We start from the raw sequence: 72,089 nt of genomic DNA, 5'->3' as shown, positions 1-72,089 counted from the left end.
TAGACTTCTGCTACACACAGCAATGTAACTTAAGTAAAGCACCTTAATATTTTTAAGTATACCTCCATGGCTTCTCATTGCCTCTAGAACAAGACAATGACCTCAATCTGGTATTTTCACCATCCTTATCTTTCTATTCTTATTTCATACTACTCCACATAAATTGACTGGGAGGATTTTTATGTTTATGATATCCTATTCCCCCTCTACCTCTAACCTTTGTACAAGAGGTATATTTCTCCTAATGTACTTCCTCCTCACCTCTGCCATGGAGTTCCCCTACCTTCCATCAAAGCACAGTTCAAATACCACTTCCCACACAAAGCTTTTCTGGATCCTTCCAGGTAATGCCATTCTCTTCCCTTAAATTTACTTTCTATTGAGTTGTTTAATTTTTACATGTAGCTTTTATTTCTTTATGTATGCTATTCTCCTACAAGCTCTTTGAAGTCAGGGACCATTTTATTTTTGTCTTTGTATCTCTATAACTTTAGTTCCTGGCTCATAGAAGGTACCTTGGAAATGTTTGTAGAATTTGTTTAAATTTAATTCAGTATCCAGACCAGTATAGTATGGTGTCTAAATTGAGAGAGGGGATGAGAAATACTTAATTCATTATCATAATTCATTATATGAGGACGTTATTTTAGTTACTAAATACAGACACAAGATTTCTGACTCCACAAGTCTGTTATTTGGTTAAGAAGACAAGATATGAAGAAAACTAATAGCATCTATTAAGTGTTCAGTGGATAGCATAGGTAATAAACATTACTGTTAATACAGTCAGATGTTTCATAGAGAAGATGGGATTTGAAGAGTACAATTTAAAAGAGAAAACATTTGTCAAGTACCTACTCTGTGCAAAGATGGTAAGATAGTGCCTAGAAAAGTAGAGAGAAGGAACAGTAGCACTCTAAGCAGGGCAAACAACTCACGACCAAAAAAATGTCAAATGACATATTCAGGAAACAATGACTAAATGCTATTTGGCTAAATTCATGATGAAGTCGATTAGATCAAAACTTCTTCAGTGGTTGGGGATGAGCCCATATTGGGTTAGATAATTGAATATGGGGGTTACAAGAAATCTGACAACTGTAAAAGGTATCAAGTATTTCATCAAGATTTAATTCTTCATATAAAATTAAATAAACACATCTACCTCATTAATATGCAAATTTGTTTTCACTTTTAATAAATTATAAAATTATGGTTATACCAAAGAATTGTTTTAAAATGAATTTTTAAAATTATTTATTATGAGCAAATATTTAATTTCTATATCTATTTACCTGGGATCATAAAAAAATTTCTCAGGCAAAAATGAGTCACAAGTAGAAAAAGTTTAAGAAGTCCTGAATTAAATTAGATGTTGTTGGAAACAATACTGGAAATGTAGGTAGGAGAATGGTTAGACTATGAAGAGCCTTGAGTGCCATGTTAAAAATAGATTTTGTTCTGAAAGCAACGGCAAAACCATTGAAAGTTTTTGAACAGGCAAATAATGTAGGCAAAGTGTTATTTTGGGAACATTGATTTGGCTATGTTTGGTTGGATTGTTTAGAGTAGAGGAAAACAGGAACTAGGAGGCAGCATGATATAGGGGACAAAATCCTGAGCTCCCAGTAAAACAAATAAACCAACAAAAACCAAGGTTCAATTTATACTGGAGATGCTGATTAGTTCAGTGACACTAGTCAAGTCATTTAATCTTTCTGAATCTCAGTTTATTTTCCCATAAAATAGAGATAAAAGTACTTACCTCACATGAGGCTTATAAAGCTCAAATGAGATAGTATATTTAAAATACTTTGATAACTTAAAAATGCTGGATAAATGTTGTTTGTTACTATTATCTAAAAATAGTTTATAGGCCACTTACAAGCATGGCCTAATCATGTCCATTGCCTGTTTTTGCATGGTTAATATTCTTCCTCCCTCTTTTTAACATCCTTTAAAAAAATTTTTTAGTTGCAAATTCTCTTCCTTATTCCACCCACCCCCCATCCATTGAAGAGGCAAGCAAAATGATATTAATTTACATGCAAATCTTATAAAACTTATTTTCATATTAACCATATTTCACTTATTAAAAATCAAGAAAAATAAAGTAAAAAAAATTCTTCAATTTGTGCTTATAGTTTATTAGTTCTTTCTCTGGAGGAAGATAATAATTCATCATTAATTCTTCAGAATTATCTTGGATCATTGTACTTATGAGAGTAATCAATTTTTTTCACTATTGATCACCATTATAATATTTCTGTTACTGTGTATAATAAGTTCCTGGTTCTGCTCACTTCACTCTGCATCAATTCATATAGGTTCTCAGGTTTTTCTGAAGCCAAACCCTCTGTCATTTCTTATAGCATAATAATAACTCATCACAATCATATATGCAAGTTGTTCAGCTAATTGTTGGGCATACCTTCAATTTCCAATTCTTTGCCATCAATATATATATATATACACACACACATATATATTTGTACAAATAGGTTCTTTCCCCTTTTCTTTGACCTCTTTCAAATACTGATCTAGTAGTGTTATTTCAGGTCAAAAAGTATGCACAATTTTATAGCACATTAGGCGTAGTTTCAAATTGTTCTTCAGAATGAGTAGAACACTTCACAATTCCACCAATTAAGCATTAATGTACATATTTTTCCACATCCCTTTCAGCATTTATCATTTTCCTTTTGTCATCTTAGCCAATCTTATAGGCATGATCTCCTGGTTCTGCTCATTTTACTTAGCATCAGTTCATGTAATTCTCTCCAGGCCTCTCTGAAATCATTCTGTCATTTGTTTCTTACAGAACAATAATATTCCATAACATTCATATAGCATAATTTATTCGGTTATTCTCCAATTGATGGGGATCATTCAGTTTCCAGTTTCCAGCCACTACAAAAAGGGCTGCCACAAACATTTTTGCACATATGGGTCCTTTTCCCTTCTTTAAGATCTCTTTGGGATATAAGCCCAGTAGAAACATTGCTGGGTCAAAGGTATGCACAGTTTGATAACTTTTTGAGCATAGTTCCAGATTGTTCTCCAGAACAGCTCCACCAACAATGTATCAGTGTCCCAGTTTTCCAACATCTCCTCCAACATTTGTCATCTTTTCCTGTCATCTTAGCCAATCTGACAGGTGTGTAGTGATATCTCAGAGTTGTCTTAATTTGCATTTCTCTGATTTGGAGAACCTTTTCACATGACTAGAAACAGTTTCAATTTCTTTATCTGAAAATTGTCTGTTCATATCTTTTGACCGCTTATCAATTGGAGAATTTGGCCACTGATTTTTGAAGAAAAGGTTTCTAAGACCCCTCTTGAAGGACCAACCATCTTTACAGATATGACAAACATAACATTTGTGCTGTATATTCTCTTGACTTGGCTATAAAAAGAGCAGTTAGAGCTTCCTTTCAGTCCATGCAGCAGAATGAGTTGTATGCAATTATGCTAGCCCTTATTTGTTATCCAAAAGATGTAAATATAATATCTGATTCAACTTATTCAGTAGGGGTAGTTTAAAGAATTGCTACAGCCCAGACAAAATCTGTAGCCTCTGACATATATCAGCTTTTTAATGAACTTCAGGAACAAGTGCAAAACTACTCAGGTAAGTGGTATCTTTTGCATGTCCCTTCTCATACTTAGAGGCTGATCATCTCCTCACTATGTTAGCAAATGCTCCCCTATTGCAGGCCACGCAAGAGTCTAGATATCTTCAGGCTGCATGAACTTTACATCTACATTTTGGGATAACAAAAGAGAAAGTAAAACCTGTACAGCTTGCCTCCCTTTCAACGCTTCTATGCTCCCTCCAGGGAAGAATCCTCATGGTTTGAGGCCCAATGAAATTTGGCAGATGGATGTGACACATTGTAAATCTTTTGGTCGTCTGTCTTTTATCCTGTTATTATGGATACTTTCTCAGGATTTACTTTTGCAGTTCTGGCATCTAAAGAGATGGCCCTGGTGGTCACTGAATTCCTTACATGGGCTTTTGCAATTATGGACGTGCCACAAACTATAAAAACAGATAATGAACCTGCATATACTTCCAAACATTTCACACACTTTTGTGCACATTTTTAGATTTTACACACCACTGGCTTACCTTTCAATCCTCAAGAACAGGAAATAGTAGAGACGAGGAACAGGGATATCAAGATGATCCTCCAAAAACAAAAAAAAGAAGGAGCATGAGTAACCACAGAGAACTTCTGAACTTAACCCTTTATACTATTAATTTTTTGGTTTTTGATGAGAATGCACTGGCTCCAGCAGACAGGTTGCATAACCTGCCAGAAGGGCAGTGTCCAATGTGAGTAGCTTCGGTATCTTTGGATAATTTCCAGGTGATGTGGAGAGATCTGGAGAATGGTGAATGGAAGGTACCAGATAGGTTAACAGCTTGGGACAGCGGGTTTGCTTGTGTCTCTACAGATGGAGAAAGAACTCGATGTGTGTTGATGCATTATATCTGCCTTGTCTATCAGGGAGAGACAGAAAAAGAGAAGAGCCTCAAAATGAAGGGGAAGACCCAAGAAATTATTGGGTGGTTCCCTCTCTGACTACATTCACCACTGAAAGAGCATGTAATGCACTGTTATAAATGCAGTTCTTGGGACAATTTCTTATAGTGGAACCGAAAGACTACTGCCTTCCTTATATCCTGGGTGGGCTACCTTGACCAAAAGGCCATTTTAATTAATATTACCATGACCATATAAGCAATTGCTAATGAAACTGCTGCAGGACTTAAAAATCTACAGGAATTATTGCCCTTATGTACGAGAATCAGAGACTAAAATAAGCATTGAAAGAATCCACTGATTACTTACTGAAAGAGACTCCAAAATGAAAACTCCAAAGAATATTGTAGCTAACTTCCAGAATTATCAGATGAAGGAGAAAATACTGCAAGCAGCCAGAAAGAAATAATTCAAGTTTAGAGAAGCCACAATCAGGATTACCCAGGACCTATCAGCTTCCAAATTAAAGGAGCAAAGGATATAGAATATGATATTCCAGAGAGCAAAAGGGCTTAGGATGTAGCCAAAAACCAACTATTTAGTAAAATTAAGCATTATTATTCAGGGGAAAAGGTGGACATTCAATGAAATAGGGGATTTTCAATTATTTTTGAGAAAAAGAGCAGAGCCGAATAGAAAATTTGATATTGAAATATAGAACTCAAGAAAAACATAAAAAGGCTTAAAGGGAAGAAAAAAACTATGTTTTTAAAGGTTAAAATGTTTCTGTCCTTTTATGGGAAGATGATATGTTTAACTTTTTTTTATTATAGCATTTTTTTTACAAGCTATATGCATGGGTAATTTTTCAGCATTGATCCTTGTATGACCTTCTGTTTCAACTTTCCCCCTCCTTCTCCTCACCCTCTCCCCTAGATGACAGGTAGACCAATACATGTTAAATATGTGAAAGTATATGTTAAATATAATACGTGTATACATATCCATATAGTTGTTTTGCTGCACAAGAAAAATCAGACTAAGAAATAAGGTAAAAATAACCTGAGAAGGAAATAAAAAATGCAAGTGGACAAAAACAGAGGGAGTGGAAATGCTATGTTGTGGTTCACACTTATTTCCCATAGTTCTTTCACTGGGTGTAGCTGGTTCTCTTCATTACTGAACAAATGAAAATGAGTTGATTCATCTCATTGTTGAAGAGAGCCATGTCCTTCAGAATTGATCATCATATAGTATTGTTGTTGAAGTGATAAGTTTATCTCTTGGGAAATGTACTTTTCTTAGGGGTATACTTAGAGGGTGTGGGAATAATTTGGTTTTATTGTGATGATATAAAAAAGAGGAAAGGGGAGGTAAAATTGGGTAAATTGTATTACATTAAGAGGCAAAAATGTCCTATTAAACTTGAGGGAAAGAAGGAAGGAAAATGAACATTGTTTAAACCTTAATCTCATTAGATTTGACTCAAAGAGAAAATATCAGACACATTTAGTTTAAGATAGAAACTTGTCTTACCCCATAGGGAAGTAGGAGGGGAAAGGGGAAATAAAAGGAGGAGGCTAATTGAAGCAAAACATTGATGAGGAGGAAAAGGGGGAAAGGAAAGAGAAAAGTATAATTTGGGGAAAATGAGATTGTAAGAAATAGTAATTTTAACTATGAATGTGAATGGAATGAATTCTCTCATGACACAGAAGTAGATAGCCAACTGGATTAAAAACCAGAATCCTACAGTATGTTGTTTACAAGAAACACATTTAAAGAAGAGTGATACATATAGATACATATGGAACACAATTTATTATGCTTTAACTGGAGTAAAAAAAAAAAAAAGCAGAGATAGCAATTATGATTTCAGATCAAGCAAAAGCAAAAATACATCTAGTTAAAAGAGATAAGGAAGGAAATTGCATCTTGCTGAAAGGTACCATAAATAATAAAGTCATATCAATACTCAACTTATTTTCACTAAATGGTATGGTATCCAGATTCCTAAATGAGAAGTTAGGAGAGCTGCAAAAAGAAATAGATAGCAAAACTATAATAATGGAGGATCTCAACTTTACTCTACCAGAACTAGATGAATCAAAGTACCAAATAAATAAGAAAAAAAGTTAAAGAGGTAAATAGAATTTTAGAAAATTTAGAACTTTGGTGAAACTGGAATGGGGGCAGAAAGAAATATGCTTTTTTTCTCAGTGGTACATAGAAACTACACAAAAAATGACCATGTATTAGGGCATTAAGAACCTCAAAATCAAAGGCAGAAAGACAAATATTAAATGTGTCTTTTGCAGATCAAGATGCAATAAAAATTACTTATAGTAAAGGGAGAGGGAAATATAGGCCAAAATTTCATTGGAAATTAAATAATCTAATGTTAGGAAATGCAAATTAAGACAATTCTGAGGTACCACTATACACCTCTGAAATTGACTAAGATGACAGGAAAAGATAATGATAAATATTGGAGGGGATGTGGGAAAACTGGAACAATAATACATTGTTGTGACCCGATCCAACCGTTCTGGAGAGTAATTTGGAACTTTGCCCCAAATGCTAACAAACTGTGCATACCTTTGATCCAGCAGTGTCTCTACTGGCCCTAAATCCCAAAGAGATCATAAAAAAGGAAAAGGACACTCATGTGCAAAAATGTTTGTAACAACCTTTTTTGTAGTAGCAAGGAAATGGAAACTGAATGAATGCCTATCAGCTGGGGAATGACTGATTAAGTTATGTTATATGAATGTTATGGAATAGTTTTGTTCTATAAGAAATTATCAGAAGGATGATTTCAGAAAGGCCTAAAGAGAATTATATGAATTGATGTAGGTAAAGTGTGTAGAACCAAGAGAACATTTTACATAGCAACAACAAGATTCTGTGATGATCATCTCTGATGGAGTTAGCTCTTTTCAACAATGAAATGATTCAGGCCAATTTCAATAGACTTGTGATGGAGAGAGCCATCTGCATTCAGAGAGAGATTGAAGGTAAATTATAATACAGTATTTTCACCTTTCTGTTGTTGTTTGCTTGATTTTTGTTTTCTTTCTCAGTTTTTTCTTTTTGATCAGATTTCCCTTATGCAGCATGATCAATGTGGAGCATTGTGCAGCATAGAAGAATACACATGTTTAATAGATATTGGATTGCTTGCTGTCAAGGGGAGGAGCTGGGGCAAAAGAGGGAAAGAAGTTTGATACACAACGTTTTGAGAACTATCTTTATATGTAGCTTGCAAATTAAAGGCTATTGTTTTTTTTTAAGTACCTAAGGAAAAAATTAAAAAGATATCCTGCTCTTAAAGGTCTCAATCTGCTAGGGGGGGTTGTGATGGCATCTTATTCAGGGAGACAAGATTTAGCAAAGGTCAGAGTCTCAAAGAAAACACTGAAGAAAGAATGATTTTTTAAATTGCTTTTTATTTACAAGTTATATATATATGGGTAATTTTACAGCATTGACAATTGCCAAACCTTTTGTTCCAATTTTCCCCCTCCTTCCTCCCACCCCTCCCTTAGATGGCAGGATGACCAGTAGATATTAAATATATTAAAGTATAAATTAGATACACAATAAGTATACATGACCAAACCGTTATTTTGCTGTGCAAAAAGAATCAGACTCTGAAATATTGTAAAATTAGCCTATGAAGGAAATGCAAAATGAAGGTAGGTGAAAATAAAGGGATTGGGAATTCAATGTAATTGTTCTTAGTCATTTCCCAGAGTTCTTTCACTGGGCGTAGCTGGTTCAGTTCATTACTGTTCTATTGGAACTGATTTGGTTCATCTTCATTGTTGAAAAGGGCCACGTCCATCAGAATTGATCATCATATAGTATTGTTGTTGAAATATATAATGATCTCCTGGCTCTGCTCGTTTCACTCAGCATTAGTTCGTGTAAGTCTCTCCAGGCCTTTCTGAAATCATCCTGTTGGTCATTTCTTACCGAACAATAATATTCCATAATATTCATATACCACAATTTATTTAGCCATTCTCCAATTGATGGGCATCTACTCAGTTTCCAATTTCTGGCCACTACAAAGAGACCTGCCACAAACATTCTTGCACATACAGATCCCTTTCCCTTCTATAAGATCTCTTTGGGATATAAGCCCAGTAGTAGCACTGCTGGATCAAAGGGTATGCACAGTTTGATAACTTTTTGAGCATAGTTAGAAAGAATGATTTTAGAGGGCAATAACCTTCAAGAGAAAGGATTGCCATTTCAGAATTTTGCTGTTACTTAGAAAAGGAGAATTGAGAACTTCTCACAAGTTCAAGGCTCCATATTTTTTTCAATTTGAAAGAAAATTAAGTTTCAGTTCAGTCTTCCTTCCAAAACATAAAGTTTACATAGAAAATTGTTTTCATAAGCATAGTAGAATTGGAAAGTGCTTCAAATGGCTTTCAGACCTAATTAAACAGAAGAATTTCCATGGTGAAGAAACTTTGTAAATTTAGTAAATATAAGAGTATGTTCTTAAGAAAAATCCCATAGAAGTATGAATATGACAAAACCTTCTACATAAATTCATGCCTTACTGTATATGGAGGAATTCATGCTGGAGATAAACCTCATAAATTTGGTGAATGTGGTAAGGCTTCAGCTACAATTCATGCCTTATTGTACATCAGAAAAATCTTCAGGAAGAAAAGCCTTTTCAACAATGCAAGAAAGTTAAGAAAACTTTTAGCCGGAGGGGATATCTTTGTCAACATAAGAGAATTCCTATTGAAGAGAAACCTTACAAATGAAATGAATGTGGAAAAGCCTTAAAGGACACCTTAATAAACACAAGACAATTCATACTGAAGAGAAACTCTATAAATGTAACGAATGTGGAAAAGCCTTCTGCTGTAAGACAGGCCTTGATATACATGAGGTAATTTGTATTTGGAGAAACCCTATAAATGGAGGTAGAAAAGCTCCCAGTCATAAAGCAAGCTTTAATAAACACAAGAGCATTCACACTGGAGAGATGCCTTATAAATGCAGTGAATGAAAGCCTTCAGCTTTAAGGGACTTCTTAATAGACATAAGAAAATTGACACTGGATTGAAACCAAATAAATGTAATGAGTATGGAAATATCTTTTGCTGTAATGAAGGCCTTAATAGACATAAGACAATTCATACTGAAAAGAAACCCTATAAATGTAATAAATGTGGAAAAGCCTTTAGGTGTAAGAGAGGCCTTACTAGATATAAGATAATTCATATTGGTATGGAACCCTATATATGTAATGAATGTGGAAAAAACCTTTAGCTTTAAAGAAGGCATCAAAAAACATAAGACAATTCATACTGAAGAGAAACTCTATAAATGTAATGGATGTGAAAAGCCCTCAGCTGTAAGAGAAATCTTGATATACATGAGGGAATTCATACTGAAGAGAACCCTATAAATGTAATGGATGTGAAAAGCCCTCAGCTGTAAGAGAAGCCTTGATGTACATGAGGGAATTCATACTGGAAAGAAACCCTATAAATATAATGAATGTGGAAAAGCTTTCAACCTTAAGGGACACCTAAATAGACTTGGGAAAATTCATACTGATGTGAAACTCTATAAGTATAATGAATATAGAAAAGCCTTCAAAATAAGGAGAATCCTTAATTCACATAAAAGAATTCATATCGGAGAGGAACTCTATAAATACAAAGGATGTAAAGATGTTTTTAAATGGCAAACCAGTGACTCCAACTTTGTTATCATTTGACCCACATTTCTTCAAAAGAATAATGGGAGGTACTTTATTAAAAAGTTTTTGCTAAAATCTAGATAAACAGTTTATAGCCTATAAATTGATGAAATTAAATTTTGATTTCTGAGGAAATCTATAGGCTATAAACTGTTTTCTTTTTTTCTTGAAAACTGGGACATCATTTACCCTTCTGTGGTTGTATGGTGCTTCTCTAATTATCCACAATTTTGTCACTACCTTAGCTGTCACATTTGGCAATTTTTTAATTACTCCAAGTTGCTCCTCTGTGTCAAGGTAATTGAATTCAACAAGGACAAGTAGATAGCTTTTCTCTTACTGTCTCCTTACCTATTTTGTGTAACAAACCTTTGTAAATCATTTTATTTTTTGTCATTTGCAGTTCAGAGATCATTCTCATTGTCAGAGGAAAAAAAATAAGTAAGCAGCTCTGCCTTCTCTCCATTGTCAATGATTGGCCCTTTTCTTTCTTTGTTTCCCTGTTTTTCTCCTAAAATAACTAAAAAAAATCTAAAATAACCCTTGTTTTTGTTGTTCTTGCCCTTGTCCTTGGCTCCCTTTGCCAGCTTCAGTTCATTCTGAGTTTCAGTTCTTCAGACTATTTTTAAAGAATTGTGGCACATTGTTATTGCCAACTTTTTTCTTCTGGTCTTGTTTTATCTTCTGCACATTTGTTGTTCAAATCTAAGTTAGTTTGTGAAATTTCTGAGTATACATTTAAATCTTTCAAGACAAATCTCATGTTTCCTCCATGAAATTGTCTCCTTTAATATCTTCGTGATTTCATTTGAGGCATTTTTTCCCTCCCTGGGCTAGTTTCCAATGTAGCATTTTAGTCCATGGAATCCTATATATTTTCCTATGAATCTTTTGAAATCTGCTTTTTCAAATCCAGGGTATATTTCAAACTAGCCCAGATTTCTTCTGGTGCTCTACTGAGGCAGAATCAAGGGTATCAGTTGCTGATTTGCTGTGATTAAGACCCTCTCACCAGCTTTCCCAAAGTCGGTTTGTGTTGGCTTGAACACCCTTTTCATGCTAGTGAGTCTGAACTTTCTTGCAGTTTTTCCAGTCTATTTGGAACTGGAGAGTGATTTCATTCCATCAGACTCTGTTCAGAGGCTAGTCGGATTATCTAACAAAGCAGCATCTCTGGACTAGCCCTATAACCCTGATGTGCTCTGGTGTATGAGCAGTTCTTGGTCCATGTTAGCTATATTTCAATTTTCTGCACACATAGAATCCTTTATCAGTAGAATATAAATTCCTTGAGGACAACAATTGTTTCATTTTGTCATGAAAGACCTGTGCCTTCTTTAGTATAGATAATTTCCAATAAAGAAGATCCTCTTTACCAATACATATAAATAGTTATTCTACAATTTATAATCTTAGAAAAGTGCTTAGGACATTGAAAAATGATTTGATTTGTCCAGGATAAGATAGCCAGTATGCTTCAGGGGTGGAGCTTAAACTTAAGTCTTATTGACTCCAAGGCCAACAGTATTCAATTCAATCTACCATTCTTCCTTCTCACCATCATTGGAGTACTTTTCTTCCTTTGCTCTTTTCTCTAGGCCAGACCCCTATTGAAACTCATTGAGGATGTTTGTTTGACTGGTCATGGATCTTGGAAAAGTTGGGAGTTGTCAGTTCTATCTTGCTTTTGAGAGGGAAAGCCTTCTCATATGCCTTACCCCTATTTCCTAAAGTTGTCTAGGTCTTTCTATCTGCCCTTTCTTTAGAACCTAGATCTCCTGTGCTGTCATCTGATTAACTGACCTAACCTAAAGGCCCCTTAAACTTACCATCTTTCTTCTAAAAAAACTTTCCTATATGACACAGCTAGCTCTGGACCTACAGTTAGAAACTCAAATTGAAATGTCATTTCAGATCCATACAACTGTGTGACCCTGGACAAGTCATTTTATTCTATCAGTCTACATTTTCTCCTTTATAAAATGAGAATAACAATAGCTCTTTCCTCACAGAATTCTTAAGAGGATAAAATAAGATATTTTAATGTACTTTGCAAGTCTTTAAAGGCTCTATAAATACTAGCTATTATTTTGCTACTAATGTGTAATATCTGTGGATTACAATTTGAGCTCTTTAAGAAGAGGGACTGTTTTTCCCCCATAGACATTTTCAACTAAGCACCATGTTTGATACATAACATGTCCTTAAATGGATGCTTTTTTCCATTCATTTATTCTTTTTCCTTTCTTTTTTCTTTCTTTTTTTCTTTCCTTCCTTCCTCCCTTCCTCCCTCCCTCCCTTTCTTTCTTTCCTTTTTCTTTCCTTTTTTCCTTTTTTCTTTCTTTCCTTTTTTCCTTTTTTCTTTCTTCCCCTTCTCCCTCTTTTCTTCCTTCCCTCCTTCCTTCTATTCCTTTCTTCCTTCCTTCCTTCCTCCCTTCCTCCCTTCCTCCCTTCCTCCCTCCCTCCCTCTTTCCCTCCCTCCCTCCCTTTCTTTCTTTCTTTCTTTCTTTCTTTCTTTCTTTCTTTCTTTCTTTCTTTCTTTCTTTCTTTCTTTCTTTCTTTCTTTTTTTCTTTCCTTTTTTCCTTTTTTCTTTCTTTCTCTCTTCTTTCCGTCCTTCCTTTGTTTCTTTATTTTTCTTTCTTTCTCTTTCTCTCTCTCTCTCCCTTCCTTCCTTCCTTTCCTCCTCCCTCTCTCTCTCTCTTCCTTCTTTCTTTTTTTCTTTCCTTCCTTCTTAGTCAACAAGCATTTATTAAGCACTTATTATTTATCAGGCAGTGTGCTAAGTGATAGGGTTACAAAGAAAGGCAAACATATGTTCCCTGCTAGTTTGAAACGGATATTCTAATAGAGAAGTCAGTATGGAGATTACTAGTTATGTATAAGGTATATAGAATAAATGAAAGAACTTGTTCTGAAAGAGGGAAAAATATACTAATAGTTAAGGGCATAGGAAAAGTCCTCCCAAAGAAGGTAGGATTTGAATTGAGACTTCAAAAAAGCTGGGAAATTCAGAATTAAAGGTATGGGAGGGAAAGAGATCAGAATACTTCAGGAATGGGACACCATCACTGCACAGGTATGAAGGCAACGGAAAGTCTAGGAACTGTAAATATGAAAGTGTAGATGGATTGTAAAGTAAGTACCAGGGAGTGAGGTATAAGAAGAGTAGAAAGGTTATAGGGATTAAGTTAAAAAATAATTAAATAGACACTAGTAAAAGCTTACCAGAAGAGGTTCTTTTTAAAGCATTCCCCCCTCCACCTTTGTTCCAATTTAGTGAATCACACAATCACAGAATATCAGAGATGAAAAAAGACTTTCAAGATCTTCTAGTCCTATCTTCTTCATTTTATGGAGAAGACAGAAACTCTGAGAGGTAAATGACCTATCCAAGGCCACATACATGGTAAATACTATTTTCCTTACATATGTATTAAAACAACTGCTGTTAACATAAGGATGGAAATTCCCAGTGATCTCACACAGACAACAGTTGTGAATGTCTTTCCAGCCCTTGTCTCAACTATTTTAAAAGTTCTACTTAGGTAAAATTATTTTGCCCGAAATCAGCAGTTGAGGAATCTCTTTTTGTTCTCTTAAATCTCCTTTTATTTGTCCTCTTTTATTTTATTATTATTACTATCTTATTATCTTATTACTACTATCACTTTATTCTCTTAAATATCTTTTTATGTCATTTATCCTCTCATTCTCCATTCTAGCTTCTTATTTTCCTCATCCTAAAAACTCAAGAATGCTGTTTTATTCTTCATCATTATACCTAAACAAATCTTTTTGATGGGCATTTCATTGTTCATCAAGAGAATACAATTGACCTCCCATCGATTATCTTTCCAGGTGTAAGAATAGATTTGTGCTCTCACCTTATGATCATCTAAAACCAATAAATAACAATAATTCATATTTTCATAGTTCTTTGAGAATTAAAAAGTGCTTTCCCCTGTGATATGGAAGTGTAGAATATCCCCCAAATCTTAATGCATTTTAAGGTATTAAAGTATAAACACGATGTATCTTTATCAACAAAGAATCATTCTTTGCAAACTGAAAAAAAGTCCTTTTGTAAACTCCTAACTTTATCCTAGCTAACATGTCTTTGTATATGTATGTGGTGAGAGTGGGAGAGAGAGAGAGAGAAAGAGAAAAAGAAAGAGAGAGAGAGAAAGAGAAAAAGAAAGAGAGAGAGAGAGAGAGAGAGAGAGAGAGAGAGAGAGAGAGAGAGAGAGAGAGCGCTACCATGCGGTTTTTCATTCAAAGTAATGTATCAAAATAAATGAAGAAATGAAAGAATAAATGAATGCAATGCAGTGATGTAGCTTTTATTAAGTAATGCAGTATGCTAGGTACTAGGAATGCAAATTCACAAAACAGTTCCTTTTCTCAAGTTTACGTTTTAATATGTAATCAACACACATAGGGCTGTGGTAACTAAGGAGAGACATTTTGTTCAGGAAATATACTGGGATGTCAGGTGGAGACATAATGGAATAGATTTTTATATCTCTCTAGCAGTAAAAGCAGAGATGATTTAATCATGGTTCCAGACTAAAGGTGATAGATTGGAAAGGGTACCAGGGCTACAAAGTGCTTGGTGATACTGTTGAGAATATGATTGGAGAGAAGGCAGTGAAGTGAAGCATGGTTGAAGCTTTCTTAAAATACTGGGCTAGGAGAGATAATCCTCACTCAGACTATTAGGAACACTAGGGCAGAATTTCCAGAGATGAAGATGGTTGGCAGATCAGCAAAGTTTCTGAGATTGTCTAGAAGGTGGCAGGGGGCGGACAGAAAATGAGCAAAAGAAAAGATTTCCTTTCCTTTGATTGATATATTACTCATATACCCCTAAAATTTCAATCCCAACTATTTATAATAGTTAACAAATCACTTTAAAATAATTTGTCATATTTCATGGGGTATATTATTATTGTTCTAGATCTGCAGCTTTGGTTCCTCATTGTGGCGGTCCAGCCAACCACATGATTACTGTGTGGACTTGGGCAGCTAGTTTGCTGTTGCTCCCTGAGAAGGAATCCTATAATCATTGGGGAGAAGGTGAACAAAAGGATGCATATTTTTGGAAAGAAGTCTAAGTCAACTTTGTATCTTCTCTGTAAGGCTTGATCAACATCTCAGCAATACATGGTGAGCTTGATCCACTAGGATGAAAAGAAAAAAAAAATTATGATTTTCAGGACAATCTTCTTCTTGCATCCCTCCCTCATCTTTACAGACTCAAGAATAAGCTGAAAGTACATTGTAGCTTTTTACATTTGCAAATTCAATTCCCTCATAGTTTTTTGTTTTATCCCATCACGTCCAGAACCCCAATGCAATAGATATTTTGTCATCCTAGGTGCTTACAGTTCTTCTATATCCTTCTTTCTCCCTAACCCCAACTCTAGGAAAGTGATTAGAGAGAAACCACAGTAAGCTTCCCTGGATGCTCATATATTTTTGTTGCCATCTCAGTAGAAGCAGGAAAAGCCAGCATATCAAAGAGATGTGCCTACTGGTCAGGCCTAAAGACTATTTCTTTATCAATCCAACGTGACAAACTCATTGTGCCCAAACTCAGAGATCTTCCTATCCCTCCTTTGTTTATTACTCCAACATAATCTTGTGGTTTATTAAGCCTTTAAGAAAAAAATAAAATCCATCTCTTAAGATTTTAAAGCAGTGCTAACACAAAACAACATATAAAGGTGGTAGTTGAAAAGAGGGGAGCTGCCAGGCTTTGATGTATTGCATAGCACCAGGTTTGTTCATATGTACACAGTGATAAATATCCTTGTATTAAGTCCAAGAAAAACTACCACCTTGCTAAAAGAATATTGGAGCCTGGGTTTTTGAGATTCGAGGCATTGAGCTAGAAAGAAGGAAAAAGGCTTACCTCAGTTTCAGTCAAGTAGAGTCCTTTCCCATCCTTTGAGAGTATATGAAAATCCCCTAGGTAGTGATTGTGGAAAGAGAAAGAGATAGAGAGAGGCAAAAACACACAGAAAAAGAGAGAGAGAGAGAGAGAGAGAGAGAGAGAGAGAGAGAGAGAGAGAGAGAGAGAGAGAGAGAAAGAAAGAGAGAGGAGGGGGAGAAGGGAAAAGGAGGAAAGGGGGAAAGGGGGAGAGAAGGAGGGAAAGGTAAAGGGGAGAGAGGAGGAGAGGGATAAAGGAGGAGAGGGAGAGAGGGGAAGAGGGAGAGAGGGGAAGAGGGAGAAGGGGAGAGGGAGAGGGGGAGAGGAAGAGAGAGAAAAAAGGAGAGATAGAGGAAGAGAGGGAAAGAGGGGGAGAAGGAGAGAGAGAGAAGGGAGAGGGAGAGAGAGGAAGAAGGAGAGGTAGAGGGAGAGAGGGAAAGGGGGGGAGGGGGAGAGGGAAAGGGGAAGAATGAGAGGGAGAGAGGGAGAGGGAGAAAAGAAGAGAGGGAGAGGGGAGAGAGGGAGAGGAGGAGAGGAGGGGGAAGGAAGGGAGGTAGATGGAGATGGGAAGGAGGGAGGAAGGGAGGGAGGGAGGAAGGGAGAGAGAGGGAGAGAGAGAGAGAGAGAGAGAGAGAGAGAGAGAGAGAAGGAGAAGAAGAGGAGAAGGAAGAGGAGGAGGAAGAGGAGGAGGAGGAAGAAGAGGTGAAAGAAGAGGAAGAGGAGAAAGAGGAGGAGGAGGAGAAAGAAGCAGAAGAAAAAAAAAGAAGAAAATGAAGAGTATCAATGAATGATTTTTAAAATGTACAGAAAAAGGAAATTTAGAAGGTCTACCCTTGATAAGTCAGCAGTTTGATAACTAACATATTGAATGCAGTTGCATTTTTAAAAGCTGTGTGATAAATGTTCATAATTTCATGTGCAATCTGTCAATCAATTAATCAACAAATATTTATTAGGGCACTCTCTGAGTGCCAGACATTGTACCAGAAGACAAAAGGAAAAAATAAAACTATACTTGCTTTCAAGGAACTTACATTCTAATGGGAAAAAATAGTGTAGGAGAGAAAAGGGATACTTCATTCAACAGAAGAAAGAAGGAAAAAAGGGCAAGTAGAAGAAATTTTAGAGTTTTATATGCTATTGGAATTCTTAAAAATCTTGATTAAGTACCTTTTTGTTCATTCTCCTTATTATTGCTTTGCTCACATTGTTCCTGCTTAGCACTGCTCATTCTACCTCCCTTTCCATGTAAATCCATCTCTTTATCCTTCCAAAACTCAGTTTAGGTGCATCTCCCCATCCAGAACATGTTCTCTCATGATTCTAAACCATACTCATCTTTCTTCTCCAGATTCCTTTAACAGTTAGAATGGGAGCCACAAAAGATAATACTTGGTTGTCTTCTGTTATGTTTGGCAGTTTATTTTTTATTTCACAACATCAATATTGCCTTCACAACAGACTGTGAGTTCTCTGGCATAAAGGCTCTGTAAATCTTAGATTTCTCTCATGATGTTAAGAAAATCTAGTATAGACCAAGATATTTTGTAGAAAATATTTATTCATTGATGTCAGAATTGTATCCAAAGTCTTTTTCTCTGTTATTGATCTTATGATCAAAGATATACAGCTGGAGAAGGCATGAGAGGCCATATAGTTCAACTTCCCCTTTTAACAGATGATGCAACTGAAGGCCAAAAAAGTTAAATGACTCTAAATCAAATTTCAGTGAGACAGAGAGAGAATGATTAGCCTAGCAGGCATTCAAACTTAGAAGAAAACTAAGATACCTCAGAAAAGTCATTTTTTCTCTCTGTACTTCATTTCCTCATCTCCAAAACTACTGATCCATGAATAGGGGAAGAACTCAGTATCCTAGGAGCTCCTTCAGAATTGATTTAAATTCTGTAAAAGTTTCACTCTTAATCTGTTTTTGAGAATGGGCATTTAAGAATGGAGGGGGCAAAAAAATCCAGCTGAGATTTCTGGGGCAATGAGAGAAGGACTGCTTGATTCTGATTCCTAAGGTCTGAAGTTATTTTATCCAAGGATCAACACTTTCATTCTATTTTTAAGAGGAAGATAACAATATTGATACAATTCATATTACAAGTGACTGCTATTGAGACATTGATATTAAGGAATTTGAAAGAGATTATGAAGGGAAGGGGCACCAGGTAAATCAAGAGGAAGAAGGATGGAGTACTATGACAGGGAGAAAGATGAAGGAATACTGGAGACATCCAACACTAATAAGGACCATTCAGCCCAAATTCAATCACCTGTATTCAATCACCTTATTTTGGTTCTCACTTTCCTTACTTGACTATGAAGGGATCAGACTAGATAGAATTTAAGGTTCCTCCCAGATTTTAAAAAAAAACAAAACAAACTTGACCTTTCAAGAAAAAGCAATTTGCCTATAATTGACTCTATCTCTTCAGCCTAATTGAGAAAGGGTAGCTTATCTCTCTTAAGTACTTTAGAATTGATTGTATGATCTGAACACCCAACATGACATGCCCTCATCAGAAAAGGTGCTGTACTCTATGAGCAAAACAGTACTGAAATAGCTTAGAAGAAATGTGAGATGTGCAGAGTTAGACAATTCGCTCTAAATGTTCATAGTGGCTATTTGTGTCTGCCTTTTGGCAGAGCATTCTGAGCTTGTATTGATTTGATGAACTAAAGTCAGACACACTGTGACTGGACTTGAACATAGTGATTTAATTTTTATCCTCTTCAAGAAAGAAAGACAACAACCAATATCTATAGATATTTCGGATTAGAAAGGCAAGACTTGGCTGGCTCTGCTTTCCTTCCACACAGTCAAGGGCTGAACACTGATCTTTCAAGGTTAGTGAAGTTGATCCCTATTATTGTCTTCTGTTTATCAAACCCAATGTGAAAGAGAGCTTCCCAGAAATTTAACCTTCCTTTTAGCATTACTTACTTGACTTGATTTGAAGTCGAATGAGGAAACAAATCATGTCTGCAAAATATATTTTTCCAGCTCCATCTCCAAACCTAATGGCCATGAGGTTTAGCAGCTCATCATTAATGGCAGGACCTATGAATAGTCCTGAATCATAAAAGAAGATGTTATTGACTCAAGATGAGAATGAGGTAAAGAGGCCAAGCATGATTGATCCTGGCCTTTTTTGCCTTCTAGGGCTTTTAGGAAACTAAGTTGAAACTGAGATTTAGCAACCTTTCCTCACTTCCCTACCACTCCCTTCATTTTAACCTGGTAGGAATCTCCTACATCTCATCCTTGCAACATATGCAATTTGACTTAGCAGAAAATAAAAACCTAGCTTTTGGACCATTAAAAGTCAATGCACATATAACAAATTAATAACAATTTCTTATGGTGACAACTAAGGTGCTTATCAGACAGAACTATTTTCTCACAACTAGAGATGCTGAGGGAGAAAAGCCAATTGCGATAAACATGCCAGCCCATGAGAAAGCTGCCAGGTGCTGAGAGCATCTGAGCCCTGGAAGCCAGTAGAGGTCAGCAGAGGGAAGGAACTTAGTGCAATGCTATCCTCTCTCCTGGGGCTGTCCAGCTTGGCTGGGGTCATCTTCCTTGGAATCTGCCAGCTCAGCCTTTATCCCTTTCTCTTTATGCTGAGTATATCCAAGAGGACAAGAACAACAGTCATATGTGATGAGAGGAGAGGGCAGGGCTGCAATCCGTATGGTTGGAGGAAGTACTCATAGCAATAAGATTACAGAACCATCATAGTCTTGGTTCAATACAAAAGAAAGTCATTGAAAGGATGTTCTAGTTCTGAACTAGCTAGTTATACTGTCTGCATTTTAGTTATCTCATAGAGCTTTGAAAAGCATTGTAGTATAGTGAATGGAGAACTAGCCTCAGTCAAGCAAACTTGGATTCTACAACCCTTGCCACTAACACTATTATATGATCTTGAGCAAGTCATTTAACCTTTTACCTGACACACTGATAAAACAATAATCATTTTGATAACTGGCATTTAAGCAGATTAAAGTGCTTTACAGCCTACAAATAATACTTTTAAAAATTACCCACTTCTCAAATGAGTCTCATAGCAACCTTATGTGAGATAAGCACTGCAAATATGATTATTCCCGTTTTACAGTGAAGAAACTGATGCTCATAGAGGTGAGGTGATTAAACAAGACCTTTTTGTACCTGATTCTTTTATCACTTTCATCAAATCTGAACCCATGAGGTATCCAGAGCCATTCTTCTCTACTTTCCGGAAAATGTCCTTATAAGAGAAAGGAATGAAATTGTTCATTAAATCAAGCAAGAGAAAAATACCAATGTGTGAAGATGACTGGGAGAAGTGTCAATCACTGGGAGAGAAACACAGTTGAGATGAGATTTGGGCCCTGATCTCAAGGCTTTTCTTCATAAGGTATGTAGGCTGGGGCAAATATTATTTATTCTCATCTTAAAGATGATAAAATTGAGAGACATTGAAATGCTTGTCCACAATCATGCAGCAAATGCTAGAACTAGCTCCAGTTAGGTTACTCTATTGAGCATTAGGTTTGAACTCAGGAAGACCAGAGTTCCAATCTAGCCTCAGATACTGTCTATTTCACCCTAAGCAAGTCACTTTACCTCTCTCTGTCTGCTTCAGGTTCTCCCTCTATAAAATGGGCACAATAATATTACATACTTCTTAGTGTTTTGTGGGCATAACTGAAATATTCTTAAAGTGCTCTCTAAATATAAAAATAATTGTTGGTAATATCATGCTACTTCTCTAAAAACTTAAAAGTCAATGAGTATCTAATTGATTTATTATGCTCTGCAAGGTGATTCAGGTCAGTTCCAATGTTCCAATGTTCTTGTGATGGAGAAAGCCACAGAGAGAGGATTGTGGAGACTGAGTATGAATCACAACATAATGTTTTCACTTTCTTATTGTTATTTCCTTGGATTTTGTTTTCTTTCTCATTTTTTCCTTTTGATCTGATTTTTCTTGTGCAGTGTAATAATTGTGGTTATATGTATAGAAGAATTGCACATGTTTAACATATATTGGATTACTTGCCATCTCGGGGAGAGAGTAGGATGGGAGGAAGAAAAAAATTGGAACACAAAGTTTTGCAAAGGTGAATTTTGAAAACTATCTATGCATATGTTTTGAAAATAAAAATTTTTAATTAAAAAAAAAGAATATTATGCTCTGGATAAGAGAAGGCATTGGGTAGTCCCTGTTTCTGACTACAAACTAAAATTATAAGCTTCTCAGTAGAAAGTAAGCACCTTGAGCACCAAGACTATTTTGTTATTTTTTTACCCCCAATGCCTAGTACAATTCCTGGCACATAGTAGGTACTTAATAAAAACTTGTTGATGATTCATGAAGAGTATTTTTATAATACTGCAATGAGACCCAGCTGTGGAAAACAGACAAGGTAGAGATGGGGAATGGAATAAAATAGATAAAGCTCAACAATACATTTAAATCCACCATGGCTGGGCTATCACTGCATGTTCAACAACTTTGATAGTCTTTATTTCCATTTCTCTCTAATTGCTATGTGTTTCCTTGCCCTAATTCCTTCAGAAAAGCTTGCCTTGTTTTGTGCCATTAATATTCTAACTAGACCTGATTCTTTCCAACCTATTTAGCATGACTTATCTATTTCTTTTCCTTGAAGTCATCCAGGAACACCAATGGAGGAATACTGTTCAGGCAAAATACTTGAGAAGGCAGGTTGTAAAACTGAATGCATCTTTGGGGTGGGATACATGCTTTATGGGGAATCAAAATAACATCACAGAAACTATTCGTGGAAAGATGGAAAACTGCTATTTGTTCAAGTCTTGGTATTAACTTTATCCTAAATAAAATATTCTCAATTCAATGAACATTTATAATAATGATGGCATTTAAATAGAGCAATAAAGTTTATAAAGGGTCATTTTTGCTTCATTTGATCCTTACAACAACCCTCTGAAGAAGGAACTATTACCATTCCCATTTTACAAATGAGGAAATGGGCTCTGTGAGGTGAGCTGCCTTGTCAGGAGGTCACACAATCAGTGAGTAGCTGAGATGGGAATTGAACATGTCACCATATATAACTGTCTAATTTTACAATCTGGGAAATTGAATTTGACTTGCCCAAAGTTACACAACTAGATCAAAGATCTAACAAACAACAAGCATTAAGTACCTATCAAGCACTAGGTTCTGGGGATATAATTGCAAATGATAGAGAATCCATACCCTTAAGGAATTTTTGCTATGCTAACTAGTTAGTCACAAGACTGTAATTTAGCCAATTCCTCATCCAGTGTTTTTCCACAATACCAGGACTTAATTGAAGGTCATAAGAATATAGGCCATTACCTGATATTGAAGAAGTTTCTTCCATAGCTGCTCAAATTCTTCTAGGTCAAGATGTCCATTGACCTCAACCTTTGTCAGAAGGGCAGTTAAGGTCAACACTCTCCAGTGTGCTAATGAGTAGGGAGATAGGTTCAAGGTTTGTAATCACTGGAATCATGCTTCAGCCACAAGTTAGATGACTAACAATAGCTAAACAACCCAGATGATCATGAATCAGTTGTATTTCAGTCCAACTCCTAAAATAAACCTGGCTTAAGCTTTATTTCAAAAGAAAGCTAAGAACTAGGGATTTGGATGAAGGAGAAAGCCCACTGAGTCTTCAGCAGGTGCAACAGATTAGTAGATTGGGAGAGATTTTTTTTTTTTTTAATGAATGTCATTAAAATTTATTAAACACATCAGAGTTGGGATGGAAAAACATCTCATCATTCCACCCTGATTTTTTGCACCAATAAAGCCTGAGATGGGAAAACACTTTCCAAAAGCCTTGTATAAATACGTTATCACCATCTTCATATAAACTTCTGAATTATGATTACAAATGCACATTAATGTTTACACCTTTTCATCTCTAAAAGTTCAGTTCTACTTTCATGGCCATCTGAGTTTCATTAAGATTTTAGGAGATACCACACCTTTTCCTTCAAGAATGTTTTTACCTTCTGGGCAGTATAGCCACTGAAAGAAGGATCTAACAGAGCAGGAATAGGGTTGAATTTGAGCTTGGCCTGAATTTGGGCAATGAAGTCATTTTTGCCCCCTTTCCACTTCACCACTATAGCTGCTCACATCAAGAACTATGACTCTTTTATGGTGATCAAAGAAAATCATATTGCCAAAGATGAAGCACTTAACAAAGCAAGATAGGATCTTTCTTTTATAGTTAGGGGAGAGGTCTTTCAGAGAAGGTCATTTTAGGGTCTCAAAGTAGGAAGTAGGAAGTTTATATGTTTATCCCCTCCCCCTGCTGTCTTCATCAAATAAAACACCTCTTATATTTGAAGGTGAGAATAGGTCATACTGTCCAATGGAGTGGACAGCAAATCATGGCTTAAATAATACATCTCTGAGAGAAATTTGAGAGGTGAGAATATGACTGCTTAAAAAACTGTAAACTATAGGGTTGGACTAGATGGCGTCTGATGTTCCTTCTACCTAGAAATAGATGATCTTATGAGTTAATCTAAAGATTAGAGTGATATTGTCAACATATTACATCTTCCAAGAATCTTTACATTTTAAGCACTATATTGAGTTACAGAAGTTCCCACTCATTGTATGAGGAATTTTTGTACACACATGTCTTTTATCTCCAGTTTTCCCTTGTATCCATAGAAGTATCTCTATCTCTGCTCCTATCTTTTGGTTGTGTTTAGTCTCCTTTCTCCAATTAGAATGCCCCTCCCCCTTCAGCTAATAGCTACTAGCTTTAAAGCTGAAAGGGGCCTCAGTGGCCACTCAGTTCAAAGACATCATTTTAAAGATGATAAAATTGAAACCCTTGGAGATTCAGTGACTTTGAGTGGTGTATTGAAGGGAGCATTTGAACTAAAAACCTCCAGAAACAGACAGTGTTATTTTTCACTTTACCAATTGTGCCTTCAATTCAATATGTTTAAAATTAATCATTATCCTTACTAATCCACAATTAACTTCAACTCTTCATTCTCAATAGTAGGAGATACACTCAACTGATTAGATCTTAGAGCACAACTGTGGACATAATCAATCAAGATTCATTCTCTCATATAAGTACTTAAGACAACTGATTATTGAGAAATGGAATTAGTCCTGAATTTCTCACATGAAGCTTCTTTGGGAATATCAAAATAGAATTAACTTTAGAGTGAAGTGAAATAATGGAAACAAACGGCACAAAGGATACGTCCATCAGAGCCACAATACTTCGGCACTCATCAAAGGTGAAGTTTCTTCCTAGGGATTCAGAAGAGTTATCTGAGGAAAGAAAAAGAACACAATGATGGGAAAAGAGGAAGCAAGACCATATTTTCTAGGGTATAATAGGTGATATCCTAACCCATCAAGCATCTCTTACTTTTAAGGAGTTCTTTGTTGAGAAGGCTTTGTAGCTGTGAGGCATCAATATCTGTACCCTAAAGCAAAAAAGAGAAGAAAGTTGGAATAACAATAACAATGATTATTAAAAATACTGTTTATCATTTGTCTGACACATAGCACCTGATTTGCTATAGAAGAATCAAGTATTCCAAGGAATTAATTCATATTGTACATGGAGTCCTTGAGGCCCAAGCTAAGCCCTTCTTCCATTGTGCTGTTTTTCCTAGCGACAGGGATCTCAAACTTCTGTGAAATCTCTATTCCCAAAGCATTTACTAGATGATTGATCTTTTGTCACTTAATATTGTCTTAAAGTATGATACCTTTTCTCCTTTTAGTTAATTTAAAGGCAATGTACATTTTAAAATTTTTCATCTGTGCCAGCTACCTACTGGATTCTGAAGATTCAAAGACAAAAATGAAAAAGTTCCTGATTTCAAAAAGTAAGCATTGTCCTAGAGTGGTAAAAAGTGTACACAAGTGTGTAAAAATACATTAATCTGAAGAGGAAGGAAACTTAAAACTAGAGATTAAAGAAAGTATACATAAAAAGGAGCTCTATCTTACACTGTTTTGCATTTTCCATATCTATTGAAGTACTAATGACAAATAAAAAGGCACTTAAAATGTCTTGTTGATTACTCTAGCATTCTCATTATACAGGTGGAAAATTCAGGCCTTACAAAAGGACAAGTTTATTCAGCTTCTTTCACTGTTCTATTTCTTAGCAAAGAGCAATGATCTGTGGTAATCAATGAAATCCAGTCTTATCTTGCCCTGATTTGCATAACATCTAGAAAGGAAAAGGGAACAAACCTAAGAGAATACTAGCATGCATATCTCTCCTCATTTTTGATTAATCTTGTTGTTGAGCCTATCTCTTTTCAGGGAAACTAGAGCTATTATTTTAGGGAACTAAAATTGACTAAGTAAACATGTCAGATTCTTCTTTGTTGTTGTCTATGTTACCTTTTAGCAAATCTCTCCTGTGACATTCCCTACGTGACTTTTAGGCATAGCACCCAAGCTCCTTGGGAAACAGTTTCTTAAAACTCCTGTGAATGAATGCAACTTGACTAGCAAGGTAGGAATCAGTTACTGCAACACTGTGTGATGTTGGTACTTTCTAAAATCAGTCTGCTTGTGTTGGAAATGTTTCCGATCAAGGGGAAAAAGATTCAAGGAATACTGTTAATTGCTTGTTGTTGTTTAATTATCCCATCCTATGCCAAGTCATTCATTCAATTCCTGTAGAAACTTAATGATATGCCATTTCTCTGTAGCATTTAGCAGCCTGAACAATGTTGGAAATGAGGGAAATGATAAAACTATGCTGTCAGAGATATATTATATTTTTTGGTCTTAAGCAATGATAGAAATTCAAGAGATTTTTTTTTTTTCTGTGACTTTTTTCTCTGTCATTTTATAGAATTCTGAATTCAGGGTACTGTACCTGTTGCACATATCTGTTGAAAATGCTCTCATAATTCTGGTCTTGTAGAAGATTCTCCTAGGTGAAAAAATGAAAAAAATATTTATTATGTGCTTACTATATGACAAAGTATGCTAATAAAAAGGGATACCAACACAAAGAGAGACAGTCCCTACTCTCAAGCAGTTTATATGATTTAAGAAAAGTAAACTCTGGGAAAGATGATAGATTTAGAGCTGGAAAGGACCTTAGAAATAATTTAATCTGAAGCTCTAATTATACAATTGAGGAAACCAAGACCCAGAAGTATTAAATGACTTGTCAAAATCATATGGATAGTAAGTGATAGAATCTGGACTTAAACTATTATCCTGTGACCCTAAGTTCAAGCACTTTTCCCATTGTTCTACTCAATTTCACTAGGGACAAACAAACCTCATGCCTGTTCTGAGCCAGTCTAACTGGGCAGGTTGCTCTCTTATACATTGCTACGGATGTTCATCTACTATTATAGATAAGGATATTAAGCTCCAGGGAAGAAAAAAGTCGGGCCTTAGGCTATGTAGATTTAGAAATGAAAACATGATCAAGAGAGATGATTCTTGCCCTACTCTTGCCAAGTATCTATTCCAAAGATTCTAGTAGCCATCTTTTATTTTTCTTTCTGTATTCTCTCCTTTGATATTCATGTTTGCTCCCATGGACTCAACTATTCCTTCTATTAAGATGACTGCAAAATGTACCAAAATGGAGTCCATTATCTTTTCCTCAAATTCATTCTTTCTCATGTTACTATTTCAAAATCTTGGTGTTATTTTCAACTCTTCTTCATTCCTCACCTCTGAAATCTACTTTGTTGCCAAATTCTATCAGTTCTTCTATACAAGCCCTCTCATATCTTTCTCCTTTTCTTTATCACCATCTTCATCTGGGAATGTGTGTGAGTTTTTATTTGCACTTCCCTAAACTGGTGATGGAATCTTTTCTTAATAGGTCTTTTTGCTCTTCCAAACACAAATCGCAGGCATTTATTCTTTAGCATCAATCTACTTATGCCAATCCTCTTTTCAAAATCTTTCAAAAGTTATTTGTTGCCTACCAAAAAATTTCAAACTTCTTTTTCTGATATGCAAAGCCCACCAAAATTTGGTGATACCCTAACTTTTCAGTCTCATTTACTGATACTTTTCTCTAGCTATTCTGCTCTAGCCAAACTCCAGCTAAAACAGCATGCCCCATGATTTTCCACTTCTAGCTTTTTCTTCATGGTATTCCTTCCTTCTCTCTCCCCTGCCACTGCTCCCTCTTCCTTACTTTATAAACTAGCATCCCTCCTTTAATACACAAATTAAATGTCACATTTTCTACAAAAACCTCCTTTCCTGCCTTATTCACTCCACTTAGCTCTTATGTAGCACTTTATGTTCCCCTATTTAATGCATGTATCCCATTTTTGTGCATATAACTTATTTTATAAACAGATTATTTTAAATACTCCTCTACTACTCTAAGCTCCATGAAGGCAGGGATTGTATTTTATTTTGACTTTTTATATCCCTCAGGGTCATACACAGTGCTCTGCAGATAGTAGATGCTTAAGAAATGGTGATTGGATTAAACTGTCAAATGACATCATTAGCTCATTATAGCCTCTCATATTGTCAGTAAGGAGAATGAACGAAAATAAAAACATAAGCTTCTGGAAATTAGGATGATGTCCAGTGATTTCTCAGCCCAGACTCTCACTGCCTACTTACCTTAAAAATCTTCAATTTGAAGTTTCCAAGTAGATCCCTAGAAAATCAGTGAAGAAAATCAATAAGAGGATGACCATTCTGTTTTAATATGGGGGTTAGAAAGAGACTTCTAGGTGGCCATCCAGTTTATAAAACCAGGAATGTTTAGGCATTTAACTCAGTTGCTCACTTAGACTACCTATAATTTTCCAGAACAGAAAAAGAACTGCAAATTTTGCTGAGGTCAGGGAATATATGGATTATTATATATCATTAATTAATGTTTTTAAACCTAGTTTTATTTGGTCTAACCCAAAATCCTTATGGTAAAAGTCAGGCTGATCTCAGAGACAGAATGAAAGATTCTTTCCCTCACAGAAGGATGATTATAAATAATGCTTAAATCCCACTTGTTTTGGTTCCTCTCAACTATTGTATTGGGTCCTTCTAAAACTTATATCTTGGTTTTCCAAAATGATGGGATCTTAGACTTACCTGCCAATAAACAGCTCAAACTACTCTACTCTTGGAGACTACCAACTGCCTACATGAGACCAATCAAACCAATATTCTTATGCCTTTGTTGGAACTCTATCAATTACAACCTCACAGACTTGTGTAGTGAACCACATCTTTTTGACTCTAAATCTTTACTGAATGACTTAATAAGTTTCTTTCTAAATTTCAGATTCTGGAGTTTGTTCTTGTGAACAACAACTGTTTCTTTTTTCTTTATATGATCAGCCTTTGCACAATGCAAAGCCTTGTAGGAGCTTAATAGGACTGTGAAATCAAAGATTCAGACTTGGAAAGGATCACAAAAGTCAAATCTCATTTTACATATGAAGAAACTGAGGCATGAAGAGATTAAGTGATAACTATAGATTGCATTTATAGGGAACTTTAAGTTTGCAAAATGCTTTAAAAATATTATTTCATTTGATCCTTACAATAACCTTAAGAGGTAGGTGCTATTATATACTCCCATGTTACAGAAGAGAAAGAAGTTAAGTGATCTAACTATATTCACAAAATTCTAAAGTGTTTGAGTCTGGGATTGAACTCCAGTCTTTCTGACTCTATGATACTCCATTGTTGAAAAATTTCATTTGTCTGCAGTCACACAGCATTTCCATATTTAGATGAAATTTGACCCCAAGTCTTCCTGACCATGATACATGTTGAAATGAATTAACTGAAATATTATAGGAAAGGAAGTTATGGAAGAATATTATAGAAAAGAAGCCTGGGAAACTCTTTTTACTAGTTTCCTACAATATGGCACACTCCCTAGAAGAATTCCTTTCTATCTCTATCTTCCTAGTCCCAGGCCTGGAATCATAGGAACTTGTTCAGCCTATTAAGAAGAATGGCTTAGAGTGAGGAAGACCTGAATTCAAATCCCAACTCTATTATTCATCAGTGGTATGATCTTGTGCAAGTTTTTGCCTATATCATGAATGTAATAGAGTCATAGAACCATCAATTTATAGCTGAAAGGGACCTCTCTCTGCCTCCATTTCTTCTTCTTCTTCTTCTTTTTCTTCTTTTTCTTCTGTAAAATGAGGACATTAGAGAGTCTCTGAGGTCTCTTCTAGCTTTAGATCTATAACCCTATGGGTTGTTAGAGTTTTGATTCTTACCCCACTAAATCGGCTTTATTACATCTATATTTTCGATATTTGTAGGAGATACAATGTGTTATAGTTGACAGAGAGCTTGACTTAGAGTTAGGAAGGTCTGGGTTTAAATATCTACTTAGGTATCTACTAAGGGAGTGACTCCCAAAGAAGTTAGTTGATTTCTTTGGACCTCAGTTCCTTCCTGGGTAAAACAAAGGAGTTTGATTTGATGATCCTGAAAGTCCCTTCCAACTCAAACTCTCTGACTTTATAAACATTTAAATCCATTTCCCCTTTGGCCCATTATAGATCAGAATAAATTCACCTGTTGGTATTCTGATGTTTCAGAAATATTCGAAGGTAAAAGTTCAATCCTCTGTCATTTGTGGGGACCACCACATAGGTACCACAGTCCAGGTGGAAGTATCCTGTGTAATTCCAGTTGGACCTAATAAACTCTCCATAGAGAGGACGTGTCAATTTAAAATGCATTGGATTCCATGCCTTGTGGAGAACAGAAGACTGAAGAAAAAAAGGACAAGAGTGGGAATAAATCACTTTATCTACTTAGGAACTAGGTTTAAGATGTTCCTAGGAATCCCCTTGATTCATTAGTGCAATATAAACATGTTTGGCCAAAGAATCATTGAAATGTCCATCTAGCAATCTAGCTAAGATAGTTATTTCTTAAAGATAATACAAATAAAATCAAAGGAAATATGGCCAGTAATTGAATTTGGAATTTCAATAAATGAATTTTCTGCCACCACTTTCCTTGTCCCACTATATTTGCTCTGTAATGGATTTGTTTTCATTCCATCTACTATTCTATCTTGTTTTTCTTGCTGCCTCTAATGAAATAATGTAAATCATGAAACAATTAAGATAATTCTGAGGTACCACTTCACACTTGTCAGACTGACTAAGATGACAGGAAATAGAAATGATAAATTTTGGAAGGGATGTGGGAAAACTGGGACACTAATACATTGTTGGTGGAGTTGTGAACTGATCCAACCATTCAGAGAGCAATACCAGCCTTCCCACTTGGGCTCTTGTTCCTATTTACTATTGGTTCCTCCATAAGTTTATCTTCTCAGTCATCCTTAATCTGTCTCATTTATAACTCCATATTCACATCTGTAAGATGAGAGGACAGGAGGATGAACTAGCTAATTTCTAAGGTCAGTTCTAGCTTTAGAACTAGAATCTTTGAATCTTTTGGACTGGGGATATTTACCCTGGAAGAGAAAAGACTCAAAGATGGTATAATAGCTATTTTCCCCCTGGGTTTCAGTTTTCATTTCTGAAAACAAAGGTGTTGAAAAATGATCTCTTGGAGAGAGAAGCAGAGTTACTGAGCAGTGCGCTGTGTGGAGGGAGATTACCCACATGGAAATTGTTTATGATCCATTCTATCCTCTGGACTTTCTGCATCTTCTCTGGACTGTCCAATCTCCAATATGCAGAGAAACTTATTTGGTCAGAACATAATTACTATCTGGTCTTTCCATCTGTCATGAATTGAACATGAGTCCTCCTTTATAATTTATCTCTCCCATTAGAATTTGAGCTTTTTCTGCTTTCTATTTGTATCCCTAGTGCTTAGCACAATGTTAGGTATATCATAAAATTTTAATTTCATAATATATAATCTTTATGGTCTTCTCCCAACTCTAACATTTTATAGTTCTATGATTCTTTGTTCAGTTATTCAGAAAACATTCAGAAAGGAAACTTAGAAGCCTAAGATATGACCTATTAACATTTCTTTTCATGACTACTCCATAAGATAGTGAAATGCCCGGAAAATATGAACCACAAATCTGAGTAATTCCATCCGTACGTGGTATACTTCAAAAAGTGGCATCTGGTTAGACTGGACGCTGATGGAGACTACCACGTTGATACCTTCCATGGATTCTGTCACACTGAAAAAGTACTGATGCAGATTGCTGAAGGCATCTAAATAAAAGAGAACAATACATACAATCAGCCCTTGACCTTCCTATGTTAACTCCTGCTCACTAGATCAATGAGCTCATTGTGACAGGAGTATATACTGCATTAGATTAATCACTCTGTCTTCCTTTGTGTTTGTGTTTGTATATGTGTGCATGTGCCTGTGCATGTGTGTGCTTGTGTGTGTGTGTGTGTGTGTATGTGTGTGTGTGTGCACATAGGCAGGAAACATTCAGAGTCTGGTGTGTAATGAACTTGAAACAGAAAACTCCCCTGATAGAGACAATGGGAAATAAGTGTTGTACTTGTGACTGGCGTTAGCATTTTACTTAAATGTAATCACCAGAAAATTGAAATATGTTTAAATTAATTTAGCATTAGTGAATGCCAAGAACAACAGTAATAAAGATAAATATGTAGTTCTAGCAGGAAAAAGATATATCAATTAGAGAGGCAACTTAATACAGCATAAACATTAATGAATTTAGGATCAGAAGAACTTGATTCAAATTCTATTCCTTTCACTTGCTATCTGTTTGGACAAGTCACAAAACTCTCTGGATTTCAATTTTTGAATCTGAAAAAAGAGGGAGTTAGAATACTGAGCATCAGAAGTGTTTTCTGTCTATAAATCCTGTGATAGGAAACTGTATGACAGCTCAGACCCTAGGAATGAGGTGCTAAGGCAATAACAGGACAGAATATACTAAGGAGATCCTTCCCACATTTTGCCTTCTTTGGCTATTCCATAATTAAACAGATACAATTTTTGTTCTCTAGTAATTGGTTGACATGGTAACTTATTAATCAGACTCAAGTAAGTTATATTACTGTTGTATTCTATCATATCATGGTACTTGGTCCTTGATTTTTCAAATGCAAGGATTCCTAGAGCCAAGTGGCATAGTGGATAGAGCATTAGACTCAAAGTCAAGGTGACTTGAGTTGAAATGTAGCCTCAGATCTGTGCAGTCACTTAACCTATTTGACTCCATTTCCTTGATGTTGAATTGGAATTTTTTAGCATCTATCTTGTAGGGTCGGGGCAATAATATTTATAAAATGCTTAGTACAGTGTCTGACCCCATAGCAGGCAATATCTAAATATTATATTAAATATCATTATAATTATTATGCTAAAAATGTCAAATTCCAGACCCCAAAGTAGGGTAAGGAATTTGCTTTGAGATAATCATCTGATCAAACCATTTCTGAATAAAATTTATTGTGTGACTGACATCTTTTTTGCTCACAATTGCTGTTACCCAACTTTTCATGCCAGCAAAGATCCTTTTATTTAATTTCTAGTCATTCTTCTTGAAGTCAATAAATAGCCAATTTACAGATGGCCTGTAATGCTTCTTTACTCTGTCTATTCAAATACTTACCAGAGCTACTATATTGCATAATAGATTTTTTAATTTTTTGGACTTTATATGGACTTTGGCACCATTCTACATTTTCCAGATTTCTATCATTCATTATTATTGGCTTTCGATAGCAAATAACCATGTTGGTAAATATCTCCTGGAAATCTTGAAAGGACATCCTATGAAAAACAAATGCACACGGTAAATTAAGAATGTGAGTGATATCTTTTATATTATTTGGACAATTTATTTCTTACTTGAAAATAACATTGGAGCCCAGGATATCTTTACTAGACATGAACGTAAAGCTGAGAAGAGTCCCTGAAAGGATGTGGTCTGGCAAAAGCCAGGATATTTGTGGCTTAACTATCCTATTATGGCCAATAAAGTTACTCCATAGCTACTGTAAAGTGATCTACTATTCTTTTAAGCACAGACTTTACTTTTGAAATCATGTGATGGTAGGAGTAAAAGTTGGAGGAAATAAGAATATTTAACCCTCAAGGAGTCTTTGAGTAAGAAGAAATCTCTGAGTATTAGAAGCTTGGCATGTGAAAGAATTATTTGTTTTGTGTAATTCCAAGAAGGACTTGATCAGTGAGTGGAAGATATAGGGAAGAAAATAAAAGGAGACCTTGGTTTTTTTTTATTTGTTTGTTTTGGGTTTTTTGTTTTGTTTTCACAAGTAGAACTATGTAAGATGCAATGTTGCCCAAAAATGTTATTGGTGTGTGGTAGTAGATGGAGCGCCTGATTTGAAATTAGGAAGACCTATATTGAAATCCTTCTTGAGACACTTAGTGACACAGTGATCCTAAGTAAGCCATTTAATCTCTGCCTCAGTTTCTTCATCTGTAGAATAGCTGGCATTTATATAGCACTTTTAAGGTTTCCTTATTGGCAAAATGAGAAAGTTGAATTAAGTCCTTTTCAAGATTTAAACTACTACTATATAGAGTCTTTTATTTTTATAACTATCCCTCAAAGAACCTTACCCCAGAATCTTTTTTGGCACAGCCCTTTGTTTAAATTTTGTCAGTCACTACTGAATAGAATAAACAGTCCAACTGGATTGTCAACTTCAAAAATACTGAAACTTGATAGTACAAGTTATTTCCAGGCCCCACAGTGGGTGGCATAAAAGGCACAATCAGCAAAGCTCATCATTAAACCTTTATCTAAGCTTAGGGATAGAAGAAAAGAATTGCAGTTTAAGCTAAAGTAAAAAAAAATTTTTGAATAAAAGAGAAAAATACCAAAACTCTCCATCTTCTTTGTTGTTATAAAGCCTGGTCCTCTCTGATTCTTTGATCTTTTGCCATTCCGAGGAGCTGTGTGTGTGTGAGAGAGAGAGAGCAAAATAAAGAGAAAGAAAGCAGAAAATGAATCCTATGAGAATCATCTTAACAAGAAAAACAATGGTTAATTATAGCTAACATTTATGTAGCACATTGAAAATTTCAAAACAGGTAATATATGTTAGTTCATTTGAATCTTGTAATAATTCTAGGAGATAGGCTATTATTATATCTATTTTATAGATAAGGAAATTGAGGCTGAGAAAAGTTAAATGACTTTTTCAGGATTATACAGATAGCAAGTGACTGGTTTTTCATTTTCCCTCAGCATTTCATAGGGAACAGAGTATTATCTTTGTTTAATAGATGAGAAAAATCAGCCACAGAAAGATGAGTTGTCTCGCCTGAGATGAATTGTCTTGGCATGTTCCAAATTTGACAGACGACAAGCAACTTTAGTATCTGTAGCAAGAAGTTTTACTCTTGCTCCTTTCCCATTTCCCATTCCTATTCAATTAACCATGAAATTGAAAAAGCTAAAATAATAACCTCCTTTACTAATTGCACAAAAAAATTATTGTCAATTTATCAAACAATTCTAGAAAGCCATTTGAAATTGTGGGGGGAGCAGAGGGTAGGACGTAGTACAAAAACTGTGACATAGCAACTCTACTATTGCATATGTTTTCTATGTAAATCAAAACAGAAAAAAAAACATTTCTAGATTAAGAGAGTTGTAGGAAGGTGTTTTTTTTTTTGGGGGGGGAGGAAAGAAGGGAGAGTAGGAGAGAGAGAGTAGGAGAGTGAGGGAGAGAGAGAAATGAAGCCCAGAAATAAAGTGGGCAGTGATTTATTGGGGGATTTTCATGAATGCATGCTGAGTAGAATAAACAAAACTGGAAGACCAATGCTCATGGTGACTGTGCCAATATGACTTGAGAGATAGTTTTAGTCAGATGAATTTCAATGATCTGAAATGATTCTGGAAAAAAGATGAAGAAAATCATTTCCTCCCAATAGTGAGGTGGGGCCTATGGGAATAGAGAATCCTGTGTTGTCAGAAAGGTGAATTTAGTTTTTAGTGTTAATGACTTTTGTAGTGTATGGTTAGAATTCCAACCCTGAGTCCATTTGTTAAAAACACTTTTTGTCCAGGACATAATTATGAGCCATGCATCTGTTTTATAACTTAAATCCCAAGAGCAGAATTAACAAAAATTTGGTTTTTTTGTTTAATATGGCTCATCATAGTCTGAGCTTTTTCCAAGGACCAATGGAGCTAATATAAATAGCTCATGATGGGGTGAGGGAGGAAGAGAATAGACGAGGAGATAGATAGAGACAGAGACAGAGACAGAAGACAGAGAGAATATAGTCCTATATCCCACTGCTTGACCTTTTCAGTTTTTTAACATAATTTTTTATTTTCAATTCACAGAACAAAGATGTATTTCTATAACATAGTACAATTTTTAAAAATGCTTGCATATGAAATTGCCCATCTACCATGTACAATATTGCCACCAAATGAAAAACAATATTATCATGCAAATTTTTTTCTTTCCCTCCCTTTGCCCCTAGAGATGGCTACCATTAGATACAAATAGGTGCATACACACATACACATACAAACACATTATTCTATACATCTATTTATCAGTTCTTTCTTTAGATGCAAATTGTTTGAGCTGAATCACATATGACTCTTTAGTTTTGACCTTTCCTTGAAGTTTTAGTGTTAAGGATACTGCTATTACAAAACAATTCTAGCTGTTGCCCCTACTACTGCCATCAAAGAATACCAATGTAGCCCTGCTTTCTCCTTCTCTTCTAGAATTCTTTCTTTCCTTCTTTCTTTCTTTCTTTCTTTCTTTCTTTCTTTCTTTTTTCTTTCTTTCTTTCTTTCTTTCTTTCTTTCTTTCTTTCTTTTCTTTCTTTCTTTCTTTCTTTCTTTCTTTCTTTCTTTCTTTCTTTCTTTCTTTCTTTCTTTCTTTCTTTCTTTCTTTCTTTCTTTCTTTCTTTCTTTCTTTCTTTCTTTCTACCCTTGGATTCTGTCTTAAAGCCATGGAACATTCCTTAGTCACAAGAGATAAGTGATCCCTTTATACCCTCTCCATGGGTTCAGATTATTCCTTCTTCCCCTTTCCCCTGGAGGCATTATAATTACAATGGACACTTGGGATATTGGAAAATAATTATAGTATATATCAATATATCAAATGATATATAGTATATATCAATATATCAAACAAAAAGCATCAATTGGGGGAACCAGCTTTTAAAAGAAAAAAATCCTTTAAAAGAAAATTGGATTAGATAGTGAATAGAGAAACTCATTTAGGTATAGATTTGATTATGTGGTCATCCAGGTTCATTCTAACCAAAAGATCTGTGATTCTCTTGACTACTTTTTTCTCTACTATGTTTCCCATGCTTGATGACACTGATATTGTGATTCCCTCAAACCTAAAGCAGAGGAGTCAGAGGCTAGGGTCACTGAATATTAAAATGTAGGGTACTGGCCCCATTTTACACACAGAAAATTATTTGAGTGATGATCACTCAGAAAGTTGAAGGAAGGGGAGCCAAATCTAGTTTCCTGACTGTGCTTTGTATGCCTTCTTCAGAACTGTGTATGTTATTCCTCTAGTGATAAGCCTTGTATACCCGTGAGTTCTGCTCCCTCTATCCAGGTTTACTCTGGTCAATAAGCCTTCCAATAAAAGTTAAATGAAATATACAAATATGCATCGGGGTCTAATTAAGTTCATTCCCTGCATAAGTCTGGCTTTGCTCCTGGCTACCCATTGAGTCATTTCTGCACTGGGGGAAATAATCATCTCTTGATTTTTCTGCAACATGCTGAGGCAATCAGATGCTTGATTTTAAACTAGAAATATATAAACACTAATTGCATTTTTCAACAAGAAAAAATATAGGGTAAATCAATAAAGGCATTGATTTAAGTAAGCTTACCTCCAAATGGGTGCAACTGTGATGTCAATTATGGTTGAGATTAAAGCACCTAAAACCTCTGCCTATCCTGTTATTTCTCTTAAAATTGAAAGGAAATATAGTACCTGAACACAAACAAAAACTTAAAGGCTCCTAGGTTGTCCTGCAATTTCTCCCTTAAAACACTATGTAAATGTTATTAGTCATTGTAATTATAATTATAATTATTAGTGCTGTCCAATAAAAGGAGAGATAGTACTAGAACCTATCTAACCTGCAGGTCAAGCAAATGATTCTTTCTAAGAATTACATTTCCTCACATTATATTAGCCCTGTTTATTCCATCTCTTTCCCCTCCCCAATTCTTAAATTTTTAAAAGAGGTCAGTATAATGAAAATTACAATAATACCTAAATTAACACAAACACAATGTTTTATCACTCAAATATACTTTATAGAAATAGAAAACAGAAGAAATTCATTTATCTTTAGGAATAAAAGAATAAAGATCTGAAGGAGACAAAGTAAGAATAAACATAATTTAGCCTTGTTGGGTCTCAAATAATACATTAAAGCAGTAATTATCAAAACAGTTTGAAATTGGTTAAAAAATAGAAAAAGTGATAATAGAAACAGACTAGGTAATCAAGACCCCAAAGCAATCAAAGAATATTCTCAAAGACAGAAATTAATGGATCAAGGATACTGTTCATAGGATCAGAGTCAATAAAAACTTAAGAAAAAACTAGAGAGGAGTTTGGCATAAAGAAAAGCTTGGGCAATCAACTACTATCACAAAGTGAATTTAAGTCCACAAGTGGGGATTCCCCATTTTTCTACATAAGGAAGAACTTTCTAATAATAACAGTTGTAGGAAAATAGAATGGAAAATCTCATAGGGTAGAGGATTTCTTGAAACTGATGGTTCTTGAGTAAAGTGTAGGATGTTGTAGGGAATATTCATTTATTGGCTATTTAATTTTCTTCTGGGTCTTAAGATTTTATGATGCTATCATCTTTACCTCCTTAGAACTACTGTAGCAAGTTGTATGTCCTTTTTTTATTGCACTTTAATAATTTTTGTAGTCACCTCCTATAGTATAAGTTCTTTGATGATAAGGACTGTGATAGTCATCTGGATCCTCAGAATCTAATATACCCCATCATATAATTAATGTTTCTTTACGGTTGAGTTATAGGGAGAACCAGTGAGGAAACACTCACCCAAAAGGTTTTGGCACTAGACTACTAATGAAGGAGAACAATTTAAATGGGAGATGGATATGAGTTTTACTTAGGAAAACTTGTTAGTTAGGAAAAAGAAGTGCAATATATATTATAGGATCACAGAATTTTAAGATCAAAAGGAACTTCAGAATTTATATAGTCTAATCTGTACCTGGAAAAGAGCCCTTCCACAATATAGTCAAGGGACCACCGGCCCTTTGGTTGAAGATCTCCAAAGAGGAAGAAACTATTACACCCCAAGAAATCCAATTCTACTGTTGGATAGCTCTAAAAATTAGGAAGGCTACCCACCCAACATCAGGGCTAACTGCTTCTTTGGAACTTCTTACACGTGGAACTAAACTTATTGCTCTTCCTCATGATAGCTCTTAAAATATTTAAAGATAGTTAACATCCTTTTTTCCCCTCTGCATCCTCAATCTTCTGAAGCATAAAGAAGGGACTTAAGAATAATTCAATCCAACTATTTTATGGATAAGGAAACTGAGATCCAGAGAAATTAGGCATTGTGTATAATATTCATAGTTGGATGCTCATAGAGTATGAACTTGAGAATTCTGGCCATCTTTCACTCATCTCTGGAGATGTTAAACCTTATCAAAGTCTTTCCTAAAATATGGTTCTCAGAAGTGAGGTACCAGACCTTTTTTTCAAAATTCAAAACACTTCCTATGGAATTCTGATATGTTTCACTCAGAAGATGGAGCTTTTTATTGCCTTTCCTATGGGGCCATATTTTCATGCAAAAGAAATAGATAAAGGGACACATACAGAGAGGGAAGGAGGAGGAGGAGGAGGAGGAGGAGGAGAGAAAGTGAGAGAGAGAAGCCTAGAAGGAAAAGAGAGGAAAAAAGTAAAGGAGGATAGATAGAAAAGAGAAGAGAGAAAACAGTGAAAATGGAAAAAAGACAGAAAACGACAGGAGATTAGATAGAAGAAAAAGAGAAAAAACCTGAGAGGGAGCATATCCATCCTCATACTCATACATGAAGCTATAGTAAGAGGGGTGTATGTAACCTTGGACATACTTGATGAGAAAATTTGAATGGGTAATCATGGTGCAGAGAAATATCATGAGTTTTAGAAGGAAAGTATTCCTAAAACATCATGGTTTTACTCCCAATGGTAGAAGCAAGGTATTTTTTTAAAAAAATTCTCATACTTATCACTCCAAGATCCTTTCCATTCTCTTTTACCCCAAGGATTCCACAAACGAATGAGTTTTTCTTGGTCAGAATCCAAACTAACCTATGAAAAAAGAACAAAGAAGAAAAATAGGAATAGTTAGTAGAAAGATGGGGATTACACCTTCAAGGATTAATTTAACTTCATTTGGCTGCAATCCAATTTTTTTTTTAGTAAAATGAAGCAAAATTTATTATTATTATTAGATTTTATTATTATTATAATTAATATAGTATATAATATAATAAATAATATATGATTATATATTTTGTTATTATAATATATTACATATAATGTATAATCACAATATAATATATATCTTTCTTATGATTGTGAGTTTAAATGAATTAAAGTGTAATCATTCTATCATTGTACATTGCCATAATATGTTATCATCCTTACTGTCTTGTGATTTTACAAGAAAAGACAGTGATCTACCAAGGAGGACTTGAAGAGGTGATTCACTGAGGAAAGGGGGGGATGATCTTACACCAGGGAGACTGGAGAAACACCACTCCTGGATAGTGGGGAAGGGTGGGAGAGATCATTCAAATCTTTAGAGAGTAGGAAGGAAGACAATAATAGAGAAAAATCTGAAAAAAAAAAAAAAAAAAAAAAAAAACAAAACAAAACAAGATGAAGCCATCCCAGTTGAAGAGTCTGAGGATTCAGAGAAGCACTAATGGTTCTTGTTAGGCCAAATGGTTGTTATTAGAAGGATAGTCTTGAGAAACTGGAGGCAAATTCTGAAACCAGAGAATAGGAATGGCAAATTCAAGGAATTTACTTGGGCACAATCTAAAGGATTCTACTCAGTCAGAATATCCAAGGGAACACTTTTCATTTGGAGTCCAGATGAAAAAGACCTCTATGGAGACAAAGAGAGTTGAAATAAACAACTCTGCTTTATAGTTGGAGGGGAAGATGACTGAACAAACAAGGAGGTTGTCAGTTCCAAAATGATTTGCTGAAACACAGTGGAATGCGGACTCATGCTTTTTGCTGAAATCAAGTAAATTGAATCACATGGATCTGTGTACGTATGACTTACCTAATCTCTATATAGATATTACTAGGGGATTTCTTCACACTGTAGTATAATATTTTGTACTTGTTTGGCAACAAATGCTGTATTGAAGTTAGCAAGGAGTTTTAAGGGAAGAAAAAGGAAAATGCTGCTAATCCCAAGTCCATCATATTCTTTAGAGAAGAAATTTACCAAAAGTAGCAATGGAAGTTAAATAGATAAGTCTTCTATTTGGTGGTTGCCTCATAGTGGTTTCTTCAAATTCCTTCAAAGTCAGTGACTATATATAGCCCAAAGAATAGAAGTAGTATTAAACTTTTGCTTACATATAGTAAGCAATCATACTATCATTTATTGACCATCAGAAAAAGTCCCCTATCTCCAAACATCTCTGTCTACCTGCCATATTAATTGAAATTCCTTCATTAGAGAGTCATTCTGATGAATTAAAATATGTTTTCCTTCCTGAAATCATCACTTATGATCACATTTACATATATATAATATGTAATATGTAAGTAAATACACAATTAGTTTTTAAAAACTATATGTGAATTAATTAAATGGTCTCTGTGTGTTTAAAGCTTGGTGCTACAGGAATAATAGTTGGGCCAAATTTTCGAGATCATCTATCCTAACTCCCTTATTTTATAGGTGAGGAATGTGGAATATGGGGGGTGATAAAGAAACTGAAAAGAGATTTGGGGAGGCTGCTTGAGAAAAACTTTGCTCATTTCACAATTTTCTTTCTAATTGACTTGGGAAAAAATTGTAGGTGTTTTGTTTGATATGATAGGTCCTTACTTCCACTGCCTAGGAACTACTTGTCCTGCTATCTGAGGATCATTGGTGTAGTTGGTCAAAGATCCAGGCCCCAATTTTTTTCTTTTCTCTGGTCAGTAAAATGATAGAGAGGCTCTCTGTGACTGGAGCACTTTCCTATATTGACTCTAACCCAAATTTCATGTCCTTGTTTTATTTTCTCATAATTTCTCTGGAAACACTTCGGTGACTCAGATATGAGGGTCCAAGTGCTATTATCTTTTTTGGAGAAAAAATGTGTTGTAATAAGTTTTGGAAATTTTTCTCTTTTTCTTTTGTTTGTAATTTTCTCACTTTCATTCCTGAATGCTTTTAAGATGATTTAGTTTAGAATAGATTTCTTTATGTAAAGGTGTCACTAACTTAATCAATCAATCACCCACCCCCTTCTACCTGGGCCCCACTTAAAGGGACAAATAATCATTATCTAACCCTGATGCTCATTTAGGTGAAAATGCCTCTATTCAGTCAATCAATAAAAGTTATTAAATGAATGAATCATAACTTCTAGGAATCAGATTGACTTGCAAATGAGAGTGGGAACAGGGATAGTAGTAATAGTGCTTTAACTTCATTTAGATTGGCTTTACTTGTCACTGAATTTCTCTGAATTATGAGACAATACTGTTTAGAATCATCTATCATCCTTCTTTGCAAAGCATTGTTTATATTTTATGTATATGTATATGTATATATGTTTATGTGTATGTGTATATATACATACATGCATGCATACACACATGTGTGTTCACATACATACACACACATACTATATTTACATAACCCAGTATTGTCTTTGGCAGCCATCCCTCTCCATTTGATAAGTGAAGGGGAGGAAGAAATGTAACAAGCATTTAATAAGTGCCCACCATGTGCCAGGCACTTTAGAAATATCTCATTTGATTTATCAAATGTTTTTTGACTAAAGCACTTTTAGTATTCTTTAAATCTCCTTGTGGCAATTTTACATTGGCTAAACTTCTGAATGAAATAATTATATTTGGTATTGATATCACATACCTTTACATTTCTGTTTAACATTACCTGCATATAAGGAAAATATACAGTTCTTAAAAATTATAACTTGGAACTCATGATTTTATATATACTCTTTAAAATTTTTATTTTGTCAAGCTTTCTGTTGTGATATTCTCTGGTAGGGAGAGTTGTATTGCTATCCAAAGTCTATGATTAATTAGCTCAGTTAGCTAAAGCCTGTAATTTATTGCTTCCAGACCGTGAATAGCATCCTGAAACATGCAAGTGAACTTTTTTCTATGACTATGTGATGCCTCCTTTACAGATAACTAGAAAAAGTCATTTATCTTCTCCAAATTTTAGTTTCTTTATTTATAAAACGAAAGGCTTGGATTAGATGGTTTCAAAAGTGATATAGTATAGATGACTTATAGCAATCCACTATCATAGCTAGAGAAATTACTTGTGATGAGTTAGAGAATCATAGATTTAGAACTGGAAGGGATTTCATCTCATTTAATGCATTAATTTTACAGAGAATAAAACTGAGATCCACAGTAGGGAAATTAATTTGTCAAAATGGGCAGATTATATGCATCTTCTATTTTATTTTAATTTTTGTTGAGGCAATTGGAGTTAAGTGACTTGCCCAGAGTCACACAGCTAGGAAGTTTTAAGTGTCTGAAGTCACATTTGAACTCAGGTCCTCCTAACTTCAGGGTTGGTGCTCTATCCATTGCACCACCTAGCTGCCCCCTCTATTTTATTTTTTAATTTGGTGGGCAGGGCCAGGGATGGAAGATATTTGACCTCTTAAAACAACTCTGGTAGAATTTTTGATTTCCTTCAAAGCTCAGTTCAAAAAACTTCTCATATCAGCTGTTTGTCCATTCTGTCCTCCCCCACCTGCCCCCAGAAATTATTTGCATTTAGTTTTTAATATGTTGCTTATGCTGTGTATACATCTTCTCCATTATAAAGGAAGCTTTTTGAAGGCAAATATTTTTTTCACTTTTGTCTTTGTCGCTCCAGTGTTCGGCAGTGTCTGAGTGAGGTAGAGTGATATGCTTGTTTATTTATAGTTAATTGTTTAATAAGTATAAGAGATACTGGCTATCAGGAATATGAAGAAATTGAAACCTAGTAAATTTAAATACTCACACAAGAAGGACACTGAGGAAAAACAAGGCAGAGGTGGTATTTGAATCCTGGTGTTCTTCTTCCAGAATCTTATAATAAACTTTTTACTGAACCTGTCTTCTACTGTCATCCAGGACAGTGGTGAGGACCACTCCCCCACCTCAAACCTTGCTTACTTCAACTACCAAAAGGAGAAGAGAGGGCTCTTACCTCTGCACTTCCAGTCACTGAATAGGCGTGACCATTCACTAGTCCTAAGCGTTCCACCTTGTTTGAATTCTTCAAGAGAAAAAAAAAAGTGAGACAGTGTTTAGTTTTAGAACTGATTTGTTATACAGTAACACAAACACGTTGCATATACAGAATATCTCAAATGTCTAGTAGCATTTAAGCATTTGCATCTATACTGGCAGTATGATTTCCATTGATTAGCAACAGAACTAAAAGAAACTATGTATGTTCCTGTTTTTTTTTTTTTTAACTATATAACCTCAATTGAATGATAAAATAGACATCTCCTTTCAAACACACCACATATCTTCATTCAATATTGGTCCAGAAAACAGATATTAAATGCCTAATATGAAACAACCATTCTATTAGCTATCATGGCAGACTAACAAAAGTGAAACATAGTCCTTATGTTCAAGGAGATTTTTTTTTTATTTAGTAAGAAAATTTTTAAAAAGTATGCAAAATGGTGATGATGATTGGGTATTCCTTTCTTTCCAGGTTGGAAGTGCAGTGACTAATGGCAGGCTGAATCCCACTGCTAATCAGTGTAAGAGTTTCAACCTGTTTCATCTCTGACCTGAATAAGTTTGTCCCCTTAGATTAGCTGATTAGTTTAGCTACTATGACTCAAACCACCTGAGTTTAAGAGATCTAGCATCCTCAGCCTTCATGGTATCAAGGATTAAAGGCATGCACCATGGTTAACATAAATAAACATTATACAATGTAGCATGTAATAAGTATGAAAGAAAGGTACAAAATGTTAGATTAGTCTAGAAGAGGGAGAGGTAATCATTGGCCAAAAGAGGGGTAGAGAGGAAAGGCTTTGTGGAGGGAATGGCATCTGAGCTGGGCTTCTAAACATGTAGAGAAAATAAAGAGGCCCTAGTCCTAGTAGTTAATATTGCAGGGGATAAAGGAAGGAATAAGAAGGAAAACTTTATAGAAACATGACATAGTGTATGTAAAAGTGACAACGTGGGAAAGCATAGGACATGTTCATCTAATGATAAAATGCAAAGAATTATAGAATTTCATCGCTGAGAGATACTTCAGGGGACATCTAATCCAGCTCACAGTGGGGGAAAAAATTACTACCACATCACACCCAATAAATGGTTATCCAATCTTCATTGCAAACTTTCAATAAGAACAAACATATCCTGCAAACTTCCAAAAAGGACAAACAATTGGACAAACATGTTCAATAAGGACAAAAATTACACTCTAATTTTTAGGAAGTTTTGCTGACATTAAGTCTGAATTTATATCTTTGCAAGTTCTAACCACTGCTTCTGGTTATGTGCTTTAGATTCCAATAAATTATAATTAATCTCTCTTCTGTAAAATAGGCCTTTCAGTGCTTAGAGAACTGGCGTTCTTATTTGCTGAGATTTCCCTTCAAATTAAGTATCCCCCATTTTCTCATAAAATCATTGTGTCTCTCTCCAGCATTTTTCAGGGCAACTTCTCAAAGTGTGATTTAGCAGCCCCTGGTTATTCCTAAGACTTTTTTTGGAGGATCTGTGAGAGCAAAATTATTTTCATAATAATACTAAGACATTAAAAATTTTAATATAGTAAATAGTATTACCCATAACCCATATAAATAAGAATTCTTTGAGAGGGCTCTCAATAATTTTTATAAGAAGTATCAAGTATCTAGTCCTCAGTCCTAAAAGTTTGAGACCCATGGGTCTGAGGAATATAGTCTTCTAATTTTGGATAATCTAACCTGGTTCCTTAAAGAGAATTATTCCTAGAGTAGACAAGAACAATTCATTCAGTTATTTTAGCTTGATTGCAGTCCTCCCAGAAGAACATTTATGTCTCTCAGCTATGATTCTCATACAGCAATGATCTCATTTCGTAATGTAGTTGCTCATGTAGCTTTATCTATTCAGAGTAGATGTCATGTCTAGACAATAGATGTTAGTTCTCATATCATTATAACTTAATAAATTCTATTTTATCAACAAGATTCTTGTTGAATTTGATTAACAAAAACAGATCTCCCAGATTCTGATCTCTGGAGAACTGACAAAACTATTTTTGAAAATGAAAATCCTAAGTCTAACTCTGAAATCCAGGAGATCACACCAAGAGTAGCCTAATTTGATTTGAACTTTGGGGGCATGAGGAAGAGTTGGAGTTGTCTCCAAATATAGTATGTGTTCAGAAAATAAGACTTTGAAGGTCAAGATAAGATTTCTTGTTTACTCTATAGGCAGTCTTTTTCCTGGATTTTCATCAAGAAAGTGATATGATAAAAACTCATTAAGACATTAACTACCAATACTGTGTAGTGATGGGGACTGGAGAGGCAAGTACCTGGAGCTGTAGCATCAATTTGGAAGCTGTCATAATCATTTTTGGACTGGATCTAAGATTGCCTTGGGGTACCCTGGTTAATAGGATAATAGGTTTAGAGAATGGAAAGGAGCTCCAAGGCAATCTAAGCCAACTCTCCTATTTTATAGATGAGAAAGCAGAGGTTCAGAGTGGTTAATGTAGTAAATGGCAGAGGTCAGGTTTGAACTCAGATTCTGTAACTTAAGATTCAATATTCATGTCATTATGTCATATGTGAAAATTTGGGGGGGAATAGCCTCTAATACAGTCTAGTACTTTAACTTTAGCATGACAGGACAATGAGACATTATAATAGTTGCCCAACATGGCACAACCCCACCTAATGCTTACATTTACAAGCCCACATGTTATTAGTGCACCATATTGCTCAGCCAGTTGCAAATTCTTAAAAAGAACTTCTGTAGGTGTGATGACTGTGGCCACCCATCCTGTTAATTCCACCAGTGAGTCAATCAAGTAGCCACCATGCAACTGGGAGTAGGAGCCATGTAGCCTGTCAAAGAGAAACTGGAATTAGCCTCATTAGGCACTCAAAGTTCAGAAAAGAAATTTACAGACGACTCATTAGCATTATGCTCTGAGAGGAATCATGACATAGTGAATAGAAAGCTATTCAATTTTTGAAGATGGTAATTTGAAGAGAAAATATTGATTTATATTGGTAGGGGGAAGGTTTCCTTATCTTCTCTATATCAATGAAATATGAGCCAAATAAAATATTCTCCAAGTAAATACTTATCCGACTCAAAAAATTCTCAAGTTATGGAGATAAACTCTACAAATTCACCTCAAATGAACAAATATCAATTGAATATTTTATTATATGTAGTAATAACCTTATGTTCTGCTAGGAGATATGAACACAGATGAAAATATAAAAAGTAATTTCAAAAGGGAAGAATTAGGGTATATGGGGATTGGGAAGGATATCATGTAGGAACTAGACTTTGAAGAAGAACATTCCAGACATAGGGGATCACTTCCACAAAAGCCACAGAAGTGTCAGAGAGGATGATTTGTATAGTCAGAAGGTCATTTGGGCTAGGAAGTAGAGAGTATGAAAAGGGGATAATATGAAGTAACATTGACAAAATGAGACAGATTGTAGAGGACTACAAATACTAGGCTAGATATTATCCTGCAAACATTAGGAAGCCATAGAAGACTTTTGAGTAGCAGAATAATGTAAATATAGTCCGAAAAGTTAGGAAAATCACACTGCAATTTATATGGAAGACAGATTGGAGAGGGGAGATATTTTTATATGCCAGGTAAGAAGTGATGAGGGTTGCAAACACTCTTTTCAATGTCCCAGTTCCCTCTCTCTGTCAAGGGATGTCCTACAAACATGGGGCAGCTAGGTGGCACAATGGATAGAGCACCAACCCTGAAGTCAGAAGAACCTGAGTTCAAATTTGGCCTCAGACTCTTAGCACTTACTACCTGTGTGACCTGGCAAGAGTCACAACCCCAGTTGCCTCAGGGGGAAAAAGTGATGAGGGTATGAGTGAGAATAAGAGACTATGTGAGTACAGGGAAGGACACAGATGTGAGATGTGATGCTCAGGTTCAAGTAAGACTTGACAAATAACGGGGTATGGAGGTTTATGGAAAGAAAAAAGACCATTCCAAAGGTATTCACATAAGTGGCTAGAAGAAAAACGACATTCCCTTCAGAAGAAGAGGCTTGTTTAGAGGAGAGGGCATGAGAAACTATTCTGTTTTGAACAAGTTGAGTCTGAGTGTTTCTGGAATATCTTAGGGAATATGCTTAACAGGTAATTGGCCATTTGAGGTGGATAAAGCAGTTCAGGAAAGAAATTAAGGCTGGAAATATCAATTTGGGAAACTACCTCAGGATAATCATTGAACCTATAGAAATTAATGAAATCATTAGAGGATAGAGTATCTCTGTGTGTATGTATGTGTGTGTGTGTGTGTGTGTGTGTGTGTGTGTATAGAGAGAGAGAGAGAGCGAGCGAGAGAGAGAGATAAAAGAGAAAGAAAGAAAGAAAGAAAGAAAGAAAGAAAGAAAGAAAGAAAGAAAGAAAGAAAGAAAGAAAGAAAGAAAGAAAGAAAGAATGGAGCGAGGGAGGGAGGGAGGGAGGGAAGGAGAGAGGGAGGGAAGAAGGAAGGAAGGAAATGATTAAGATAGATCCTTGGAGAGTACCCACATTTAATAGGAAGATATAGGACAATAACTAAGAAAAGAAATATAAGAAGGAAAAGGGAGATGGGAGAATCTGTCAAGAACAATGCTGCTGAAGTCACAGGAGGAGAAAGCAGCACTTAAGTGAATTTGTTGTGAAACTTTGGGCAAATCATTTTACCTCTATGAACTTCAGTTTCCCTCTCTGTTAAAGACAGGATTACATTAACTAAGCTCTTTGAAGCTTTTGACATGGTTGGTCATCATTTCCTTCTTAATAGTTTCTCCTTTCTGGGTTTTTGAGAAACTGTTCTGTCCTGGTTTTCCTCCTATTTGATGAACTGTTCTCAGAAGGCTCTTCAGCTAAGTCCACAAATTTCATATGTCATCCAAGACTCTACGCTAGCTCTTCTCTATGTATACTATCTCATTTAGTGATCTCATCAGCTCCCATGAATTGATTTATCATTTTTATGAAGATAGTTTCCATATCTTTATATCTGATCTCTGTCTCTGTCTCTGTCTTAATCTCTGTCTCTTTGACTCTCTGTGTGTGTCTGTCTCTCTTTATCTCTCTCTGTCTCTGTTTCTATTTCTGTCTGTCTCTCTGTCCTCCTGTCACTCTGTCTCTGTCTCTGTCTCTGTCTCTCTCTGTCTCTTTCTCTGTCTGTCTCTCTGTCTGTCTCTCTCTCTCTCACTCTCCTTTCTTCCCTCCTTCTCCACTCTCTCTATATGGGTAAAGTGCTAGATCTGGAGACAAAAAGTACTGAGTTCAGATTCTGACCTTGACACTTATTAGCTCTGTGACTATGGATAAAATAGATTAATAAGTGCATTTTAAACATAGAAAAGTCATTACCTGAGCTTCAAGGCATGAAATCTCAATCCTGTTGCCAAAAAGAATTTTGCATTTAATACAGAGTCATAACAAACACTCTTTTCAATGCCCCAATTCCTCCTCTCTCTCAAGGCATGCCCTACAGACAGCAGATTTGTCTAAAGACTAATGACATCTGGAAAGTCACAATTGGTACAGCTGGGTAAGCACACCCATCTTCCAGGAAAGTAGAGAGAAGAGAAGGACTGGAAATTTCAGAGAATGCTTACTTGGCATAAGCCTTCTCAAGCAAACAGGGCCAAAATTCATTGTTTCCTCTTCGAGGATGAACAAAAAGGTAATCTCCCAAGTTTGATGTCACAGGGAGACGATCATCCACCACTACATCTACCCACTGGTCACATTGCCAAAACTGAAAGAGGAAAGAGAAAATTCCCAATCAGAATGACCTCAATTTAAATTAAGCTCTGGTTCAAATAAGAGAATAATTGTTAAACTCTTAGTATAATGTCTGATACATTATAAGTATTGTGTAAAAATTAGTTGCTGCTGCTGCTGCTGCTGCTACTACTACTACTACTACTACTACTACTATTACTACTAAGATTGCTGATACTACTGCTGCTGCTACTTACTCCAATAATGATTGCCAACTCTATGTTACTTTGGCCATGTGCAATGACCTCTCTAAGTTTTAGATCAATATACTCCAACCAGCAGTTTGTTTTTGTATGCCAATGAGCTAAGAATGTTTTACATTATATAAAAAAAACAAACAAACCTGTGATCTGCAGGCCAAATCATGTCTATTGCCTAATTTTTCATGGCTCTTATTCTTCTTCCACCCCCCCCCAAATATTAGTTTTTAACATCTTCTAATTTTTTTTGAGTTACAAATTCTCTTCCTTTTTCCAGCCCCTCCCACATCTATTCAGAAGACAAGCAATAAGATATTAATTTACATGAAAATCTTATAAAACATATTTCTATATTAATATTGTTGCAATTGTTAAAAAGAAAGAAAAATAAAATTTAAAAATATTTCAATTTCTGCTTAGAGTTTATCAGTTCTTTCTCTGGAGGTAGATAACATATTTTATCATTAATCCTTCAGAATTATCTTGATTCATTGTACTTATCACAGTAATTTATTTTTTTCACTGTTGATCATTGCTGTTAATATTGCTGTTACTTTGTACAATAAGTTCCTTATTCTGCTCACTTCACTCTGCATTAATTCATGCAAGTTCCCAGGTTTTTCTGAATTCATTCCCTTTGTCATTTCTTATAGCATAATAATAACCCATCATTATTATATATACAAACTGTTCAGTTAATTGGACATTCCTTAAATCTCTACTTCTTTGCCATCAAAAGAAATTTCTATAAATATTTTTGTACAAATGGGTTATTTCCCCTTTTCCTTGATTTTTTTGGGACACCAATCTTGTAGTAGTATTGCTGGGTCAAAAAGTATGCACAATTTTGTAGCTCTTTGACTATAGTTTCAAATTGTTCTCCAAAATGATTAGAACAGTCTGCAATTTCACCAATTGTATATTAGTGTGCCTACTTTTCCACATCCCTTTCAGCATTTATCATTTTTTTTTGTCGTCTTAGCCAATCTGATAGGCATGAGATGGCACCTCAGAGCTTTTTAAATTTGCATTCTCTAACCAGTAGTAATCTAGAGCATTTTTTCATATGGTTATAGATAATCTTGATTTCTTCTTCTGAAAACTAACTGCTCATATCCTCTGACTACTTATCAATTGGGAAATCATTTTTATATAAAGTTTTACTATTAAATTGAGAAATGAAGCCTTTATCAGAGAAACTTACTGGGAAAAAATTATTTCCTATTTTCCTGCTTTTCTTCTAATTTTATTTCCATTAATTTAGTTTGTGCTAAACCTTTTTATTTTTATGTAATCAAAATTATCCAATATACTTAATGTAATCCTCTCTATCTCTTATTTGGTCATAAATTCTTCCCTCATGCATAGATCTGGAAGGTAAAAGTTTCCATGATCCTCTACTTTGCTTATGATATTACATTTTATGTCTAAACCATGTATCCATTTTGAACTTACCCTGATAGACATGTGAGATGGTGACCTTATCTTATAGACATGTAGATGCCTAGTTTCTTTATGGCCCACCCTCTTAGTTCTATAGTAGACCATAATTTACTGATTTCTACTTTTGAAGCCCTAGTTTTTGCATATTTAAAACAGCTAACCAAAAGTTTATGCTATCCATCAATCAACAAGTATTTATTAAGCATTTGCTCTATGATAATAGTCATCAGGGATACAAAGAAAGGAGGTAAACAGTCCCTATCTTCAAGAAGATATGTGTGTGTGTTTGTGCAAATAATATATATATGTATGTATATTAACTTCATTATTCAGATTTTCTGAAAAGTCAGGAAAATGAGATGCTGAAGTCCCAGTGGACAATTCAAGGACAATGTAAGTTTCCTGCCCAATCTTCTCTCTTGCCTCCAAAATACATATACAGGGAGGAAGAACCTAGGTTCTAGAAGGAGGACCCTGATCTAAAGGGACTGAGGAAAAAATTCAGGGGTTCAATTCTGAAGAGAAGTAAGTACAGAGTCATAATGGTGGTGAGAAGGGAGAAAGAAAAACCTCATATAGGTTGTTTTTTTTTTTTTTTTTTTTTTTTTTTACTGAGGATGTGAAGACTAGAATCTGATTATCAGGTTTAATTTCTAATGCCACAGCCTCTGTTTATTAGAGGGGGAAAATTCCACTTGACATGGATATAGTTGGAATGTCTAGAAGCTGCTGATTATTATCATCCCTTTTGTAGATACATGAAAGGATAATAAAGTTTTAATACCCCTTGTCCTTTCATTTTGTCTGTCACTGGTAGGCTTCCTCTAGAATATTTTTTCTATTTCTTTAAACTGCTTCTAATTCCTGATTTTGTTCCATATTGGTCACAAATGATGTGATTCACCAGTATTTATTATTTGCCTAAGGGGGATTGCAACAGAGAAAGTCATGAATAATCTGGAATATACAGAACTGAAGAAAATGTCAGGGTGTTTTCTTTTTCTTTTCTTATTTAAGGGCTGAACTGAAGGAGTGAATCTTTTTGGTTTGATTTTTATTAATAACTCATATAATCTTTTCCCATGCTCAGACCAGCCATTTTTTCATTTCCAGCCTGGCTATGAATTTCCCAACACTTTGTGTTGGGAATTTCTCAATTACACCAGGGCCAAATACCTTCTCTTCCTAACCTCTTTCAGGTTCCTTTCTTCATTTCCCCCCATTTGATTGTAATTCTCTTGAGGGCAGAATCTTGCCTTTCTTTTTTGATTTAATTTCTCCAGCATGTAGTAAGGTACCTGGCATATAATAGGGACTTTATATATGTTTATTGACCTACTCATATAAGTTCCTAAATAACATGAAATGACACACTATATGACTTCAAATCTTTACTCCAGGCTACAGAGCCAGGAATTAGTAAGATTCAAGAGCCACAAAGCACTAGTATTTCAATGAGGTTTCCATCTATAGAATAAAGGTCAGAATAAAAGAGTAGCCCAAGGGATGTCATGTGACTAGGGCTACTCACTGAGAAGAGAATGGTGTCAGAAGAGTGGGAAGCATGGCCATGTCCAGGAATTGGGTAATCAAAAAGTGGACAGAATATAATGAATATTGTTGCTTTTAGTAAAACCTCCCTAATAGTAATATCTGCTGGTTACAAAGGTATATGCAAAATATATATAAGATACATGAAAGATTTTTATTAGGAAGGACTGACTGTGTTGAGAATCAGGAGAGACTACTCACTCTCCCATCAAGTTTGCTATGCTTAGTGAAGTTTATAGATAGCACTGTGCTTGAACTGGTCTCTGAAAGAAATTAGGAATTTTAAAGGGTCATAGAGGAAAATAATAGAACCTAGGAATTAAGTGCAGTCCATATAAATCTCATTAGGTTGGTGTGAGAAAAGACCTTTAAGGCAGTTAGGTGGGCTAACGTATAAAGTACATGATTTAGAAGACTTGAGTTTGAATTCAGCCTCAGAACCTTAACTAGCTGTGACCCTGGGCAAGTCATTTAACCTCTATCAGCTTCAGTTTCCTGATCTGCAAAATGGGAATAATTGAAGGAAATAATTTACTAAAACTATTAGAATCAAAAATGGAAATGAATGGATCAACGAACTATCAAGAATCATTCAAACAAAACCCTCAAAAAAAAAAAAATGGACAATATCTCATGGATATTCCAGAGGGTGATGGGGCTTGGACTACAGTCAAGAATCAACTATTCAGCAAAATTAAGCATTATCTTTCAGAAAAGAAAAAAGTGGACATTAAATGAAATAGGGTATTTTCAATTATTTTTGATGAAAAGACCAGAGTTGAACAGATAACAGGATTTTCAAATACAGAATATAAGAAAAGCATAAAAAGATGGAAAGGGAAGGAATAAACTACATATTTAAAGGTTAAAATGTTTTTATCCCTATATGGGAAGATGTTATATTTAACTCTTGAGATCTGTATCTCTGTTATGGTTATGCCTAGAGGGTATAGGGTTAATTTTATTTTATTGTGATATATGAAAAGGAAACTAGTCGAGGAAAAGGATTGTACTGGAATAAGAGCAAATGAGAGGTAAAATGTAGTAAATTACATCACATGAAGAGGCAAAAATGACCTATTAACAGTTGAGGGAAAGAAGAGAGGGGGGTTGTGTAAAGCTTAATCTCATTAGATTGGGCTCAATCTTCTGGCCTATAAATGTATGAATGTGGAAAAGTCTTCAGCTTTAAGGGACTTCTTAATAAATATAAGAAAATTCACACTGGATTAAAACCATATTAAAGATTATTCATACTGAAATGAAAGCCTATACGTTTAATGAATGTGGAAAAACCTTTAGCTTTAAAGATGGCATTAATAGACATAATACAATTCATATTGAAGAGATAAATCCTATAAACATAATGAATGCGGAAAAGTCTTCAGTTGTAAGATAGGCCATGATGTACATGAGGGAATTCATATTGGGGAGAAACCCTATAAATATAGTGAATGTGGAAAAAATTTCAGCCTTGAGCCACACTTTAATAGACATAAGAAAATTCATACCCATGTGAAACCCTATAAATGTAATGAATGTAGAAAAGCCTTAGATTCATAGAACCCTTAATTCATAAGAGAATTCATATTGTAGAGAAACCCAATAATTATAAGGAATATAGAGAAGCTTTTAAATAGTTAAAAAGCAAAAAGAAATTCATACTGGAGACAAATCATTTAAATGTACTGATGTTGGAACAGACTATAGTTGAAATGCAAACTATACCTAATAAAAAATGAGAACCCCTTTGAATATAATGAATGTGAGAAAACTTTCTTGTTCAGCTCAAAACCGAGACACATTAGATAATTCATGCTGGAGAGAAATCATCTAACTGTAAAAAATGTGAGAAACCTTTCAACCGCCAGGGACATTTAATAGATCTAGTAGAACTCATACTGTATATGAACTTTTTTCAATGCTATTTATTTTACATTAAAATATTTTCACAGGTTCAAGCACCTATAAAACATTAAACAGTCATACCGACTGAGTAATTGGGTTTTGGGCAATACAATCTTTTATAGCCAGAGGAAATAAAGAAGTGGGGGGCAAGATCTAGGGAGGTGTGGATTGAGATGTTGAAATTGTTTGGGCAAAGGTTGCTTTAAGATGCTAACTGGACAAATTCAAAGCTTAGACATGATATGAAATACAAAACCAAGTGAACTTCAGCTTCACATCATTTTATGCAAACTTAGACAGTTTGGAATTGTTAATTTTCTTGATAATGGGGACCAAATGAACTCTGTTAAAATCCACATCATAAATACTAGCCACTATTATTATCTCAGTCTCTGTCTCTCTCAATGTTTTTTCTTCCCCCCTCCTTCCCTCCTACTCTCCTAAATGTTTCTTATTCTCTGATTTGTTTGTGCCCTTTTCCTGAATAACTTTCTCTTTCTTATGCCTTTATTCTGTATTTACATCTTGTAAATTTTTTATATTCCACTTAGTAGAATGTGAATTCACTGAGAGCAAGATCTGTCTCATTGTCATATTTGTACTGTCAACACCAAACATCATTCCTGCTACATCATATTTAACAAAAATCCATATTGATTTAAAAAAAAAACAACAACAAGTGGTTAGGGACAGCAAAGTGATGTAAGAGAGTGCCTGGCCTATTGCCTTTCACAAATGAAGGGACCCATGAAATTACATAGTTCACTACATCATAGGTTCTGTTTCCTGCCTTTCCTTGTATCCTTAATACTTATAAAATACAGAGTTTAATAAATGCCAGTTGACTAACTGACTGACTACTATAGACAGGATTTGTCCATTCAGTTTTTGTCTGAAGAACTTCAAGAAGAAATGCCTAGTACTTTCTGAAAAAAACGTAGTAAGTATCAATGCTTCCTAGATCCAAGTCAAACATTCTATTCACTGTGCCAGTCAGCTATCATATTATGGATGCCTTTAAATACTCTACTATTTTTCAGTGACTTTACTCTCAGACAAGCACCAGGACATACATACCCTGAAGTGGAAAATTCCTGCATATTCATGTGTGAAGCTTTGGTTTTTTGGAATGATCTTTGCCAGAAGTGTTGGTTTGTGGGTTAGAGAGCCCAGTGCTGCTAGAAACCAGCAGTCACCTGTCAAAAGACATAGAAAAATTACTTGTAGAATCTAATCTCAAGGATTAGAAGGCAACTCAAATGTCACCTACTCCAACCTGTACCTGACCAAGAATTCTGTTGACAACATCTCCAACAAATAGTTATTCAGCCTCTCTTGGATGGCTCCCAGTGATCACAGAGACCTAATTATTTCTTAAAATAGCCCATTCCACTCCTGAACGGCTTCATTAACTAGGAAGTCTCTCACCACTCTGATCCAACCTGAAATATCACCGTGTCATAGGAATGCTGTATCATAAATTTTTCATTCCTTTCTGTAAAAATTTTAAGAAATAAATCTAGGAAGGACTGTAGAAACTATCTCATCCAAATCTCTCAATGTATAGACAAGGAAATAGAAGCTCAGAAAGATTGATTGAATTACTCAAGGTCACATAGGTAGTATGTGGCAGGATCAAAATTGAAACTAAGATGTTCTGATTGCAAATTCAGTGCTGTTCCTAGGGGACTACCTCTCTTATACCACACTACCTTTCTTAACACACATGATCCTATAGTTCATCTCTGACTGTATAACTGGATGAATTTTGGGATAAATATTAGTTCTCCATGTCTAGAAAAAACAGAAAAGAGGGTGATGTTTGGGCAGATTCAGCCCTCAAGAAGAGATAAGTGAATCACATCATTTCCAGGGAGTGAATATATCTGTCATATCCAAAGAACCTCAGTTTACTGCATTAGCTTAAAATGCAACTGAGATTTTGGTGGTGTCAATCAATCAATACAATTTATTAAGCATCTACTCTGTAGCAAATTTCAGATATATTTTCTCCTGCCAGTGCAAAGTACTTAATATTGTTCTTTTGTGACATTCTGATCCCTCCTTTGCAAAATTGCTATAATTCTAGAGACACTAGCTTCCCTGATACTAAACTAGACACCCCATTTGCTACTTTTTCTGAATCTGCTTTTCCCAAAACTCAACTTATGCTCCTAACTTTTCTTTTGTTTCTACTTTATCTGAATTCCCTCTTGACAAATTCTTCTTAATATCTTACCATTCAAATGATCTAAAATTTTGGCACTATAAAAAAATCACCAGTGTGTGAACTTCCTCTTCCAAAAGACATTTTTAAACTAATTTTAATTAACATAAGCCTAATTTCTCTGCCTTCCAACACCCCCTTTCTTGAAAAAAAAAAGAAAAGAAAAGAAAATCTTTTTAACAAATATTAGTCAAGCAAAAGAAAGTCCTGTATTGGACATGTCCAAAAATATAATCTAACTAAATTCTTTTCAGGTCAGAACATATCTGAAGTATTGCACTCAATTCTAGATGTCTTACTTATGATGAATATTCATGAACTGGCAAACTTTGAGAGGAAGGCAACTAGGGAGGCAAAGATCTCATGATAATCAATTGAGGAATCTGAAAAAGTCTTTTCTGGAGTAAAGAAGGCTACAGAAGAACATAAGAGTTGTATTTAAGTATCTGAAGAATTATTGTGCAGGCTAAGTTCTTTTCAGGACTAAGCCACTAAATCCTCCTCATAGTGCTTTCCCTTTAAGCATCTTTCTCCTTACTCTGGCTAATTCTGATTAATTTAACTATATGCTCTCCCAACTCTATTTTATATTTACCATTCTTTGTGTCTATTGTATCCCTTCATTTGATTTGTAACCTATTCCCCTAGATAAATCTGTTTTGCAAAAGGAAAAAAAATAAAGTATTGTATAAAAAAGAGATTCAATGATGAGTAGATAAAACAAATTAAAAAAAAAATCTTTTCTACTCATTACCCTTGTGCATTTGGACCCTTTGAAGTCAGGAAATATTTCATAAAAATGGGAAGTCTTAATAAATGGAAGCTCTAAGGATTCAAGGAAAGGTCCTGTCTTCAAGGATTATATTTTTTAATGGAGGAAGACCAGGTATAAAATTGGTTTTGCACAAAATATATAGAATAGATGGAAGGCAGCCTCAGGGGATGAGAAAAGGCCTCCCATAGACGATGAAATTGGGATCTGGAGGAATTCAGGGAAGAAATGAAGAGAAGGAGGGAGAGTATCCTGAACATGGAAGACATGACAATTACAAAGGCATAGAGATAAGAATTCCATTGTTGTTCTTAAGGCATAGCAAGATGGCTAATATAGCAGATTTGTGCTGTGTGGAGAAGAGGAAAGTATTAGAAGGCTGAAAAGATAAGAATAATTAAATCTGTACTAGACATGGAGAGAACAGGCTTTAGCAATTATCTCGAGTCTCTTCGAGCTCAGAAACTTTGTTTCTAGTGATCCTTTGCTTTCACCTGCACTTCTCATGTTGCAGGGATGCTCTACTCAGAGGATAGATTTGAAAAGAAAATTCTACCAGTCCATCATGATGGTCACTATGTGGCTATGGCTTCAGAATCTGTACCTGGGAAAGAAAATGCCATCATCTTACCAGCATATCCTTGTTGAAGATCGAACTTGCTCATATCATCCAGAATAAAGTTAGGGGACTTGAATTTTATTATATCCTTAAAAAGAAAAAAGAAAAAGTTATGATCTTGATTTTTTTTCCTACCATTATGACCTGCTGAGATGTTTTTGATGGTTTGAGCTTATTTTTAACTAGGTGCTTAAAATTTCATTTGAGAATTTTTACCTCAATCCTCAAATTTTGCCTTTAATCAATCAATTAATAAACATTTACTATGTACCTACTATGTTCCAGGCACTGTGCTGAGGATTCCAACAAATTCCCATTAGTAATTATTGAACAAACTGGCAGCCCATGGTTAAGTAATATTCAGATGCTAAAGAATTTGTAGCCTTATGTAGTATCTTGTGAACAAAAGAATTGCTTTTTATAGGTAAAAAACTAAGTAAATAATAACTAATTAAATAACAGTTATTAGTATGAATTTATAAAAATTATTAGAAATAAGACATTTAAATCCAGCAAATAATTATTAAGGCTACCATGGATGAAGTACTGTGAAAGGTATTATCTGACATGAAGAAATATTCAGTGCTCTGTCATGTGGCTGCCTTCTTGTATTGGTGAATTCCTATTGGAAATTCCATTTTGGAGAATGGCTCAAGCTGACCAGTCTTCCTTTCCCTCCTGGTTTCTGCTGATCACTTTCATAAACCTGACATCATGATAGTCTCCACTTCTCCCCAACTTGTATAAGCTCCCCTCTCTCAATTCCTTTATAGCTCTCTTTCTTATGTTGTCTTCCTTGAGTATGCTTATTGAGGAGAGGGTTTATTTTTCTTTTTGTCTAAATATGTATCCCCTGACAATGTCTGGCACACAATAAGCACCTAAGAAATACTTATTGCCTTGCCTTGTCTTACCTCCTTTCAAGGACATTATGATCTAAAGGGAGAAAAGATTTCAGAAATGTGGAGATTTTACATTTTAAATGTAAAAATTGACTAGTATCCTTGATTCAAAGATCATTTGCATAAGACTCTCCTCATTGGTGGACTTTAGTTGTTATGAGAATCCTATGAGACAGTGTTTGTAACATACTATATAATGTTGCTTTTGTTGCTGTTATTTCATATTACTATTCCATAGACTTTCTATTCCAGGCAAATTAGCTACTTTGCTACTTCCCAGGATCAACATTATATATAAAATTTATAAATATATATATAATTTATTTTAAAATATATATAATTTATAAATACATATATATATAATTTATAAATACATATGTTTGTGTGTGTGTGTGTGTGTGTGTGTGTGTGTGTGTGTATAAAATCCCAGCATACAGGATTCTGGAAATTGATTTCATATAGTTTTTTCAGCCCAACAATAATGTATTAAGATGTGAGGACCTCGTGGATGACTCATCAGATAGCAATATTATATTTAATTTTTAAAAAATGGCAGTTCCAAGCTTCTTAAGAAACTGCTAAATCTGAGTCCCCAGATATCTGTTATATGGGAGATGGTGAGGAAGTGGCCCTCAAAATGTTGTCAGGAAAATGTTTGTATTTTTTATATTGTTCTATCTTTAAAGTAAATATTCCCTTAAAAAAGCTAATTGACATTGAGTGGTTAAATGGCCTGACATTAGCCACTCACACAGTGAGAGAAATACAACCAGTGATGGCTTGAATCATTTGTATTAGAGAAGAGATTTGCCATCCCCTGGAAGTACTCCTTAGGACTCCAAAGGGGATATATAGATGCCTGACTCTGAGATAGTGATCCAATGTGCTATCAAGCATTTGATAAAGAGGTTGTTTTTATAGCTGCATTTGTATTCCTAAACATAGCACATTGGATTGCCCATGGTATTTAGGGACCAAACACATAGTAAACACTTAAAGAATGCTTATTAATTTGATTTCTGAGTAGGAGGTTAATGATTTTTTGGGTAGATTCTATTAGTGAGCAAACAACCTTTCCATGTTGTTCTTTTGATGATACACACATAATCCATAGGGGCAACATTGTATAGTGTTAAGATGGCTGGAAAGAGACTGCAAAGACCTGGATTGGAAATCCATCTTAGACACCATGACCATGGGCTAGTCATTTAAACTTTCATAGATTGATTTTTCACATCTATATAATGGGAACTGTAATATCTATATACCTACCCAACAGGATTGTTTAGAAACTTAAGAGAAAGTCTCAAGCAATTTAAAGTTTTAATGATTAAAATTTTATTAAAGCTATCAGAGCATCATATGTATGTGCGAGTGTCTCACTTTCCCCAGAAGGGCTTTTTAAAAATTAGATAAATCCTTCTTCAGTTCTTCTCAATCTATGATTCTCTGATATGAGAGGAATCACCATTATCATAAACTGGCAAATAGTGTTTTAGCCTTTAATTAAATGCCTACACTGAGAGGAACCCTAGTACTATTAAAGGTATCCCATTCTCTTTTTAGACAGCTCTAGTGATTGGAAAGCTTTTTCATAAATATCGCAACTTCTCATTACTACTAGTTCTGTTCACTAGAGTTTAACAGAACACATCTAATGCCTCTTCTATGTGAGGAAGTCACAAAGAAGATCTTAAAAGTCAATTATTATGTTTCCCCAAATCTTTTTCTCTCTAGACTGACCACTGCAATTCCTTCAACACATTCACATTAACTCATCTTGGTACTCATCTGCTTAATCTTATTAATATCACCCAAACTCACCTTTGGTCTCTTCCACTCAGGGCTTGTAATATTTTTTTCATTCAGGAGTTTCTGCCCTATGGCTCTGTCATTGGCTAGGAACATGTCATCTTCGAATAGTTGGCCCCTCTTTAAACAGTCATTCCTCAAAGAGATGAAGTCCTGGTTTTTGAATTGTACAATGCTGTCCATGGTTTTGGAATATTGTGCCTACCCTGCTCTGGTAAGAAAGAAAGAATTTTGATGAGAATGAATCACCTGTTCTTTCATGGTCTATTGTGGCTTATTCCATGTATATGAAAATGTTCATATAGTGGTGTCTTCAACATGCAAAGAGGACTTTGTGAACCTAATCAAAGGAGTGTGTATACTGGGGGAATGAGATACTTTTACAAGGATAGTCTGAATCCCTATGTTCTTTTGTCCAGAGATGCCACATTCTTTCCTTTTCTCTTCCTCTATTCTTTCAATCAAGCGACTACTGGCTTTGGATGAATGACTAGGCTAGATTCAAGGTTTCCCACAGAGGAAGAGAACTCTAACCCTAATGTCAAGGGGCTCCTATCAGCTGACCTAACCAATTTCAACATAGAAACAGTAATTCCTTCCATCCTGATACAAGCATTTTTAGGCATCTACATTGTTCAGAGCACAATGCGAGAGCCTATATGTATAAAGATGGGTAAAATATAGTTCCTACCTTCAGGGAAATGAACATTTTAGATAGATATTAGATAGATAGATATAGATGTTTATATATATTGATCATTATAATGTAAAACATAATAAGTATATTAAAAGGTTATAAGTAAAGTTCATGAAGAATTTAGAGGAGGGACAAATCACTTTATTTGGGAGAGTAATCAGGGAAGAATTCTAAAAAGAGACTGGAATTTGTGCTGCTTAAGTCTTAAAAGATAGGCAAGATTTCATAACATATATTAAGTATGGAGATAGGATAGAGAAGGAATATAATTATTGAAAATGGTAGGAGCAAAAATGTGGAGGAAAGTAATTCCATTGTGTCAAGCAAAGACTACATTAGTCTGCAAAGGTAGATTGTCCTGTAATTATGGAAAACCTTAATGGGCAGGTTAAAAAGTTTGGATTTTATTTGGTAAACAATGGAGAGGCATTTAAAAATTCTAACCATGATGATTATGTAGGAAAATCAATCTAGTAATGTTAAACAAGATTGGAGGAAGAAGAGATTAAATTCAGGAAGACCAATTAGGACATGATTTCATTAGATAAATGAAATGACCCACTAAACTTGTGTAATGAAATGGAAAGGAAGGGATAAACTACAGGATTTTCTTGAAAGATGAAGTGTGTATAAGAAAAGAAGGAGGCAATACTCTCCAGCAGCTATTACTCTCTGGTACTAGAAAAAGTCATAAAGACTGAGACTTATACTCCTGTCAGGAATACCAGTGAGAAGGATAGAAAAAAATTTTATTCTGTTATCCACAAGTGTGTTCCATTTTTAGCCATCCAGTTTCAGCTTTGCTATCTTTCTGTACCATATAGAAAGTTGTCAGAGAACATTTTAATTCTTTTTTCTCTCAGGATGGTTTCTGAAAGAGTCTAGCATCATATTTCAATTATGTAACAATTATGTTTTTTACTTTGTCTTTTTATTTTTGCTTTTCCTCTTGGTATAAGACACACAAAAAATTAGTAAAGAGTGTGTGATCAAGGGCTGTGGAAGACAGATAACCTAGAAAGTTATCTAGGTTATAGCTAATTATAACCTCAATGTTATACTCATCGAGTATAACAATGAAAGACCTACCTCATTGAAAGGCCTTAAAAAGAAGGCACCAAATTCTTAAAAGTTACTATGGATTTGTAACAGCGTTATATCCCAGGAGATGGCAACCAAGAAATTTCCAATGACTTTTCTAGATATAGGTTGGAGTAATTGACCAATGAGATTGCTTCTAAGTCTGAAAGTCTGGGATTCCATGAGATCACAAATCCATTGGGCTATTAGATTTTCTGAAAACTCTTAACATATTATATTCTCTTCCTTAAACACTTTAATTGAAATACAATTTAATATCAGGATTTCTGCCTTTATAGAGAGTCAATAAGATACTCATCTGGTTGACATCACCTTCATCTTTTTTGTGAAACTATGCTAAATATATGTCTCATATCACTTTATGATTGATTCTGGTTTACTAATTGTGCACTGGTTCCCATCATATGCACAATAATAGTTACAATATCTTATGCATCCCAAATTGAAATCTTTGACTCCATGCAAATTCCAACAATTTTTATTCTTATCTGGTACACTTGGGATCACTGTATACAAAAGTTCTTGAAGTCTATTCATTCTAGATGTATTTGTAAATAGATCTCTCTCATTCTATTTACCTCAGTAAACAAACAAATGTGTGCGCACACACATACACACACACAGAGCTCCTAATAGCCTCAAATCTTCTTCAATCTGCCTGTAACATGAATAGAATTGTCAGAATATCTTATAGCCATACACACAGCTTCATTTCCCAGAACTATATCAACACTGGGTCCACAAGTTGGCAGTGAAGTTTTGTGTGTGTGTGTGTGTGTGTGTGTGTGTGTGTGTATGCATGTGTGTGTGTGTGTATGATATTTCACTGGTTGTATGATACTAATAAATTCTACATTTAGATTAGATGTGGATATGATGGGAATTTTGTTTATTGAGATCCCAAAGTGGGATGAATTTTATATATAGTTCCACACAGTGAATTCCTGCTTGAATTGGGTAGCAGAAAAAAGCTCTCTTCACAGATGAATTATGTGCTTTCTGTAATAAGAAATCGAAAAGTATGTGGCTCAAATGTGTTTTAAGTCAAAAAACTTAAAGTCAAATTTATTACCCAAGCATTAAAATCTGTTCATCTTAGGTATTAGAACAATGTTTGCTACTTCTTTTTACTACTCTGTTTATCTTTAAACATCTTATCCAATGCTGGGATTTTATTTACACACTGCCTTAAATCTTTTGAGAAGCAGCAAGCTAAAAGTTAAAAAAAAAAATTTTTTTTGAAAAAAAAAGTTTTGAAAAATTCAAAGAGTAATAAATACTAGCTTCCATCCAAGAAATGTTTGATCAATAAAAGACATAGGCTGGGCAGCTAGGTAGCACAGTGAATAGAGCACCAGCCCTATAGTCAGAAGGATCTGAGTTCAAATCTAACCTCAAACACTTAACTAGCTGTGTGAACCTGGGCAAGTCACTTACCCCCAATTGCCTCAGCAAAGAAAAGAAAAAAAAAGAAAAGAAAAGAAAAGAAATAAACTAGTAACACAGCAAGAAAAATTATGGCAATTTGGATCCTGATACTATGTAATTTTCTCTTTCTGGATTCTAGTTCATAGCTCAGCAGAAACTGATGTGAATATATGCTATTCTTCACTTCCTCACCTCCTGCTTCATGCCCTTGAGTGTCTCAATTAATTTACAAGCCTTCCTTTGAAATTACAATATAATGGTGATAAAAGCCTATTGCTCTGCATTTATGATTCAACTAATTCTTCTGCAACACACTCCTCTAAGTCATAGCAATGGATTGGCACAAAACCTACAAATATATTGTCTACATTATATTTCTTTAAAATTCATTCAAAATCTTTCTGGTTTAAAATTCATTTAAAAATTTCAAAAAAATACCTAGTCGAGGCAGCTAGTTGGTGTAGTGGATAGAGCACCAGCCCAGAAGTCAGGAAGACCTGAGTTCAAATTTGACTCAGACACTTAACACTTCCTAGCTGTGTGACCCTGGGCAAGTCACTTAACCCCAATTGCCTCAGAAAAAAAAAAATACCTAAAGAGGAACAATCTCCTTTAATTTCAAGATTTCCATTACCTGATTTATTGATTAAGGACAATGTTGCCTTCAAAATATCAGATCCTAGGTTTGCAAACAAAAATGTAGATTAAGTTGTATTGATGATGAGAATCCACTTCTCCAGCTTCTTTTGTCCTGAGCCTGGCAATATTTGGTTCAAGCCAAACCCTGCTACCTCCTTATTAGAAACAAAAAAGACCTTCTTAACTCAATACTGTAGTTCATGCAATGAGTAAACTGTAGTAGTGTCATGGACATCTTTGGCAGTCTGGTAAAGTTTAAAGATCTCTTCCCAGTATAATGCAATTAGGAGCATAAAATAAAATGCATAGCATTGCAAATAAAATTAATTATATTGAAATACAGTTAATGATGTGTTCAGAAAAAAAATCCATTTACTCCAGAATAAGAACCCATAAGGAAACAGTGAAGTATCCTACCTGATTTCCTATTGTAGATGAATCTGATGAAAACTGCCAGGAAGCCAAAGTGAGACTGGGTTGCTTCTTGGATTCAATAATAGATATGTTGGTTACCTTGGTCGTTCAAGATAAAGATATTTTATGGATTGTGTGCTAAACTTTTCTATAACTTCTTCTAGAAGAAAAGAGAGAAGTTTGGCACTTGTTTACTATTTGCTTCCCTATTCTTCCTTATATAACCATAGTTTGGGGGCCCTTCCTTGGTTAGTCACTAAATAAATATTGATCATGACCATTTCTCCAGAAAGTCAAGGAGAAGAGTGGTAAATTTTATCAAAAAAAAATCTTCCAGATAATACATTCTTATCGTCATCTTGGTTCCATTTTACTTCTGTGGGCCAAGAATTTCCCTTTGATTGATTGCTCTTATTGTAGCTTTTTAATATTTACAAAGGTATCACATTTAATCTAGTCACTATTCCATTATAATTTCTGCTTCTTTAGAACTCCAATTCAAATTTTCAGAGGTTTTCTGTGATAATAATCAGAAATAGAAAAAACATATATAGTAAATCACAATATTCTCTTTTTCTTCATTCTTGATGTTATGCCACAGTTCTCTTTAACTGTCCTGACTCAGTTTCCCTGTACAAGTTTCCCTTGTCTCAGTTTCCTTAACTGTTCTGTCTCAATCTCTTTAGTTATAAATCCCCCTCTGATCCAGTAAGACTGAGGACTATTTGTTCAAAGGTTATAAATTAGCAAAATAAACAAGAGAGTAGACCTCCTGACTCTTTTGTGTCCTCAAGAATTTACAATATCCCTCTAAAATATTCCAAGATACCCCACGATATCTTTACTTCTTTGTATTCAGATATCCTGTCTCTGGGTTTTCTAGGATTTATGGCCTCCCTATCCTGATAGAGGTTTTCCCTCACTTCTTACCCCTTCCTTTGTTAAGGTATTTAAGAAGTTGGGGTTCCTCCATTCATTGCTGGAGGCTGGCAGCTGGCAGCTGTATGCTGGACACTGGATTCTTTGGGATGACAGTCTCCTCCAGCCCTGGGACAAACATGGATTCCTTGGTCCCAGTATATCTTTATCTCTGTCTGACTGGATAATTTGAGATGAGAGTCCTGTCCAGTTAATCTTACTCTCCCATTAATAAAATATTAAAAACTCTCTAATCTCTCTCCTGCCTCAGTTTCTCCGGCATTACATTGAACGGGGATAAAAGGAAATGCTTCCAAGAGAAATTATTGCAAAATAAATGTCATCTTTTGCCCCTTTATTACTTCATCACAATTACAACCATTCTCTGAATCCCCTCTTCTGTATTTCCCTTCATTATTTCCCTAAGCACCTTAGAAAATCTCTGTACCTTCATTGCACCCCAGCCTATCCACTCTCTAGTATAAATTACAGAGAAGGCAGGTTGACAGTATTTCCTCACAGAAGTTCCTTATATCAAAGAAATCACAAATCCTGTTCCTATTCCTATCCTCTATCTGCAAAGACAAAGCTATTTCTGCATATTGTGTGTCTAGTGATGAGAAGAAAAGTGATCACCAACTTCTTTCACCAGATCAGGTTTGGGTTAGTGATGTGGGAAAGATTAGTTTCTAGATTCCCATGCCCTCCTAGTGAATGTAATTGCCCTTTGACTCACAAATCCTGGTGCCTTTTAATTCCAATAGAAGATCCAGACCTGTCCCAGCCCCACCCGAATCTGAGCCAACTTTGGGGCTACACCCAAAAGCCCTTCAAGCTAAGTCTCCTATTATAAAAAGGCCACGCTAGGAACCCCTCTTTGCAGAGATTCCAAACATGCTAACCATGGGAGGACCCTCTGTCCACTGGACCCTCTTTCCGGTGCCCTCCTTATCTCTACCTTTGCCTATACTTTAACCTTGCTTACCCAGTAATAAACCTCTTTTATCAATCTAGCTCTCGGGCCAATAAATGCTTTTATTGGGAACTCGTGCCACTACTAGACCCCATTTACCGCCATATCCTTGCGCCGAATCCAAGGGGGTTGTAGGAGCTTTGCTTGACTCCCTGTACCCCAAACCTGCCACTAGACTTTAACTAAACCCTAATTTCATTTAGGTACCCCAAATCTAGACCTCAACATTAGCATGATGTGGTCATATATGCTATTCATGAGTACCCTGTCACCTTGCCAGTTCGTACTGAAGCCTGCATCAGAGTGGTCATAGAAAAGGAAGTAGAAGATAAATATAAAATATAATATGGGCTAGATCGATAGCATTTAGAAATACCCAGTTAATATATATATCCAGCATCATATATAGATATATCCAGCATCATAGATAGAGTGTTGGCCCTGAAATCAGAAAGTAGTTTTTCAATCTTAGGCTTTTAAACTGTAGGACACTGGACAATAGGTCTTGATTTCCTTGTTTGTAAACTGCAATGTAGAAGATTCTATGTTCTGAGGAGAAAAGGAGGAAAACAAAACTGAGACCCTTAGAGACTGTTCCCTTCACCTTTGTTGATTTGAACCGGTGCTCAGGTGAAAGTAACCAAACCTTCCTCAAATTTCTCAGAATACTTTTCCTGAAATTTTCCTTTAAATTTAGCCCATTGTCCTTTATAGTATATTTATTTGTATGCTTGTTTCCCACATTCCCATTGTATTGTAATTTACTAAAAGGCAGAAAATGTATTGTACCTATGTTTGCATCCCCCAGGCAAGCAAAATTCCTTAGCCACAGTGGGTGCTTAAGATATTTATAAAAGTGAATTAAATTAGAACTGAGCTCTGCTGGGGGTATGTGCCGATACAGAAATAAGACACAGGAAGATTTTAGCCTACAAAGAATTCTAGATCACTCTTTCTAGAGGAAATTCAGGCATCCAGTCCAACTGTCTCATTTTTCAAAGGAAGAAAACTGAGGTTCAGAGAAGGCAAGTGACATGTCTAAGTTTATACATGCACTAAGAAGTTTTGGAGCTGACTCCAAACTCATCTAGTGACTTCTAACTTTATGTCAATGGTCCATGATTTCATCAGTGGGAATCTTCTTTCCCCCAGATCAGAAAACAATACCTCTACACTGTAGAAGGCAGTGGAACTTTGTTCTTTGGCTAAAATTATTCATCATTTGATGGTGCATGTTTTAGTACTGAGCTTTCCTAAACCTAGTGAGGCTTGTCTGATGTCAGTAATAAGAATAAATGTGTATACAGTGTTTTAAAGTTTACAAAATGCTTGACATGTTTTTTTTTTTTTTTTGATCCTCACAACAGATGAGATGATGAGTCTATTACCCCTTTTTACAGATAGGCAAACTGGGGCTGAGAAGGTAAATAATATAGCCATTGTTCTCTTATGGTAACTGTCAAGTCCTCCAAACTCTTAAGTCCAGCACTATACATTATGGCCTAACAGGAGACAAATTGTCCAACTGCAAGTCTGTACTCTGAGCTCTTCCAGCTTATAGGGCTAACTGAGCTATTACTCCCCTGTCAGAGCATTGCATAATTCTAAAGTCATCCCCTCACCTTAGTGAATCATTGAAAGAGGATTGATAGTGGTAGATGTCTAGTGAAGTCTGAATGGATATGGTCTCAATCATATACATAATTGCTGGAGAATACACTAAAAAGAGGTAAGTGATACATGGAAAAAGTATTATGACTAAACTTATAAAATATATGTATATATGTGAATTGTTTTCTAAAAAAGCTAAAGCTGAATACAGTGAACTGTCACAAGGTGCTATAGTTAAATAAATTCTCAAAACTGAAATAGAAAATCAGCTTATAAGGAGGGGGAGGGAGAGCATGGAAATAAGAATTCACTTTAAAATATAGAAAGAAAGGTCTATAACTTCTCAAAGAGAAGCCCAGGCTCAGGTTCAACATTAGGAGTTAAGGGGGTTCAGAAGGCTATAGATCATAGATTTAGTGCTAGAAGAGACCTTAGAGACTTTTATTTTAATATTCTCCTTTGCAGGTGGAAACTGAGGTTTTTAGTATTAAGACTGTTTCCTAAAATCACACATTTTTTAAGTGACTTGGCCCAAATCTGATTTGAAGTTCTTAGCCACCTAGATCTTGGGCAGCAGGGAGGAATGGAAGAAAGTATTGAAAGAAAATTGAAATCTGAGGAAAAATCACTCATTACTTTGTAGTTTCTCTGAAGGCCCATTCTCTGAGCCAATAACCCTCTGTACCTTGTTTCTATAGTGTGACTTTCCCTCAATAAAGATCAGTTTCAATTTAATTCTATTTTTTTATATATATATTTTGAGTTTGGAATGCTCTCTCTCCCTCTCACCATTGTGCAGGCAACACATGGCGTTATCAGTTAAAATATGAAATCATGCAAACATAGTTCCATTCAGTTTAATTCAATTCCACAAATGTATTAAGCACCTACTGAGGCCAAGAGATTTTGTTTGATTCAGGGTACACAAACATAAATATGTAGGCGAGATTATGTCTCAGAGCTAGACATAATCCTATCATAAACTGCCTCATGAAAAAATCCCGTAGGGAAATGTAGGGGAAACAGTTATAAAGGCAGATAAGTGGTACAATGGATAGAGTGCTTGGCTTGGATTAGGAAAACTCATCTTCTTGAGTCCACACTGGTCTCAGACATTTACTAGCTGTGTGGCCCTCGGCAAGTCAGCTAACCTTGTTTACTCTTTGCTCCTCTGTAAAATGAACTGGATAAAGAAAGGGCAAACCACTCCAGTATCTTTGCTAAGAAAACCCTGAATGAGGTCATGAGTTGGACACAACTGAACAACAACTTGTACTCATATATTTTTAATTAATTTTTTTTCTGATTATATATGTATATTAAGTTTTTAAATATACATTTTTAAATGAATGATGGTAGGAGAGAAAAATCAAGAAAAAAAGGACAAACCTCAAGAGAAAAAAAAGAGAAAAAAGAAGTAAACATAGTATGTGTTGATTTATATTCAGTCTCCATAGTTCTTTTTCTGTATACAGATGCCATTTTCTATCCAAAGTTTATGAGGATCGCCTTGGGTCACTGAAGAGAGTTTTTCATAGGTGATCATCATACAATCTTGCTATTGTTGTGTACAATGTATTCCTGGTTGAATAACATGAAGAAAGTCACAGGGCCTAGTAGGTGTAGAGGAAAGAGTGCATTTCAGATATGAGTAAAAAGGAACAGAATTAGGAGATGTAGTATCCTGTGTGACAGGTAACAAGAATGCATGAGTGGACATAAAGCATGTGAACAAAGGTAAAATATGAGAAGGCAGCAAAGGGTCAGCTAGATGGCACAGTGGATAGAAAACCTGCCCTGGGGTCAGGACAACTAGAATTCAGATCTGGACTCAGATACCTAACACTTTCTAGCTGTGTGACCCCGAGCAAGTCTCTTAAATCTAGTTTCCTCACAACAACAAATCCAAACAAACTAAAAAGAAGGCTGCAGAGGTAGGCAGGGGCCAGCATGTGATAGACTCTACTTGCTAAACAAAGGTTGCCTCCTTCTATGTTCAACTCTTATTATTTTTTTAGCTTCTCTTTTCCCAACTTGTCCTATTCTTTTCTCTCTCTTCTACTAGAGAAATGGATTGCCAGTTTCAGTCTGCTACTGTAAAATGCCTGGAGTTCCCCAGAATTAAAGGGCCTACAGGAAATAAAAATAATCTGGGAAGACAATTATAATTAAACTGCAAGAGTAAAATATTCAAGATTCCTTCCCTTTTACTTTTATAAAAATATTATAATATATTTTAATAATTTATAATAATTATAATATTATATATAAATATAAATAAAATGTTATAAAAATAACAACAACAATAACAACAACAACATTCCTAGAATCCGGTTTGGAATAGAGAATTTATATGCATTCCTTTGAAATTTAGCATGAAGGAGTTACTGTATTTGGGTAAATAATTTGGGGCACTAAAGAGATTTTTCAGTACATCTGTCTTAACCTACTAGAGTTCAAAAGAGAGGCAAATAATGCTGAGCAAAAAGAGAATTTAATCAAAAAAAGGAATCTACTTTGCCTGGTGTAAAAATAAATGACTGGCTTTGGGCCTGGTCCCAGGAAAAATCCCTTAAGAGTTTCTTCATGAATAAGAATAGCTAACATTGATATATTTCATTTAGTTTTCCAAAGCACATTACATGCACGATCTCATTTGATCCCTACCAGAATAATCTTATGTCAGATTTATTATTGTCACTATTTAAAAAAAAAATTTCAAATGTATTTTATTTTTCCAATTTCGTGTAAAGATAGCTTTCAACATTCATTTTTTGTAAGACTTTGTATTCCAAATTTTAACCCTCCCCCCTTCTCAACCCACTCCCTAAGACAGTATACAATCTGATAAAGGCTAAATATGTACAATTCATTTAAACATATTTCCATATTTGTCATGTTATGCAAGAAAAATTAGACCAAAAGACAAAATCATAAGAAACAAACAAAGTGAAAATACTTTATTTTGATCCATATTCAGTCTCCATAGTTCTCTCTCTCTGGATGAGGATGGATGTATCCTAAATCTACTGGAATTGCCTTGAAATAACTCATTGTTGAGAAGAGGCAAGCCCATCACAGTTGATCATCATATATTCTGGTTCTTACTGTTTACAAGTTCTCTTGGTTCTGCTCATTTTGCTTAGCACCAGCTTTTTTTGGAATCAGTCTGCTTATCATTTCTTGTAGAACAATAATATGTTATTGTATTCATATACCACAACTTATTCAGCCATTTCCCAACAGATAGATATCCACTCAATTTCCAGTTCTTTCTCATTACAAAAAGAGCTGCTATAAATATTTTTGCACATGTGGTCCTTTCCTCTCCTTTATGATCTTTTTGGGACACAGTCTGAATAGATTGTCACCATTTTATAAATAAGAAAACTGAAGTTTAGAGGAGTTTACTGACTTGCCCATGTTCCCCAAACTAAAAAGTGTTAAAAGCAAGATTGGAACC

The 72,089-nt window shown here is 35.2% G+C and overlaps 1 protein-coding gene and 1 long non-coding RNA gene across 2 annotated transcripts; both read right to left on the bottom strand.

Annotated features, from left to right (window-relative positions):
* Positions 1-14,552: 14,552 nt before the first annotated feature.
* LOC127546541 (calpain-13-like) lies at positions 14,553-32,868 on the bottom strand. Its single transcript, XM_051973597.1, has 12 exons — positions 32,745-32,868; positions 31,241-31,359; positions 29,720-29,916; positions 27,794-27,830; positions 26,058-26,114; positions 24,582-24,639; positions 24,411-24,481; positions 22,526-22,594; positions 20,344-20,422; positions 19,114-19,242; positions 16,143-16,198; positions 14,553-15,408 (listed from the first exon to the last, which is right to left on the bottom strand). Exons 1-12 carry the CDS (start codon positions 32,866-32,868, stop codon positions 15,382-15,384), a joined length of 1,023 nt encoding a protein of 340 aa, XP_051829557.1. The 3' UTR covers positions 14,553-15,381.
* Positions 32,869-33,856: 988 nt separating this feature from the next.
* On the bottom strand, positions 33,857-43,661 carry LOC127552439 (uncharacterized). The gene is made up of 3 exons (XR_007951385.1): positions 43,590-43,661; positions 39,390-39,475; positions 33,857-34,057 (listed from the first exon to the last, which is right to left on the bottom strand). It is a non-coding gene; the product is annotated as an uncharacterized LOC127552439 (long non-coding RNA).
* Positions 43,662-72,089: the final 28,428 nt, after the last annotated feature.

This window comes from Antechinus flavipes, chromosome 2, assembly GCF_016432865.1.
Source record: "Antechinus flavipes isolate AdamAnt ecotype Samford, QLD, Australia chromosome 2, AdamAnt_v2, whole genome shotgun sequence".
NCBI lineage: Eukaryota > Metazoa > Chordata > Mammalia > Dasyuromorphia > Dasyuridae > Antechinus > Antechinus flavipes.
The sequence above is the reverse complement of the archived record's forward strand: the minus strand, read 5'-3'. Positions and strand labels throughout refer to the sequence as shown.

What these genes read in the sequence shown, in the direction of transcription:
- LOC127546541 (XM_051973597.1), bottom strand. Translation starts at nt 32,868, where the DNA reads ATGGTTATTTGCTATCGAAAGCCAATAATAATGAATGATAGAAATCTG. An exon ending in TATGCAATATAGTAGCTCTG is followed by an intron (nt 31,360 to 32,744) that starts GTAAGTATTTGA and finishes TCTTTTATTTAG; the next exon opens with ATGCCTTCAGCAATCTGCAT. An exon ending in TCAAATTGAAGATTTTTAAG is followed by an intron (nt 26,115 to 27,793) that starts GTAAGTAGGCAG and finishes TTTTTCACCTAG; the next exon opens with GAGAATCTTCTACAAGACCA.